This window comes from Aquarana catesbeiana, linkage group LG02 (genome assembly GCF_042186555.1).
Source record: "Aquarana catesbeiana isolate 2022-GZ linkage group LG02, ASM4218655v1, whole genome shotgun sequence".
Taxonomy (NCBI): Eukaryota; Metazoa; Chordata; class Amphibia; order Anura; family Ranidae; genus Aquarana; species Aquarana catesbeiana.
In genome coordinates this window covers 471,293,522-471,365,610 of record NC_133325.1, presented here as the reverse complement: position 1 = coordinate 471,365,610, position 72,089 = coordinate 471,293,522, and the positions used below count along the sequence as shown (strand labels likewise).

The following is a 72,089-nucleotide window of genomic DNA, read 5'->3' as shown; positions in this document are numbered from 1 at the left end:
GCGGACGGAGGCGGCTTGTGTCTCCTGACAACATGATGAGATTATCATATGAATGATCATCCGGTTTTTTTTTGCATGCTAGTCTCCATTTTCGTATGACAGACTAAAAATTCAGAAGTGAAGTAATGTATTGTATTTGTATTGTATTTTCAGATGAAAACTCAGGATGCCGGAGAATGGGAGCGGAACTGAACAGATCCTTTAGTTTCATGAAAGCTTCCTGTGCGGCTTGGGACCACTAGAAGGAGCCGTGCTGGCGGGTTAGCTGAGTGATGGGTGCCACTATAGTGGAGAATCCAACGATGAATTTCCGGTAAAAGTTAGCGAATCCTATAAACCGTTGGACTCCCTTTTTGTCAGATGGAGCCGGCCATAGCCTGTATCTTTTGTGGATCCATTTCCACCCCATTTGCCGATATGATGAACCCCAAGAATTGCACAACTGATTTTTCAAACTCACACTTCTTCGTTTTTAGGTAGAGTTTGTGTTGCTTCAGAATGGCAAGAACTGTCTTGACGTGCCCCCTGTGTAGTTCAATCGTGGAAGAAAAAATTAGTATGTCGTCCAAGTAGACCACAAGGAAATCATCTAGGTATTTGCGGAAAATGTCATTCACAAGGTGTTGAAAAGTGGCTGGAGCATTACAAAGCCCGAACGGCATCACCAAGTATTCAAAATGCCCGAATCTAGACCTGGAGGCCGTCTTCCATTCGTCCCCGGCCCTAATTCTGACAAGGTTGTATGCCCCCCGGAGATCTAATTTGGAAAAGACTCTGGCTGACCGGAAACGTTGGAACAGTTCTGGGATAAGCGGCAATGGGTACCGATTCTTGATGGTGATGTTATTTAGCTGCCGGTAATCCACACAGGGTCTAAGAGAACCGTCCTTCTTCCCGACAAAGAATATACCTGCTCCAGCGGGTGAGGATGAGGGACGGATGAACCCCTTCTTCAGGTTCTCGTCAATATATTGTTTGAGAGCCTCCAACTCCGTTTCTGAGAGGAAAATATACGACCAAATGGAATCTCTGATCCTGGCAATAAATCGATTGGGCAGTCATAAGGTCGATGAGGCGGGAGGCAGTCGGCCATTTGTTTACTGAAGACCTCCTGGAACTCAAGATACTCCTGAGGGACATGTTGGAGGTTAACCGAAGGGGCCGAAATTGTGGCACAGATCTTGGGCTTCAAAGGACGGCAGTGTTGAGAACAGTATGAAGAGGGAAACGAGACCACCTTAGAACTCCATTGAATCAGAGGATCGTGAGCCTGTAGCCAGGGTAGGCCTAGAATGACTGGAAACATAGGAGAGTGAGTAAGGTCCAGGCGTAGGAGCTCTTGGTGCCCAGAGTCAGTAGTTACTAGAATGGGTTGGGTCTCCTGGGTGATTGGACCTGAGCTGGGAAGAGACCCATCAGCCAAGTGAACCCGTAGGTGTTGAGCTTTGGTTTGTAAGGGTACATGCAGGTTCCGGGCCAAGGCAGCGTCCATAAAGCAACTACATGCACCCGAATCGCTGGCAGGCGGGACTCCCCTTCCGGTAGCTGTAACGAGATAAACAACATGACGTAAGATTTAGGGGCATTGTTGTCTTGGTAAGTCATTGATTTTGGCTGAAAGAACTTACTGGGCCTTATCGGGCAGTTGCGCAGGAAGTGTCCGGCTCCCCCGCAATAGAGACACAAGTTGGACTGCCGTCTACGTTGTCTTTCTTCCGAGGTCAGTGGAGGCCGTACCAGACCAAGCTGCATAGGTTCGGAGTCGGGAAGAGTTGTAGACCCAGCGGTCATAGGAGACGATATTGGAATAGGTTGAGGTCTTGAAGTCGCCCACGCAGGGCGTGGACTTTGGTACCGTTCTGAACGACGTTCCCGCAAACGTCTATCCAATTTTGTGGCTGCCTGAATTAACTCCTCCAAAGATGCGGGGGTCTCCATCCTGGCCAACTCGTCCTTGAGGAGCTCAGACAGGCCTTGGCGGTACTAATAACGTAGAGCTGGTCTCCTCCCTTGAGCTAGGTGGTGCAGGATAGCTTCGGCCGTAGCCATACGTTGTGGGTCATCATAAAGCTGCGACATACTCTCGAAGAACGTATCGATAGTATTAAGCACCTGACTCCCTGATTCCATCAAGCCGTGGGCCCAGACCTGGGGTTCTTCTGACAACAGAGAAATCGCAAATCCCACCTTGACCACTTCTGATGCGAAGGTTCGGGGCTACAGAGCAAAATAAAGAGTGCATGCATTCTTAAAAGCTCTAAATTTCTTATGGTCCTCTGAGAACAGTTCCGGTGTGGGGACCCTAGGTTCCGGAAGTGCCATTACAACTGTAGGACTGGCGGCAGCCTGGGGTAGCGAGCCTTCATTGCTAGGTGCGGGAGCTGCGGCAGCAGAAGGGAGTGGGCCCGTCAGTTGTTGGAGACGGCTGTCAATTTGTGTATATCCCTCCTGTAGTCTCTGCACCGAGTCTGCCAGGGTGGAGACCTGCTGACATAGAATCTCCAAGGGGGAGCGCGCTCTGTCGGCCTCGGACATCTGGCTGGTTTGTACTGTCACGTCAATACTCACGGAGGCCGAGATGCCGAGAGTGGCTCGCCCTTACGAGCACGCGCACCCGAACCCCCGAGGGTGATACAGGGGATCGGAAGCACGCGGAGGCACGGGTTTCCGGTAGTTGCGGAAGGAAGGCTCAGGTTCGCTTATAGATGTAGGAAGCCTCCTGGCGGGTACCGTGCAGGACCGGTGTAATTAACCGTAAGAAAGTCCGTAGGGTAAGCAGGGGTCAAAAGGTACTGAGCAGGCAATAGGGTAGTCCTTATTACAAGCAGAGGTCTGGGGTATTCGGCAGGCAGGTAGGATGGTCTATAACAGGCAGAGGTCAGGGGTATCTGGCAGGCAGGTAGAGTGGTTGTTTAACAGGCAGAGATCAAGCAGAGTGGTCTTTTAAACAGGCAGAGGTCTGGGGTATCCGGAAGGCAGGTAGAATGGTCTTTAACAGGCAGAGATCAAGGGTATCCGGCAAGCAAGCAGAGTGGTCTTTTAAACAGGCAGAGGTCTGGGGTATCCGGCAGGCAGGTAGAATGGTCTTTAACAGGCAGAGGTCAGGGGTATCTGGCAGGCAGGTAGAGTGGTCGTTAACAGGCAGAGATCAAGGGTATATGAGAAGCAGGAACAAGGACTATCACAGGGCAAGGTACAGCTGACGACAAACCAGCAACCCGACTGGGCGCTGGAGTCGTCTGAAATAGCTTTCCGGCGAGCGCGTCAGCGTGACGCGCTACCGGGCACCCGCACGGGCGACGGCGTGCACACGGGGACCACCGTGCACCCGCGTGCGCCGCACCATCAGGCCGCGAACGGGTGCATGTCTTAACAACATGCGCCCCGCAGCCCGGCGGACGGAGGCGGCTTGTGTCTCCTGACAACATGATGAGATTATCATATGAATGATCATCCGGTTTTTTTTTGCATGCTAGTCTCCATTTTCGTATGACAGACTAAAAATTCAGAAGTGAAGTAATGTATTGTATTTGTATTGTATTTTCAGATGAAAACTTTACTGATTAAACAAAAATTTTACGATCTGGTATCAAACAAAAAAACTTTTCATGTTTGTCCCTTCGGATAATTTCAGAAGAAAGTTGTGTACTAACGATCAAATTATCGTAGGATCACTTTGAAAGCAGTATTTTTCATACCATTTTCTGATCATGTGTACCTTTACTATGACCATGCAGCCTTTAGACAGTTGATGCTTTGCATGGCAGTAATCTGTCCATGCATATAGGGCACTTTGGCTATGTGCATGAGGCCTAGTCGATATTTTTATGCCTTATTCACTTGCCATTAAAGAAAGATAACTATTAGGTCATACACTTAACAGTGGTTGCAGAATATTTTTTCACTTTTTAAAGATGACATGTCTACAAAGGGGACATTTATATTCCCCTTTCTAGAAAAATAGTTTAGTTAGCTATTTTCATAAGAGAACATGGAAAAGTCCATGCTGATAAAATGTGAAAATGTCCTTTAACCACTTCAGCCCCGGAAGATTTGGCTGCTCAATAACCAGGCCATTATTTGTGATATGTCACTGCGTCGCTTTAACTGACAATTGTGCAGTCGTGCGCGATGTTGTACCCAAACAAAACTGACGCCCTTTTTTCCCACAAATATAGCTTTCTTTTGGTGGTATTTGATCATCTCTGCGGGTTTTTTCTTTGTTGCTCTATAAACAAAAAAAGAGCGAAAATTAAAAAAAAAAATATTTTGTACTTTTTGCTATAATAAATATCCCGAATTTTCTTTTTAAAAAACAATTTTTTCCTCAGTTTAGGCTGATATGTATTCTTCTACATATTTTTGGTAATAAAAATAGCAATAAGCGTATATTGATTGGTTTGCGCAAAAGTTATAACATCTACAAAATAGGGGAAAGATTTATGGCATTTTTATTATTTTTTTTTTACTAGTAATGGTGGTGATTTTTATGAGGACTGCGACAATATGGCAGACAGATCGGACACTTGGCACATATAAAAATGTACTGATTACTGTGTGAATGTCACTGGCAGTGAAGGGGTTAATACTAGGGGGCGATCAAGGGGTTAATTGTCTGTCCAAGCGAGTGATTCTAACTGTGGGGGGGGGGACTGCCTGAGTGAAGAGAGCGATTGTTGTTCATACTTAGTATGAACAACAGATCACTCTCCTCACCCCTGACAGCACGGAGATCTCTCTGTTTACATTGACAGATCTCCGTTCTGTCTCTGTGTGAAGAGATCACGGGTGCCCGGCAGTCATCGTGACCACCAGACACGCGCATCGGCTCCGGCGTCTCACCCGCTAGTGGCCAAATGGCGAACCGACGTAAGGTAGCATCGTTTCGCCCAGGGGAGCCAACCTGCGGCAGTACAACTGCGGTGGCTGGTCAGGAAGGGGTTAACCGGTTCCCGACCATGTCATGCAGATATACTGCAGCAGAATGGCTCCCCTGGGCGAAATCCCGTATGGGTACATCCTTACCTTTTTCGCCCAACAGAGGGTGTGCGCGTGTGCCCGCTGCACGTGGCCGGGGCACACGATTGCCGCCAGCCACACGCGATTGCGTGCACGAGATCAACCCTAATATTAGTAAAAAAAAAAAAAAATTATAAAAATGCCATAAATCTTTCCCATAGTTTGCAGACGCTATAACTTTTGCGTAAACCAGTCAATATACGCTTATTGCGATTTTTTTTTTTTTTTACCAAAAATATGTAGAAGAATACATATGTATGAAATATTTTTTTTTAATTTTAGGGGATATTTATTATAGCAAAAAGTAAAAAATATTGTTTCTTTTTTCAAAATTGTCACTCTTTTTTTTGTTTATAGTGCAATAAATAAAAACCACAGAGCTGATCAAACACCACCAAAAGAAAGCTCTATTTATGGGAAAAAAAGGACGCAAATTTCGTTTGCGTCCACGCAATTGTCAGTTAAAGTGACACAGTTCCCAAATGTCCAAAGTGCTCTGGTCAGGAAGGGGGTAAAATCTTCCGGGGCTAAAGTGGTTAAACCTCTGGGGAAAATTAGCTTTTTGCAGTTGCTGTTGATGTGTAAAGTGCCATGGGATTTATATATTCTACAATGACATGAGACAAAGCATTTATACACATAGATTATTTATGTGACTTTCAAAATGAAACTTAAGACAAATAGCAAAATACACATAGACTTACTATTTTACATGCCTAAGGATTAGTAATTCTATAAAGTTGTAAGTTACACACTTCTGCTATAGGATACTTAGACCCAAACTCTAGTCATTGGTTCTATGTGTACTGAAAGAGAATTGGCAAATTGTTCCCTTTCATGTTTTACAACTCTAGCTATGGCTTGTCTTGTATGACTATGATGACTGATTTTATTCAGGGTGTTACTAAAAAGCTAGCTGTTACAGTGAGTTAGGAGGGGGGGCAGCTTAAGACAGTTGATATAGGGGGGGAAAGGGAATATACAGTATATTCAGTCCTAGAGAAAAGATATTTGATGAATATGTCTCCTTTATTGAAAACTTTATAACACGTTATTCAAAATAATGACATTGCTCACTTTAGATCACACACCAAATAAAACAGTATCAAAACGCTGCTTTGCATAGCGTAGCCAGTCCATCCAGCATCCCGCTGCCTGGCAACCAGTGCGACACGGCGTGCGACATGTTTGGCAAACATGGTATGTTGGGGGTACTTGAAGACTGAGGTTGAGAACCACTGATATAGAGAAACCTGCCATCCACAGCAGGGCTGCATGCAAAGAGGGACTCCGCTGGGGGCACCTGATGTAAGGACGGACTCCGCTGGGGACACCTGGTGGCAGGCGAAGTGGCTAGTGACACGCTCAGGGTTCCCACTGATTCTGCATTATGCTTTTGGCTAAGTGTGGTACAGCTTACTTCCAAGATTCCGAATTAGAGTTCCAACTGTGAGGACCTATTCTGATGATCCTTGGAGGAGTCCACCCTGGAAGTTCCAACCGCCTGGACAGTCCCTCACGCCACTCCTAGTAAATGAAGAGAGAAAAATCGGAATTCTGGCTTTAGAAACCGATATTGAAGGTCTGGAAAGATCCCTAGATGAATCTGATCCTGACCCCATTGACAACAGTAAATAGGTGCCCAAGACTTTCTAAGTCAAGCCCTTGGTACGCCCCTGGTCTCAACTTACTTAAGAATAAAAGACAAATATTGGAAAGAAAGTGGCTTAAATCAAAACTTGGACAAATGGCATATCGGGTCTATTGTCGAGGCTACACAAAGGTTGTAAAATGCCATAAAAGATCCTATTATAACGATCAAATAATGCAAGCCTCGAACAAGCATTGGGAATTATTCACATAGGGACATATTTGAACCGAAAAAATGTTATTCTAAGATTGTGCCATTTATGGAATTATGCTCTGCGCTTCAGTCTTCCTTTGGGGAAAAAATTAAAAACATTCGTAACCAGGACAACATTTTGCCTGATGACTTTGACCCTCCGGCACTAATAAGAGCTCCTCCAACTTTTAGCTCATTTGCATCCACTTCAGTAGCAGAGATAGTAAATAGGTGCCCAAGACTTTCTAAGTCAAGCCCTTGGTACGCCCCTGGTCTCAACTTACTTAAGAATAAAAGACAAATATTGGAAAGAAAGTGGCTTAAATCAAAACTTGGACAAATGGCGTATCGGGTCTATTGTCGAGGCTACACAAAGGTTGTAAAATGCCATAAAAGATCCTATTATAACGATCAAATAATGCAAGCCTCGAACAAGCATTGGGAATTATTCACATAGGGACATATTTGAACCGAAAAAATGTTATTCTAAGATTGTGCCATTTATGGAATTATGCTCTGCGCTTCAGTCTTCCTTTGGGGAAAAAATTAAAAACATTCGTAACCAGGACAACATTTTGCCTGATGACTTTGACCCTCCGGCACTAATAAGAGCTCCTCCAACTTTTAGCTCATTTGCATCCACTTCAGTAGCAGAGATATCCAATATTATGTCCAAGCTTAAACCGTCAAGTTCTCCGAATGACATCTGTCCCGCATGGTTTATGAAGAAAAATGCAGATACATTGGCCCCAGAAATTTCAAGGATAGTGAATCTATCTTTAAAAATAGGGTCCGTTCCAACACGACTGAAGCATGCCATTGTCTCCCCCTTGTTGAAGAAGAGCACACTCGACCCTTTTCTGCTCACTAATTTCAGACCTATATCTCATCTTCCCTTTCTGTTGAAGATCCTGGAGCAGGTCGTCTTTCAACAAATGCAAGGTTTCTTCGAGGGTAACAACCTGTTCCATGACTCCTAGTCGGGATTTAGGCTGGGACGTAGCACTGAGCTGTCCGCACTCAATAAAAGCGAATGCCTGTTAAGGGTAAAGGATGTGGAGGGGTTGGCAGCCTTGGTGCTGCTCGACCTTTCCACAGCCTTTGACACTATCGACCATCAAATCCTGGGAGACCGCATGAAATACCTTTTTAGATGTAGTGGCACTATCCTCCATTTGATCAACTCCTTTCTTATGGATAGGACCCATCAAGTGTGGATGAACGCTTGCAGCTCGCCAATGGAACCACTTTTTTATGGAGTCCCGCAGGGCCCGGCATTGTCGCCCCTGCTATTCAACTGCTATATGCTCCCACTCGCTGACATTATTTTACTCTACCTCTTTCATATTGGGCACCCTAGGCTCCTTTTTTAACGTTCTTTTGGAAATCTCACTTGATTTTAGGGTCTCCTAATGGAGCGCATTCGGAGCAGTACAAATTCCATATCAAATCATATTAAAGTAATTGACCATGTACAAACTACTAAAACCAAAAACAGAGAAACTTAAAACACAAAATTTTTTGAATAATAAACAATTGCTGGTAGGAGCAAAATGCACAAAACGAAAGTACATTTACTGCAAAAAAAAATCTCTGTCCATATGGTAGAGTTTAAAGATAAGCGAGTTGGGAGCCTGGTCCCCAGCCAGGTGGGGCTGGCTGGGACCAGGCTCCCAAATCCATTATCTTTAAACATATTTCTGGATGATGGTACTACTTTTAATTATATCCATTTACTTATTATTATTGTTTGTAGAGGCCATTTCAAATCTTCCATATGGTAGAGTGAAATTCTACTCTCACAAACAGTAGCGTGGCTACTGCCTTCACTGCTGATACTATAAACCTGGAAGATCTTCCACTGTCAATGAAAAGGCTCTTGCCAGAGGTGTCAAATCTAATCATGAGAAATTCAAATGTTACTGCTGGTCTTTTGGTTTCTGATTGTGTTTATTTGTTGTGTACATTTCCATGGATGTCAGAAACAGCTAATTTTACAATGAACATTTGTTTTGCCCCGTGCAGAGCAAAGCAACAGGTTTGCCCTATAGCTGTTCTCTCCAGCTGCAATATCTTTTTTTATGTTTCGCAGATGACTCATTTGGCTGCAGGGTGCAAAGATAATTACAAGTACTTCTGGGTATGTGATGCATGCTGATTCCGTGCTCAGGCACAATTTGCTGTCACATCATGGTAGAGAGAGATACATTATCCCTTTGTAAGATTTGAGCCATATGTTGGCCCTTACAAAAGCTTTCAGTGGACAGGGTTAGCTGTGATCAAGTGCTGAATGACAAGTTACAGGTTTACTGGGAGTGGCAACCCTTGTTTGACTATGAATTCAGGAGCCATGCAGTATTGTTGCTACACCATCACAGGAAGCTGCATCAGGTGAACTTCACTGGTAAGATCAACAAGTATTTGTGGGAGCTAAGAGAAAACTGTAAGTGCAGATACACTTGTAATTAAATGCAGCACAATTTTTGGGAGATCATAATTCTATTCTAAATGAACATATGTAATTTGACTTTAGAATTCTCTGTAATTATATATTGCTGACTGTAGAGTAGACTAAAGTGTATCTGTAAAGTAACCCCTAATGATTTCTCACAACTCTATACTATATATCGGGGGTAGGCAACCTTTTGAGCACAGTGTGCCGAAAAATGTTTTCAAAGAAATTGAGCATGCCGATTTTATAACAAAAAATGTCAACTTCACACTCTTAATTACGAAAATTATTTTTTTGAATAAAGTAAATGCTGTAAACTACTTTAGTAGTGAGAAATTAACATCCTGCACTCTCACACATCAGATCATCCCCAATTCCTGCACCTTCACACCTCAGATTACTGCCCCCCCTGTAAATCTGTTTTACCACTGTACCCCCCTGCACATCTGCCCCACCACTGTACCCCCCTGCTCATCTGCCCCACCACTGTACTCCCCTGCTCATCTGCCCCACCACTGTACCCCCCTGCTCATCTGCCCCACCACTGTACCCCCTGCTCATCTGCCCCACCACTGTACCCCCCTGCTCATCTGCCCCACCACTGTACCCCCCTGCTCATCTGCCCCACCATTGTACCCCCTGCTCATCTGCCCCACCACTGTACCCCCCTGCTCATCTGCCCCACCACTGTACCCCCCTGCTCATCTGCCCCACCACTGTACCCCCCTGCTCATCTGCTCCACCACTGTACCCCCCTGCTCATCTGCCCTACCACTGTAACCCCCTGCACATCTGCCCCACTATTGTAACCCCCTGCACATCTGCCCCACCACTGTACCACCCTGTTATTCTGCCCCTCCACTGTACCACCCTGCTCTTCTGTCCAACCACTGTACCCCCTGCTCATCTGCTCCACCACTGTACCCCCCTGCTCATCTGCCCTACCACTGTAACCCCCTGCACATCTGCCCCACTATTGTAACCCCCTGCACACCTGCCCCACCACTGTACCTCTCTGCACATCTGCTCCACCACCATATCCCCATGCTCTTCTGTCTCACCGCTGTAACCCCCTGCTCATGTTTCCCATCAATGTATCTCCTTTCTCTTCTGCCTCGCCACTGTACCCCCCTGTACATCTGCCCCACCTCTGTTCTCCTTGCTCTTCTGCCCCACCGCTGTAACCCCCTGCTCATCTGTCCCACCAATGTACCTCCTTTCTCTTCTGCCTCACCACTGTACCCCCCTGTACATCTGCCCCACCTCTGTACCCCCTGCTCTTCTGCCCAACCACTGTAACCCCGACTCATCTGTCCCACCATCAATGCACCTCCTTTCAGATCTGCCCCACTGCTTTACCCCCGCTCTTCTGTCCCACCGCTGAACCCCTTTCTCATATGCCCCACCCCTGAACCCGCCTTCTTATCCCTCCTACCTCTGAACCCCCCTTCTCAACCCTGCCACCACTGTACCTCCTGCACATCTGCCCAACCACTGTACCCCCTTGCTCTTCTGTCCCACAACTGTAACCCCCTGCTTATCTGCCCCATAAATGTTTCCCTTTTCTCATCTGCCCCACCACTGTACCTCCCTACACATCTGCTCCACTGCCGTATCCCCATGCTCTTTTGTCTCACTACTGAATCATCTTCTCATCTGTCCTAACACTGAACCCATCTGCTCATCTGCCCCACTACTGTAACCCGCTTTCTCATCTGCCCCATCAATGTACCTCCGTCACATCTGTCTCACCACTGTACCCCCCTGCTCTCCTGCCCCACCTCTGTTCCCCCTGCTCTCCTGCCCCACCACTGTAACCCCTTGCTCATCTGTCCCACCACTGTACCCCCCTGCTCATCTGTCCCACCACTGTACCCCCTGCTCATCTGCCCTACCATTGTAACCCCCTGCACATCTGCCCCACTACTGTAACCCCCTTCATATCTGCCCCACCACTGTACTACCCTGTACATCTGCCCCACCACTGTACTACCCTGCACATCTGCCCCACCACTGTACCACCCTGCTCTTCTGTCCCACCACTGTAACCCCCCTGCTCATCTGCCCCACCACTGTACCTCTCTGCACATATGCTCCAGCGCCATATCCCCATGCTCTTCTGTCTCACTGCTGAACCATCTTCTCATCTGTCCTAACACTGAACTTATCTGCACCACTGTACCCTCCTGCACATCTGTCCCACCTCTGTTCCCCCTGCTCTTCTGCCCCACCGCTGTAACCCCTGCTCATCTGTCCCACCAATGCACCTCCTTTCAGATCTGCCCCACCACTGAACCCCTTTCTCATCTGCCCCACCGCTGAACCCCCCTTCTCATCCCTCCCACCATTGTACCACCTGCACATCTGTCCCACTACTGTAACCCTGCTGCTTATTTGCCCCATCAATGTTCCCCTTTTCTCATCTGCCCCACCACTGTACCTCCCTGCACATCTGCTCCACCGCCGTATCCCCATGCTCTTCTGTATCACTACTGAATCATCTTCTCATCTGTCCTAACACTGAACCCATCTGCTCATCTGCCCCACCACTGTAACCTGTTTTCTCATCTGCCCCACCAATGTACCTCCTGCATATCTGTCTTACCTCTGTACCCCCCTGCTGTCCTGCCCCACCTCTGTTCCCCCTGCTTTCTTGCCCCACCACTGTAACCCCCTGCTCATCTGTTCCACCAATACACCTTCTTTCACATCTGCCCCACTGCTCTACCCCACCTGCTTTACTGTCCCACCACTGAACCCCCTTCTAATCTTGCCCAACACTGAACCCCCCTGCTCATCTGCCCCATCACTGTAGCCCCCTGCTCTTCTGTCCCACTGCTGAGCCCCCTTATCTCTTCCACCACTGTACCTCCCTGCACATCTGACCCACCGCTGTACCCTCCTGCTCTTCTGTCCCACCTCTGAAGCCCTCCTGCTCATCTGCTCCACCGCTGTACCCTCTTCTCATCTATGATACATGTGATATGAAGAGTGGTGAAAGGAAGCAGAGATGAGACCTATCTACCTGTCATGGCACACTCATCCTGCTGATCCAGCTCTCACATACATCCCACATGCTTGTATGTGATGTATGTGGTGTCACATACAAGCATCTGGAATGGATGCGCAATTATCAGGTCAGGGGCATTTTCTGAAAGCAGTGGGCCTGTGTGCAGGATCATAAGTTGGACCCCCGCAGCTAAGAAAAAATGCGACACTCTGCACTGCATAAAAAGTTGGGTGTGGTTTTCATTGCGCTGAATACAGGCTGTGGCTTAAAAGGACACAGAGTGCCGGGGGTTCAGTAGTAAATGACACAAAGGTTCAGGAATAATTTCAACAATGTTCCCAGAAGCTCAACAGCAATTCCACAAACTGCCACCTTGTGGCTTTCTCAATCACAGTAGTAACCAAGCGAGTCATCTTCCTCCCAGATGGTGGACAGGGCTAGTACAACTGTGATTGGCTTTAGCAGTGGCCAATGACAGTCCTCCTCCTCCTAGAAACAGGGACCCCCCCCCCAGCAGAACTGCACCCAATCTCTTCCCCAAGAGAGCTAAACAATGTTTCCCATCTTTTACAATGTGTGTGGGCACAGTGCCCCCCCCCTCAGTGCAGGTGCGGTGTGGGGAATTCTGAAATTGGAATGCATTAGAGTCTCACTGACACTTCCCTGCGCTGCTCTGCTGATGGGAAGGGAGTCTAGTGCCGGCAAAAGAGGCTTCGCGTGCCGCTTGCGACACCAGTGCCAGCGGTTGCCCACCCCTGCTGTATATTGTAATTGTGTGGCGGTTGCCTACCCCTGCTATATATTGTATTTGTGTATATGATATTAGCACAAATGATTTTCACATAGACTTGAGGCTTGCTGTTTGATTTATTTATACATGTCTGACTCTGTGCTGTTCCAGCAGATAAGAGATGACCTCAGTTAATTCAACTCTCACATCTGTATTACGATTTGGATTCATGCCTAAGGTTGATGGCCATGCTGTCTACTCCTTCAAGCATTGCCAGAACACCCACAGTGCAAAAAAGAACACTAATTGAGATATCTATATCTACAGTTGTGTAAATCTACATAATAACAGAATGCAATGATTTGAAAATCTCATAAACCCATATTTTATTCACAATAGAAACTAGAAAACATATCAAATAGGTAAAAATGAGAAAAAGTACCATTTTAAGAAAAAAATAAGGTAATGTGGAAATTGTTGACAGGAACACACCTCAAAAAAGTTGGGACAGGGCAAGAAAAAGCTGGCAAACTAAGTCGTATACTAACACGGAAAAGCTGGAAGAACCTTTTGCAACTAAATAGGTTAATTGGCAACAGGTTAGTAACATGCTTGGGTACAAAAAGAGCATCTTAGAGAGTCAGTGTCACAGAAGTAAAGATGCCAGAGGTCCACCAATCTGAAAAGTTGAGTGTAAAATTTGTCAAACAATTTCAGAAAAATGTTCCTCAAAGTAAAATTGCAAAGACCTTAACTATATCATCATCTACAGTACATAATACCATTAAAAGATTCCAAGACTCTGGAGAAATCTCTATGCACAAAGGAAAAGGCTGAAGCACAATATCAGATGCCTGTGGTCTTCGGACCCTCATACGGCACTGCATTAAAAACAAGCATGGCTCCGTGATGGATATCACTGCATGGGCTCAGGAATATTTCCAAAAACCACTGACTATGAACACAGTTCACCATGCCAGCCAAAAATATAAGGTTAAGCTCTATCTTGCAAAGAAGAAGCCATACTAGAATATGATCAATAAAACCTTGCTGTCTTCTCTGGGCCAAAGCTCTTTTAAAAGGGTCTGTTGCAATGTGGAAAACTGTTCTGTGGTCAAATTAAAAATTGAGAATCTGTGGGATATTGTCAAGAGTAAGATGAAAGACATCAGATCTAACAATGCAGACGAGCTGAAGGCCTCTGTCAAAGCAACCTGGACTTCCATAACACCTCAGCAGTGCTACAGGCTGATCGCCTCCATGCCACGCCGCATTAATGCAGCAATTCATGCAGAAGGAGCCCCGACCAAGTATTGAGTGCATACTATACTGTACATGGACATGCTGTTCAGTAAGCCAACATTTCTGTATTAAAAATCTATTTTTTTATTGGTCTTATGTAATATTCTAATTTTCTGAGATACTGAATTTTGGGTTTTCACTAGCTGTGAGCCACAATCATCAAAATTAAAAGAAAGAAATGCTTGAAATATATCACTCTGTGTGTAATGAATCTATATATTATATGAGTTTCACTTTCTGAATTGAATTACTGAAATAAATTACAATTTTGATGATATTCTAATTTTTTGAGATGCACCTGTATGTTTTTTAAATTAATTGTATTTTTAAGATTATAACTTTTTCTTTACACATCAAAATTATCTTCTTCAGTTGTTTTGCATTCTCTGTTATTTTGAGTGTAGCCCTAAATTCTGATTAGAGAAGTAATTTATTACTTTAATCTCCAGACTAAAGGTTATCACCGAGAGAGAGAGCTGGTAGATCCCAGTGAGTTTTTTTCAGCCTTTGAAAGCTGTAGGATTAGATCCTTTTTGCCCAATAGAGCAGCAAAATAATTATGCTAATAATTACCATGTGGATTGACTGGCAGACAGTATGCCAATTTACCTGATTTCTTTTCATCATATTAATTCATTGTTACATTGATAATTGGATTAAAGTGACCCAGTCACTTCCAAAAAACAGCAAACAATGCAGTGCTTGTAAAAGAACACAGTTAACACTGACCTGTCCTGCTGCCCATGGGCTGATCTTTGTTCAGTTGGAGAACAGCCACTGCCTGATCAATATTCTGCATTCATTACTTCCAGAATTGTTGATCTCCTGGTCCCCTGCTGTGCTCTGTGGTTCCTCCCAGTGACTCATATGTCACTACAGGACAAAATAGTAACATAAGGGACAGCGGAAGGAACCTCAGCGTCCACTAGGCATTCAACACACTGGAAAGTGTTTGATACATGAGATTCCTCAGCAGCGCTAAAAAGAAAAGATTGGTGGGGCAGGCAGAAGGTCAGGTAAGTATCGTCTGTATTCTTTTACACCATCCAAATAACAGACTATACACTAAAGATATTCAACTCCAGCCAAGGTTTATTGCAATGACAGCACAAAGTTTACTCCAATTCAAAGCCATGCCCCCATTATATTTCTCCCATGGCAGGGCTTCATCATGGGGAAGCACTACTTGGGTGAAACGTGTTGGGGGCATGGCTTTGGGTGGGCGAGAGCAGTGTGCTGTCATTGCAATTAACTATTGAAAGAAACTTTGGCTGGAGTTAAACATCTTCTGTGTGCAGCCTATTATTTGGGTGGTCAACTACAGTGGGGCAAGAGCGGATTAGAGGGTCTTGGCACATGAATGATTTCGAGGCATTGGGAAGGATATAGCCTGGCCTGTGAGCGGTGAATGGGGTTGTGTTCTTTTACAAGCACTTTTGGGGGAGGGAAATAACTGACTTATGCTGCCCTCCAGATATGGTCTTTATTGCAGCTTGAACCCATGTAAGTATTCATATCTCATACCTTGGGGGAACCTGACAATCACTATAATAATAAGCATCACTAGAGTGATAACGGCTATCTTCCGGGTCCAGGGCCAAGTGGCGAGGGGGTCGCTAGCCTGGCACTGCCACCATTCACAGAACACCTTATATTTTTTTAAATGAATATAAGGCATTCTCTGATTCGATGAGGTGGAGATCATGATTTCACCACTCCACTCTTCACATTGCCTTATAAGCTATAAGTTCTATCATGGAAATCCAGAAAGAACAAGAAAGCAAAAGAGCAAGTGTGCAACTGGTGAAGTCAGAACTCCTAATGTGCATACTTGAAGCTTCAGTCGTATTGAAGCCATTGGATCAGCATGAAATTCAAGCACCTAGAATTTTTCAAAGGAGAGGTCAACTATGGCAGCCTACACTGTGATGAAGAAGTGTTGTGTAAAGACCTAAAACGTTCAGGGTGTGCATGACACACACAATCATGGGTCAGGAGTGAAGGTCTTGGTAACTTTTAACCAGGGATTTTGTAGATGCCTATAAGATCTTGCCATTTATGGTGACATTATTATTATTATTATACAGAATTTATATAGCACCAACAGTTTGCACAGTGCTTTACAATGTTAGAGCAGACAATACAATTCAATGCAGGAGCTCGTTAGAGCTTACAATCTAGGAGATATTACGTATTGTGTATTTTTTTTCACTGTAACTGAAGATAAATGGTCTGGTACAGAAAAGAAAAATGTTTGCTTTGTTTATTTGAACCAATCAGTGTGCAAATAATGTCAAAGTTTATATTTGAAATTACTTTAAAAGCAGATTCTGGAGATGAAAGGGTTTCTAACAGTATTTAGCAATTGTCTTACATCTGGATTTAATAAATCAGGAGAATGGAGCTGTGCAGAGACAAAATCCCTCCTACAAGGAAAAGTAGCCAGGAATTCCAGAGCTGTGGGCTGGAAGCTGAGCAGGAGAGCACAACTGTGCCCAAACTCTTTTTCACTATTGGTAAGAGAACAGCCTGCTGGAATAAGAACATCTTACAAATCAACGACGAAGGGAGCCAAAGATGGCTGGGATTGTGGCCTGCGTCCTCCTTTCCCTTGTCACCATGGTGCATTCCCAAGTACAGACAGCATTTATGGAGTACATGCAAACAAGGATTGGAGTTTTAGAGGTAAGTGGTCCAATAAAATGTTGCTCTATAATATTTTTACACTAATTCCAGTCATCAGACAGAGGTGCATGATGTGCAAAATGTATGAACACATCTATGTATTGTAAAAGCCTGGCATATGAAAAAGACCTGGAAAGTTGTGTAATTGAAATTACACAAATTTTCCTTTTTTTCTTTTTATAGACGTATGATGTGATTCAGACATAAATATAGATCATGCTGTAAAGTGTCAGTGTAGTGGTTGCCTTTTAAAATATAAAACTCAGTACTGGAAAATTCCACTTTTTACAATTAGTTTTTTTAAACGAGTGTCTGGTATTAAAACCCCCGTATGTTTGAAATGAACGTTTGCTTATCTGGCATAGAAATAACTTTCAGCAACAATCCACTATAGCCTTGAAATGTGGCACTCGAAACTGCGTAGTAAGAGAGTTAAAGGGAAAAATCCCTAGCATAGTTTGTCACAGGCAGCTCAATGGTTAACTCAGCAAACTCAGAAAATGTCACTCAAAACAGGAAGAGTGGAAAATCAACTTCCAGGGGAAATAAGTAATGTATCAGATTTGAATCTGTTTCAGATTATATCAGAGTAAAAGCGGATGCAGAGCCATTTAAAGGACCAGAAAACTGAAAATGCAATGTTCTTCAAGTAAAAGAGCTACTATTTTTGTAAAAAGAAAAAAATATATATATAAATTATATATATATATATATATATATATATATATATGTATATAATTTATCACTACTATGTCGAAATTTTTTTCATATACAACGCATGTATGATATATACTGCATATATCTATATATATATATATATTTTACATTGCTGTGTACCATTTAGGGACGTATTTATTAAGCAGTGAATGTGAAATTCTTACCTTCCTCCTTGCAAACTTTTTTTTTTATAGTGTGCACTGAGCTGCTCATGCTCAGCTTAGTGTATGATCCAGACATCTGTTTATTGTTTGGGTAGAATAACTCCTGTGCGCATGCGCGGAAGTTACATCATCTTGATATGGCCAGTAACAATACCTTAATATTCTGAAAGAAGAATAAACAAAGATGTCATCACTGGAGTTGAGGTATGTGCAGGCTTTCGTTCTGCTTTACCCACCTGTGAATGTTGGGTGAAAGTTCACAAACAGTGCAGTACATTTTATACATGTCTATTGCTATTAAATATGCCCTTTTTGAACAAAAATGTCTTTGAGATAGAAATCTACATTAAGTTTTGTCTCTGCTCATTAATGCCCTAATGAAAGGTGATTTTTTTTGGCTCCTGAAACACATTAGTTACATTTTATCTTCAGCATGTCTCAATTTCATCAGCAATAAATTATTATCATTAATTATTATTAAGGCATTTAGGCTTGAGTGTAGCATATTCAAGTAACATTAAAGGCTTTTTTTTGGTGTTTTTCATGAGTTTTAGGAGTGATTTGCTGTGCGGAAGCTTCTTTGGAGCAGGATTACGCCCCATTAATCTTTATTATAGATGTGCTTAAAAATGTGCATATTGCTTGTTTTTCCATGTGATCCTATTGAAGTCTATTGGGCCAAAAGTACTCAAATCTGCCTGAAAAAAAGCTCCTGTACTACTTTGGGTGATATGCTCCTGAGCGCTCATGTGTAAACAGCTACCAGTTTAAAAAAAATGTCATTTTAAATGTTAAAGAGGAGTTCCAGTCTCCCCCATAAAAATTTGAAAAAAGGCAGCAGTTTCAAACGCTTATCTGTCCAGGGAGGGATTCAGTGTTGTCCTCACCCGAGCCAGTTCTTCAATTGGCTTATAATCCAGGCACCGGTACTTAAAGCGGAACCAAACGCAATATTCCCCACGCATACATTTAAGAAACCGTCTGTTTAGTGATACTGAGTGCTGTAATGACCATAGGCTGGAAACTGTGGATAATCAAAGTGAAGAAAATATGATCAGCACACCAAGGATTCCTTGAAAGTGTCCAAAGCTTAATTCCGAGGTCACATGATAAATATACAGCAAAGTTTCAGAGCCACGCAGGACCCCTTCATCAGGCAAGTGTGAAAGCATCTTAAACGAAGTTCCACCCAAAAGGGGAAGTTCAACTTTAGGCACTCCTCCCCCCGCTTCTTTTTCACATTTGGCATGTCATTTTTTTGGGGGGAGGGAAGTGGGTATCTAGTTTTGACAGGTACCCGCTCCCACTTTCGCTCAGGTCACCTAGGCGATCCGAGCAGTTCTCTTCTCCCCCTCCACCCCTGCAATTTTCTGGAACACGTCACAGGTCCCAGAAGATTGGTGACTATTGAGGAGGTGCAGTGCGTACCTGGCTGAGAAGCCACAAGCTGTCACAGCCGGGTGCCTATACTTGTAATGCCGGGACCGGGGAGAGGAGAGGGAGAGAACCAAGGGTTCGGGTGGCCACATTGCTGGATCCTGGGACAGGTGAGTGTGTGTTAAAAGTCAGCAGCTACACTTTTTGTAGCTGCTGACTTTTAATAAACACAAAAACAACTGGAACTCCACTTTAAGTAAGGGAAACTAGCAGTAAAGTCTTGGGGCTTCACAGTCAGTTTTCCACTGCACATGCGCAAGCCGCACTGCACTTTGAGAATGCAAGAGAATGTCGCCAGCACACCATGGATCTCCAGATCGGGGCCAAACTATTCAGCGATCACATCATTACAGCAAATAGCAACGGCGAGGCTCTGAAACTTTGCTATTTGGTGTAATGATGTGATCCCTTAATAAAGTTTTGGACCGATTCTGGAGATTCATAGTGTGCCGGTGACATTCTCTTGCTCTGACTATTCACGGTTCCAGCCAGGGGTCGCTTCAGCACTCACTTATATGAACAGCCATTTCTACAGGAGCGTATGCGTCGGGAATAGTACGTTGGCACTTTGTGAATGGTCCTGCAGTCTTCTAGGACCTGTGATGTGTCCCAGAAGGATGCAGGGAAAGGGGGAGCAAGCTTCTGCTCAGATTGCCGTGGTGATCTGACCAGAAGTGGGAGCGGGTACCTGTCAAAACCAGGTACCCACTCCCCCCCCCCTCAAAAAGTGCCAATTATTAAAGGAGAGGGGGGATTGCAAAGAAGCGGAACGTCCCTTTTTGGGTGAAGTTCTACTAAAAGCATTTTGTAGCCTGAAGCTCAGGTATTAATAGGGTCTGAGAACACATTCACACATGTGTTGCAGTAAAGTGCAGTAAAGCAGAGCATGTTAACACACTGGTGCATGGATTTGACCTGTGGTGCCATTCGGAATTCAAAATAATTGTGCTGCTTCAATGTAGTGTGCCCCAAAGCACAACAATGTGTGCATTAACACAACAAATGTTAATGCACACATTAACACAAGTCAGTTGTGGCTTTGTTTACATGCAAAATGTATAATAAAATTCTAACTATGTTTGTATATTCAGCCTGTAATCAACAAATGTCAAATGCATGTGATGCCAACTGTCAGCTTTTTAAAGTTGTTGATATCTAAGTATTCTAATCTGTAAGACCTGGTTCACATTGATGCTACTTTGAAATCGCTCCCACTTCATTTGAAGTAGCACGATTTCAAAGTAGCAAGGTCAGCACAATTTCAGATGCTACATGATAGATATTTGTGTGACTTCATACACAGATGTCTATTGAAGTCACACCTGAAAATCAGCAAAAGTAGTGCAGGAACTACATTTGCAAATCAGTGCGGCGCCGCAAAATCAGTGTCGCTCCGATTGGAACAGTGCCAATGCCTCCAAATCGCATGACAAAGGCTCCAATGTAAACATAGGCTTAAAGAGAGATTATGTAACCCTTCATTCAGACTGCTGGTCTCTGATTTGTGGAAGTATTGGCTGTTGTGCACAACTTCTCCACTGCCACCTCATTAGAGTGATGCAAGACAGGAAAACTTTCCCCAGCAAATACTATATTGTCTGCTTCATCTGTTTTTAGCATATGCCTTTATAGCAGTCTCTTTATGTGTATTATAACAGTAAGGAAAATCACAACTACTGTATATTCTATAAGACCACACATCATATATGGGTATAGAGCTGGATATTAGATGCGGCTGCAATTCTTTCAGGTTAATAATGGGAAAATCTGGGTATAACTGTTTTGCCTGTTATGTTAAATACAAAAATAGGTATCTTCATGGTCTTAGTGGATGCGAAGTAACATCCATAATAATGCCAAAATGAATTTCAAGTAACAGAATGTCCCTGGTTTAATCGATGCAACTAGACGGCCTTTCCATTATACTTTATCATGGAGCAAATCTTATGGGTACAGTAGTAGCAGGATCACAGAAAATTCTAAAGGCTGTCTGGCCCAGAACAGGCCAAGGTGTTTGGCAGAGGGATATGTGTTCATCGCAGTTGTGTTAGGGCATATGTAGTGAATGGGGAGGTTGGGGGCTGTTAACCTTAATTTTTGGAAAGTATAAGCACGCTTAAATAGAAACCCTGCTAAATGCTATTAGCATCTAAATTTGTGCCACAACATATGATGGAGAGTTGATGTCACTATCTGATCTCTGCTAAACATTGCAGTATTACTCCAGACTGCATCCTGCATTTTACATTCATAAGATCTGAGCTGTGGTGTCAAGCTTGTGGAGTTGAGTCTGCGGTGTGTCACAGATCACTCTGCTCTAATGCGACAAAGAGAATTTTGTGATTGGAGGATATGACAGTCACATATCCTCACATATCTTTAACAGGTCAGGTAAATCGTGGGTTTTCACCTTGGTTTTTTTTTTTTACTCATTCATTTTATGTGTGCTTTGCTTGCCACTGTGCTTCATAAGTGTGTTGTGCTTTTTTGTTTTAAAGCAATTGTATGGTTGCGGTGAGGCCATACCGCTACTTAAAAATTGAAGCCCCTAATTTTATGGCATTCTTGTACACAGAATAATTTTGACTTTTACCCTTTCTATAACTACACTTTCTCAGCTAAGAGGTCTGCCACATCAGGATACAACAAGCGCTTCTGCTATGCATTTTATCAGTTGTGGTTTAAATCAACATGTAGTTAGTTTGTGGAAGTTTTGGCTAGGGTAGATAATAATTAAGACCCCTATCAGTTTTTACATTTATTTTTTTGCTATATTTTCTGGGTGTATCTGACAGGGGAGATTTGTCTAACGTTCTATTACAGAGACACGACAAAAAGTGGGGAAAGTCTCCTCTTAGGGATAATTTACACTGGCTTTGATTTTAACACACATTAAAGCACCTACCACTTCAACATGCTTTTTTTATGTGTTTTAGATTCTTCTATGATGCTTTTTTTGTGAAGCTGTAATGGAGCTTGACAAATGCCCTGTGTGTCTTGATTTTCTATCTGTTTTAAAAGGCCTCAGTAGACCCCCGGCTCAATAGTACCCCCAGCTCATTACTACCCATGTTTAGCAGATCCCCAGATCATTAGTACCCTTCTTCAGCAGATCCCTGGCTTAGTAGTACTCCAGCTCTTCTAATGCCCCACTCAGTAGCAGGGCTGATCCCAGATGGGGTGCAGGGGGTGCAGTGCACCAGAGCGCCAGAGAGGTGGGGGCGCTGAAGCGCCAGAGTGCTCCGTTCCCTCCTCATCCTGTTGTTTGTGTCTGGCGCCGGTGTCAAGCGAAGCGAAGCAAAGCATGGCGAGCGAAGCGAGCCCGCGAGGGGCCCTCTTACAGGCGCCGTGTACAGCTGATTTCTATTTTATTCGGCTTCGGCTATTTCCGCTGGCTCCTACTGTGCAAGCGCTGTGCCTGCACAGTAGAGGGGGGTCCTTATCTGCCGAGGGGAACTTTCTCGGCAGAACACCGGTGTTCTAAGAAGAAAATGCGCTGCTGTGTTAACTGCTCAAGCCCCTCCCTCCTCCTGTCAGAGAAGGAGAACAGCCAGCTGGAGATGAGAATGGAGGCAGAGCGGCTGGTCTCTGTGTGGTGAGAGACCAGCCGCACAGTGATGTCGCGCGGGGGGCGGGGTGGTCCGTGCCTGACACGTTCTCCTCTCTGTGTCTCTGACTCCTGCGTGCTGTTTACTGCTCTGTTCTCCACTGTGTTTTTACCATACCCTAATTAAGGGGGGGTACTGTACTAATGGGGGGGTCTGTCCTGGGGGGTCTGTAGTAATGGAGGGGGGCTTTGTCCTGGGGGGTCTGTACTAATGGGGGGGTCTGTCCTGGGGGGTCTGTAGTAATGGAGGGGGGTCCGTCCTGGGGGGTCTATACTAATGGAGGGGGGCTCTGTCCTGGGGGGTCTGTACTAATGGGGGGTCTGTACTAATGGAGGGGGGTCTGTCCTGGGGGGTGTGTACTAATGGAGGGGGGGTCTGTACTGATGGAGGGGGGGTCTGTCCTGGGGGGTCTATACTAATTGAGGGGGCCTGTACTAATGGAGCGGGGGGTCTGTCCTGGGGGGGTCTATACTAATTGAGGGGGGTCTGTCCAGGTGGGGTTTGTACTAATGGGGGTCTGTCCTGGGGGGTCTGTACTAATGGGGGGTCTGTCCTGGGGGTCTGTACTAATAGAGGGGGGTCTTTCCTGGGGGGTCTGTACTAACGGAGAGGGGGTCTGTACTAATGAAGGGGGGGTCTGTCCTAGGGGGTCTGTACTAATGGAGGGGGGGCTCTGTCCTGGGGGGGTCATTACTAATGGAGAGGGGTCTGTCCTGGGGGGTCATTACTAATGGAGGGGGGTCTGTCCTGGGGGGTCTGTACTAATGGAGGGGGGTCTGTACTGATGGAGGGGGGTCTGTCCTGGGGGGTCTATACTAATTGAGGGGGGTCTGTACTAATGGAGGGGAGTCTGTCCTGGGGGGTCTATACTAATTGAGGGGGTCTGTACTAATTGAGGGGGGTCTGTCCTGGGGGGTCTGTACTAATGGGGGGTCTGTACTAATAGAGGGGGTCTTTCCTGGGGGGTCTGTATTAATGGAGGGGGGTCTGTACTAATGAAGGGGGGGTCTGTCCTGGGGGTCTGTACTAATGGAAGGGGGTCTGTCCTGGGGGTCTGTACTAATGGAGGGGGGGTCTGTCCTGGGGGGTCTGTACTAATGGAGGGGGGGGTCTGTCCTGGGGGGTTGTTACTAATGGAGGGGGGTCTGTCCTGGGGGGTCTATACTAATGGAGGGGGGTCTGTCCTGGGGCGGTCTGTACTAATGGAGGGGGTTCTGTCCTGGGGGGTCTGTACTAATGGAGGGGGGTCTGTCCTAGGGGGTCTGTACTAATGGAGGGGGGTCTGTACTAATGGAGGGGGGTCTGTACTAATGGGGGGTCTGTCCTAATGGAGGGGGCTCTGTCCTGGGGGGTCTGTACTAATGGGGGGTCTGTACTAATGGAGGGGTGGTTTGTCTTTTGGGGGTCTGTACTAATGGAGGGGGAGAACTGTCCTGGGGGGTCTGTACTAATGGAGGGGGGTTTCCTGGGGGGTCTGTACTGAGTAAGGTCTGTACTGAGGGAGGGGTTTATACTTAGTGCGGGTTCTGCACTGATGGAGGGGGGTCTATACTTAGTGGAGGGGGGTCTGTACTAAGGGGCGACTATAGTTGGTGGAAGGGGGGTGACCCCAACTCTAGTGACGCCAATTCAGCTGAGGGCTCTTCTTTCCCCCCTCCCTCTCTCGCGCGCTGCTGTACTAGTGAGCGGTGCTTGCCAGCACAGCCGCCCACTATGTATCTTCCCCCGCCTTCATATGCCTAGGGAAGAAACAGAATAGAAAAAGGAGCAGAGAAGAGGATTGTGGGACATATAGTCCCGAGGTTTGGTAGCCCCACTATTAACACAGAAACTGCAGCCCACACAGCATGCTCAGCTGAATGGGAGAGAGAGAGAGCCAGGAGCCCGGGAAAGCTTTCAGGGAAGTACACCCAGTACTCCAGAGGGAGAGTACTGTAAGAAAGCTGCCACTGTGCTCCGGGCGCACTCGCGCATGCGCGCGTGCATACAGAATTCTGCCGATCGCAGATGCACCAATGCGCGTGCGTGGAGCAGTGTGCGCGCCCGCAAAAGCGCGTCCACGCTGCCCTTTGGCGCCAGACGGCCTATTTAAGGGGCGCACTGACTCCTGATGGTTGCTGACAGATCTTCAGTCGTTCCTGTACCCGTATCCTGTTATTGTTACCTGCCTGATACTAGCTGCTAAACCTTGGCTATCCCTGACCTTGCTGCTGGATTCTCCTATTCTTCTGGTTATTGGTTCCTGATCCCGGCCTCCTATTTGACCCTGCTCCTGCCTGATGACTTGGTACCTCACTGCCCGCCTGCTACTGAACCCGGCTATCCTTGTGACTACGCTCCTGTCTGATGTTTGGCTCTTCTCTGCAACCCAAGTATCTGCATCTTCATTCCAGCGAGTTGCTGCGACTTCCTGTCTTCCAAGAGTCGCATCTCCTGCTTCAGGCCTCCAGGGCTACATCTGCAGGCACTCGTGTTCCTCCAGTCCCTTGGTTCTATCTGCCTACAATCTCAGCGGGTCCAGGGCCGGTGATACAAGAGAGGCTGACCTCGTCATTTCAGACTCCAACCAGGTACGTGATAGTATCTGTCAGCCAACAATGGGGTCTGAAAGGGAGGCCTCTTTCTTTGAGGACATTTGCCAAACAATCTCTGCACTATCACATACCGTGCAGAGTCTTCAAGCCACTCCTCTTGCCGTTGTTAGTTCCTCCATGCAAACAGACTTTTACCTACCTTTTGAGACCATCATCCCTCCTGAACCCAGAGTGCCGCTGCCTGAGCGCTTTTCCGGAGATCGCAAACAGTTTTGTACTTACCGAAATGCCTGTGACCTGTATTTTATCTTATTACCCCGAACTTTCCCTTCCGAAGGCATTAAACTGGGATTTATTATCACTTTGTTACTAAATGAACCCCTCTCCTGGGCTCACCATCTTCGGGAACAACATGACCCAGCTTTATCAACCACCAACTCCTTCTTCTCTGCCATGTCCCAGCTGTATGCAGATCCCTTCCTTCAGCAGACTGCAGAATCCGCACTCAGCAGACTCCAGCAAGGCCTAAGGTCTGTCGAGGACTATGTGTCAGAATTTCACGTTCTGAGTACAGATACCCAGTGGAACAGAGCTGTTCTTCTCCATCAATTTCGTATGGGACTGTCTGATACATTAAAAGACTAACTTGCCTTGTGGGGGTACCCCCATCTCTGGAAGATCTGATCAATCTGGTCATTCAGATTGACCGACGGCTCCGGGAAAGACAATCCGAAAGGACTAATGCCAGGCTACCTGTGTTTCCTAAGACTATTTCTTCCATTTCTGCAGCTTCTGCCCGAACTCCGAAGGAGCCCTTGGCAAGTAAGGGGTACCAGGAAACCCCCCATGGGAGATTTCCAAGGCCACCTCTGTCATCTTCTGAACGCCTCTGGCGCCGACGTAACAGACTTTGCTTTTACTGCGGAGAGACTGGTCATTTCATTTCAACTTGCCCTGTGAAACCTTTTAAACCCGCTTGTCTGCTGCCTCACATGATGCATCTCCCTGGGAAGGACCAGTCACATCTCCCTCTTCCGCTCCAGTTCCAGTTACCGGAAAAGACTATTTTTGTATCCGCAATTATAGATTCTGGAGCCTGCAGTTGCTTTGTGGACTTAGCATTTGTTACTCTTCACCAACTGCCCTTGTGCTCCAAGAGGCAAGGATTTGTTGTTTATCTGGCGGACGGCTCTGGGCTCAAGTCTGGACCGGTGACTCAAGAGACTGTACCCATTCTTTGCTGAACTTTCTCTGGACACCAGGAACTTCTTTGCCTAGATGTGATAACCTCACCCATGAATCCTATTATCCTGGGGCTACCTTGGCTAAAGGCCCACAAATCCCATATTAACTGGCTTACTGGGAATGTCTCCTTTTCATCCAATTACTGTCTGGCACATTGCTTCCCAGAAAGGACTGTCAACCCTGCTCCTCTCCTCAGTATCCATCCTGATCCTGAAACTGCGAAGTTGGTGCCCGTCGCTTACCATGAATTTTTGGATGTTTTCAACAAAAAGAGCACAGATATTCTGCCTCCGCATAGGACTTACGACTGTCCCATCAAACTTTTACCAGGGGCCAAGATTCCTTTTGGTTGAATTTACCCGCTCTCGGAACCAGAATTAGAGACTCTACGCAAGTATATAGATGAAAACCTGGAGAAAGGATTTATTCGACCCTCTTCCTCACCTGCAGGGGTCGGTATTTTCTTTGTGGAGAAAAGATCACTCCCTGAGGCCTTGTGTTGACTACCGGGATCTTAATAAGATAACCATCAAAAACCGGTACCCGCTTTCGCTGATTCCAGAATTGTTTCAGAGGTTGCGGGGAGCCCGAGTATTTTCCAAACTTGATCTAAGGGAGGCTTACAACTTAGTCCGGATCAAAGATGGGCACGAATGGAAGACAGCTTTTAGGACACGCTTTGGGCATTTTGAATATCTGGTCATGCCCTTCGACCTCTGCAATGCCCCTGCCACCTTCCAGCACCTGGTGAATGGTAGTTTTTCAGGACTTTCTTGACTTATTTATTATAGTCTACCTGGATGATATCCTTATATTCTCCGATACGGTTGAATTACATTGCACCCATGTGAAGAAGGTCTTGAGTAGACTCTGTGAACACCATCTCTATGCCAAAGCGGAGAAGTGTGACTTCGAAAGGCAGTGTATACAGTTTTTTGGACTTGTTATTTCCGCTGGTGGCATTTCTATGGATCCCCAGAAGGTTGCTGCAGTCCTGGAATGGCCAGCCCCTACAGACAGAAAGACTGTGCAAAGGTTCGTGGGATTGGCTAATTTTTATAGGAAATTCATTAAAGACTTTTCTGGCATAATTTCCCCTATTACCCAACTAACCAAACAGCATGTTCCCTTCCAATGGGGCCCTGAAGCTCAAGCCTCCTTTAAACAATTGAAGACCTTGCTCACTTCGGCTCCCATTCTGAAGCACCCCGACCCATCCTTGGCCTATGTTTTGGAGGTAGATGCCTCTGAGAACGCTGTGGGAGCTATTCTATCCCAGCGACAGGGCCCTAAATCTCTACTGCATCCCGTGGCCTTCTTCTCCAAGAAACTGAATTCTTCTGAGAGGAACTATGATGTGGGAGACCAGGAATTGTTGGCCATCAAGGCTGCACTTGAGGAGTGGCGTTACTTGTTGGAGGGAGCCTCTCACCCTATCCACATCTTTACCGATCACAAAAACTTGGAATATTTACGAACTGCCTAGAGACTGAGACCCCGGCAGGCAAGATGGGCGTTGTTTTTCTCTCGCTTCATATTCCACATCACCTTCCGTCCGGGTTCCAAGAATGGCAAACCTGACGCGCTGTCGCGCATGTTCCATGATCCAGTCCGAACCTCGGAGCCAGACACTATCCTGCCAGCCAAGAACTTCCTCCTACTTCGAGCCAAAACTTGGGGTCTACTGGAATGTCTTCCTGTGCCAAAGAAACCGTGGAGCATGATATCTATGGATTTCATCATGGAGCTTCCCCCGTCTGAGAACTTTACCTCTATATTTGTTGTGGTTGATCATCTGACCAAGATGGCACATTTTGTACCCCTGCAAGGCACCCCTTCTGCCGCTGAGACTGCCTCCACATTTATTAAGGAAATTGTAGGACTACACGGTGTTCCTGACAATATCATCTCTGACCGAGGGATGCAATTCACCTCCAGATTTTGGAGATCCCTGTGTGAAGCCTTGAACATTGAACTCCGTCTGTCCACTGCTTACCATCCTCAGACTAATGGACAGACGGAGAGAACTAGGCAGACCTTGGAACAATATTTGTTTACCTCTTTCTCTCAAGATGACTGGTCACCTCTTCTACCACTGGCAGAATTTGCTTATAATAACTCCATTCACTCTGCCACCCAACAATCACCTTTCTTTGCCAATTATGGAAATCACCCTTCCTTCCTGCCGGAGTTGCCTACAGAATCTTCCGTACCCGCTGTGCAAGACAGATTGAACTTTTTCAACGTTAACAATAAATTACTCCAGGATACCATCTCTAAAGCTCAGGCAAGCAACAAAAAATTCTTTGACAAGAAGAAGAGGGGTAACTTGAACTTGGAACCGGGAGACAAGGTCTGGTTATCTACCGCAAATCCCTCCAAGAAACTCGGTCCGAAATACTTGGGGCCTTTTCCGGTTAAAAGAAAAATCAACCCTGTGGCCTTTGAATTGGTGCTACCGAAGAATCTAAAAATTCATCTGGTATTCCATATCTCCCTACTAAAATTAACAATGCCTAACCCCTTTCCCAACCTGGATCTGGAAAGCCCTCCTCCACTGCTCGTTGAAGGAAACGAGGAGTATGAAGTTGAAGCTGTGCTGGATTGTATAACCAAAAGGGGCCAAACACAATTCTTGCTTAAATGGAAGGGGTATGGCCCGGAGGACAATTCTTGGGAACCAGTTGCTAATGTTCATGCCCGCAAAAAATATGGGCCTTTTACCAGCGTCACCCGGTAAAGAAGCCCCTGAGGGGCATCCGGAGGCTGCCCATAAGGAGGGGGTAATGTAAGAAAGCTGCCATTGCGCTCCGGGTGCACTCGTGCATGTGCGCGTGCATACAGAATTCTACCGATCACAGATGCGCCAATGCGCGTGAGCGGAGCAGTGTGCGCACCCGCAGAAGCGCGTCCACGCTGCCCTTTGGCGCCAGACGGCCTATTTAAGGGGTGCACCGTCTCCTGATGGTTGCTGACAGAACTTCAGTCGTTCCTGTACCCGTATCCTGTTATTGTTACCTGCCTGATACTAGCTGCTGAACCTTGGCTATCCCTGACCTTGTTGCTGGATTCTCCTATTCTGGTTATCGGTTCCTGATCCCGGCCTCCTATTTGACCCTGCTCCTGCCTGATGACTTGGTACCTCACTGCCCGCCTGCTACCGAACCCGGCTATCCTTGTGACTACGCTCCTGTCTGATGTTTGGCTCTTCTCTGCAACCTGAGTATCTGCATCTTCATTTCAGTGACTTGCTGCGACTTCCTGTCTTCCAAGAGTCGCATCTCCTGCTTCAGGCCTCCAGGGCTACATCTGCAGGCACTCGTGTTCCTCCAGTCCCTTGGCTCCTTCTGTTTCCACTCTCAGCGGGTCCAGGGCCGGAGATACAAGAGAGACTGACCTCGTCATTTCAGACTCCAATGAGGTACGTGACAGGACAGTGCTGAGGGAACACCATCAGAGAGAAAACCCCGCTGCCCTGCGCAGGCCCGGATTTACTCCCTTTGCCGCCCCAAGGCCGGGTCCTTCGATGCCGCCCCCCCCACACACACACATACACACACACCACGTTCTTTATCGATTACTTCTACAATAGATCAATTAAAAACATATCTCCATACACGAGAACACTGAAAATAACTGGCTTTAATTGTACAGACTAAAAATACTTCAGGGTAAGCGCGCGAGGGGTAAGGATTTTTCACAGGCAATTTTTCAAGGCAATGGCTGGTGTTAGTGCTTCAATCATCCCCGGCACCATGGTTGTTATGGTGTCAGGATGATTGAAACACATTATTTCTATCATTACATTGTAATATAAACTGAAATAGTTCAACTCACCATAATGCAGAATCATTGGGAGCCCTGAGCGTGTCACTTGCCACTATGCCTGCCACCAGATGGGGATGTCACTTGCCACGCTGCCTGCCACCAGATGGGGATGTCACTTGCCACTATGCCTGCCACCAGATGGAGATGTCACTTGCCACTATGCCTGCCACCAGATGGGGATGTCACTTGCCATGCTGCCTGCCACCAGATGGAGATGTCACTTGCCACTATGCCTGCCACCAGATGGGGATGTCACTTGCACTATGCCTGCCACCAGATGGGGATGTCACTTGCCACGCTGCCTGCCACCAGATGGGGATGTCACTTGCCACGCTGCCTGCCACCAGATGGGGATGTCACTTGCCACTATGCCTGCCACCAGATGGAGATGTCACTTGCCACTATGCCTGCCACCAGATGGGGATGTCACTTGCCACCATGCCTGCCACCAGATGGGGATGTCACTTGCCACGCTGCCTGCCACCAGATGGGGATGTCACTTGCCACACTGCCTGCCACCAGATGGGGATGTCATTTGCCACGCTGCCTGCCACCAGATGGGGATGTCACTTGCCACGCTGCCTGCCACCAGATGAGGATGTCACTTGCCACCATGCCTGCCACCAGATGGGGATGTCACTTGCCACCATGCCTGCCACCAGATGGGGATGTCACTTGCCACTATGCCTGCCACCAGATAGGGATGTCACTTGCCACCATGCCTGCCACCAGATTGGGATGTCCCTTGCCATGCTGCCTGCCATCAGAAGGAGGAGGGCGGAACAGCGGTGCGGGCAATGAGAGATGTCATCTCTCTCCCCCGCCGCTGCACCGCTGACATTACTACCTACTCTTGATTTATTCAAAAATGGCACCGGGCGGCGCAATCACACTACTGCGCATGCGCCGCCCGGCCGAGCGCTTACGAGCTTTCCCGAGCCCGGCCAGCTCCGGAACGGCGCATGCACAGTTGCGTGGTCGGCTCGCGGCCATCTTTTCTATGGGCACTGGTGCCCATAATAGACTTTAATGGGCAGCACGAAAGGGGGGGCGGCCGCGAAGTCGCTGCAGGTGCGGCGCCGCCCCTACACCACTGCCGCCCCAAAGCCTGGCCTCGGTGGCCTTGTGGCAAATCCGGCCCTGGCCCTGCACCACCAGAAGGAAAGCCACACAGCCTAGCGCCATCCCTGGCGGAGAAAGGAATGGAGTCATTGCCAGAATACAGATCTAGGTGCTACCCAGCGGAGTCGCAATGGGCAATTCAGAGTGAGCTGACTCCTGATCAGAGGAACCGTTGCTGTATCGCTGGGTCAGGTGAGAGGGCCGATCGGCCATTATCTACTAACGTCCATAGGAACTGCAGTCTCTGACCATCTCCTGTACTATGTCTGCAGTCTCTGACCATCTCCTGTATCATATCTGCAGTCTCTGATCGTCTCCTGTACTATGTCTGCAGTCTCTGATCATCTCCTGTATTATGTCTGCAGTCTCTGACCATCTACTGTACTATGTCTGCAGTCTCTGATCATCTTCTGTAGTATGTCTGCAATCTCTGGCCATCTCCTGTACTATGTCTGCAGTCTCTGACCATCTCCTGTACTATGTCTGCAGTCTCTGGGCATCTCCTGTACTATGATTGCAGTCTCTGATCATCTCTTGTATCATGTCTGCAGTCTCTGACCATCTCCTGTACCATGTCTGCAGTCTCTGACCGTCTCCTGTACTATGTCTGCAGTCTCTGACCATCTCCTGTACTATGTCTGCAGTCTCTGATCATCTCCTGTACCATGTCTGCAGTCTCTGACCGTCTCCTGTACCATGTCTACAATCTCTGACCGTCTCCTGTACTATGTCTGCAGTCTCTGACCATCTCCTGTACTATGTCTGCAGTCTCTGATCATCTCTTGTACTATGTCTGCAGTCTCTGATCATCTCCTGTGCTATGTCTGCAGTCTCTGACCATCTTCTGTACTATGTCTGCAGTCTCTGATCATCTCCTGTACTATGTCTGCAGTCTCTGATCATCTCCTGTACTATGTCTGCAGTCTCCGACCACCTCCTGTACTATGTCTGCAGTCTCTGGGCATCTCCTGTACTATGATTGCAGTCTCTGATCATCTCTTGTATCGTGTCTGCAGTCTCTGACCGTCTCCTGTACTATGTCTGCAGTCTCTGATCATCTCCTGTACCATGTCTGCAGTCTGACCATCTCCTGTGCTATGTCTGCAGTCTCTGATCATCTCCTGTACCATGTCTGCAGTCTGACCATCTCCTGTACTATGTCTGCAGTCTGACCATCTCCTGTACTATGTCTGCAGTCTCTGATCATCTCTTATATCCTGGCTGCAGTCTCTGATCATCTCCTGTACTATGTCTGCAGTCTCTGACCATCTCCTGTACTATGTCTGCAGTCTCTGACCATCTCCTGTAGTATGTCTGCAGTCTCTGATCATCTCTTATATCCTGTCTGCAGTCTCTGATCATCTCCTGTACCATGTCTGCAGTCTCTGACCATCTCCTGTACTATGTCTGCAGTCTCTGACCATCTACTGTACTATGTCTGCAGTCTCTAACCATCTCCTGTACTATGTCTGCAGTCTCTGATCATCTCCTGTATTATGTCTGCAGTCTCTGACCATCTCCTGTACCATGATTGCAGTCTCTGACCATCTCCTGTAATATGTCTGGGGGCTCTTTCTAACAGACTCTCTAACAGAAGCCATCTCTGTGTGCATCAGAGAGACCCCCTCCAGGTCTCATTAGTGTACGCTCTTCCTGTAGTATTTTTTTTATTGTTAAAAGATCATGAGAGGATCCCAGGGTAACAAAGACTTCTTAGGGGAGCATCTCTGTGTTTGAGTCGTTGCCATAGAAACATTTGTAAAGGGGAGGAGTTGGTAAGATGACCACGCCCATGCGGGGGCACCAGAAATATTTCTGCACCCAGGCACCGGTGACCCTAGGATCAGCCCTGCTCAGTAGTACCCCCAACTCTGCTGATCCTGCCTTTATTAGTAACCTCCAGCTCTGTTGATCCTGCCTTTATTAGTAACCTCCAGCTCTGTTGATCCTGCCTTTATTAGTAACCTCCAGCTCTGTTGATCCTGCGTTTATTAGTAACCTCCAACTCTGTTGATCCCCCATTCAGTATTAACCCCCAGCTCTGCTGATCCCCCACTCAGTAATAACCCCAAGGTCTGCTGATCCTCTGGTTTTGCTGATCCTCTCCTCTCTCCAGTCCCCACTCACCTCCCCATTTCTTGCTCCCATGCTGCACACAACGTATGACATCTGCTAGCTTCTCCCGCCCTAGTCTCTCAGCTCTGCTGATTCTCCACTACTCAGTCCTATCTCTCTGGTCCTCGCACACCTTCCACCATAGCGTTCCTACATTGCAAAATTTTTGTGCCATCTGCTAGCTGCTCCACTCCAGTCCAGACCCTGCTTACCTACCTGCTGCTCCATTCTGCACACTAGGTGTGATATCTGTACCAGTTACTCCCAGAATATATACACATAAACTGGAAGTGGCTACTAATGATGTTTTTCTGGTTTGCTTGTTGGTTTCACTGTGAATCCTGGGATATCTCATACCTCCAATACAAAATGAAGCCAACTCTGTATAAATAAAATATATCTGAATAAAAATGCTGCAGGTGTTATTGAGCATTGTGGTAAACTTCTATGGGGGCTTTTGAGATGTTTTGAAGCACTAAGAAAGCAACATGGGGTATATTTTTTGAAGTGAATCAAAGCAAAACAAATCTAACAGTGTAAACTAGACTGTAAGCTAACCATTTTATTTAGTGAGCGGTGCTTTGATTGGCATTTAAAAAAGGATGTCAAATGCCACATTTTGAAGCAGGTGTAAATGAGTCCTTAAACAATTGTTGCTAAAGCAAGTGTTCCCATTAGAAAATGCAGGCAGATGTGCGGCTCCCAGATCACAACATATTTGTAACATTCAGATCTATTTGCCGCCATAATGTCAAGATCTGACCATCATTTTTAGAAATGTTTTCTTTTGCATTATGATATTGCTCTCTCCCTGTCTCTTTTGGATACTGCCTAACGCCCCCTTTGCAGCATCCTAAACAGTTGACTGAAGAATTTTTTTAGCACAGCACTAAATGGAATTCCATAAGTTAATTCTTCCACACTAATGTATAACATATGTTAATATGAGAGGTTAAAACAGCAATGGATTTTAACAGTTATACTGTGTGGTCAACTGAATCAAAATTATCCTTATAAAAATCAACTATAGATCTGTGGCCTGTTTCATTTGTTAGTCAGCAAAATAGGTATCATATAAAGCAGTGGTCTCCAAACTGTGGCCCAGGGGCCGAATGTGACCCTTTGTTTGCCTTTATCCGGCCCTTGAAGCATATCCCTCCCATTGATATGAGACATTATCCTGCCAACTGACATCAACAGTGGGGCACCATTTCTCCCACTGACACCAACAGTGGGGCACTATTCCTCCCAATGATACCAACAATGGGGAACTATTCCTCCCACTAATGCCAAATGTTGCATTATTTACTTCCATTGATGCCAGAAAAATTTCCACTTCTGCTGGCCACAATCCGGCCCTCCAAAAGTCTGGGGCCCCAAAGACTGATGAAGAACTGGCCCGGGCGAGGACAGCACTGGATCTCTGGACAGGAATGTGTTTTTAAAAGTCAGACGGCCCATCCATTAAGGGCACATGGACGCTGCCTCTCCTTTCCATCGCCGCTGCCACCCCCTATTCATGCATTCGGCCCCTTTCAGGACCACGGGCGCATGAATTACAGTGGCGGGGGTGTTTTTTTTTTAAGCACCCGATTAGAGCCAAAAGCTCTAATAGGCTTCAAAATAGGATGGACTCGTGGCACAGAGCATTCCGCTTGGAGCCCACCCAGGTGTGTTAGAAAAGCAAATGAATATTCGATTTCCTAACACTGAATCACCTCTCTGCCAATCAGGAAGCACTGGTCTGATACCCATTTCCCGATTGGCTGAAAGGACAGATGATCCTATTGGATGCCGAGGAGGAAGGAGATGCACGGCGGAAGCTGCCATGATCCACAGGAGGAGGAATAAAGAAAGCTGACCCTCACCGGACACTCTGCCTGCCTGCTTCCTAGATGGGGTGAGTGCCGGGCTTTAATGTCCCGAACGTTCTCACGGGGGGGGGGGGGGGGTTGCTGTTTGGCCGCCCCACCAAAAGGAAAAACCACCACCCACCACTGGTCAGCAGTTACAATATTTGTAGCGGCTGATTTTATTTATTTATTGAGACTGACAATCCTCTCTAATCCATAGCAACTTTGACCACCATTTTCAGAAACTCTAGGGCACTGTGCATGTGTGAGTCACACTGCTCTCTCCCAGTGGACAGGCAATCTTCTGGGACCTGTCACATGTCCCAGAAGATTGCCAAGAGGGAGGGGAGGAGTCGCCTTGGTGGCCTGTAGGCGGAAGCAGGAAGTGGACAGGAAGTCCCACTCAAAACTAAGCACCCACTCCCCCCCCAAAAAAAATTTCATGCCAAATGTGGCATGTAAGCGGAAGTTCCACTTTTGGGTAGAAATCCACTTTAAGAAAATCAAAGTCTACAGACACATAACTTGCAATCTAGAAGCTGAAAATAATAAAAAAAAAATACCCCAAAGCAAATCATTGTTCATTATAGAGGAACATTGCATAAGTGTGGAGGTAGTAATCATTCACCAGAGCACTGCTGGATTAGGACCACTATATTGAAAACTAATAAAGAATGTCAGAAGAATTAAAAGTTTACTCCAGTCAAAATTGAAAATGAAACATTGAGCTTAATACAAAGAGGACAGCCTACCTGCTCAGTGCTTCAGGATTTCATCCATGCATAACCAGAATGCACAGTCCACTGTACTTAATTTAGTGGGAAGCTGGGTGAACCTGGAATGCACTTTCTTGCAATTCTGGAATACTAACTATGAGCCCTCTGCTGCCAGTCACACACAAAAAGCCTAACGTAAAAAAAATAAAAAACAGTACTAAGAAGTGTCTCACACACATCAATCAAATTCAAACTTGCTTTAGAAATTTTAATGATATCTGTGATACAGGAAGATGAGACTGAAAAAGATATATAAAATAGTGCACCGGCTTCAGCTCTGTACACTCCTACTGACCCCATAAGGAGTTTTCTGAACAAAGGGGATTACAAAGTACACATATGAGTAAATTGAATGAGCTTCTGATTTTATCGCAGTTGCAGTATTTACTTGATAGCATTAGTAGCTCACCGATTTTGCATACTAATATTTACACCCTAGTTATACTTATATTGTGAAGATTACACAATTTCACAACATAGCAGAAATTAAACATCATTAACAAGATGAATAAAAACTCTCTCACACATTAAATAATTCAGAAATGCCTTCCTAATTCTACCCTTTGGCAGGTAGTTGTTCAGGTTAAATTAAAATGGTTTGGTGGGTGAAAACCAGAACACTAAAGCCTACAGACTCTAGTAGTAAAACCCTTATGTTGTTTACCATGTAAATACTTTTAATGTATTTCCAAACTTGATAAACTTACATTTTGGGTTTAGGTATAAAATGGCGGCCTATTTATTCTTTGAAGCCTTTTGCTCTTGGTTAAATGTCAACATGAAAAGGTTTTATCATTATTTCATTGATGTGGAAGTACATTCTGAGCATGTGCTGCTCTTCTGAGTTTTCCACACTGTAGGTTTAGTGCGTGACCTTTCTTTTTCCTCTCTGCTCTTTAATACATTTCCAAGAGCAGAAAAAAAACCCATATAACCACATCAAAGATAAGCATGTATCTCACAGAACTCTTCAGAAAGCGAATGTCTATGCAGCAGCTGTCTTGCTTCAAAGACCAAAGCTGCTGTTTACACAAGTGAGGTTACTAAAAGACTAAAAGTAATTACATAAACACTATCATTTCAAAAGACATTATATGTTGGATTTAAAATAAATTGTTCGGAAAACTAATTCTGGTAAACAAACAAAAAAAAAAGTTTATATTAAAAGCATTGTTTAAAGTAGTATGAAAGTATAATAGCAATACATTTTATTTATTTTTTTGGAAAGGGTGGGGCAGTATTAAAACCCCTGTCGGTTTTTATTGCTGTTTGTGCCCTCATTATGGAGATTCACCCTATTTTTCCTGGTTACCATTATTATAGAAAGTGAAAGTAAAAGAAAATCCCAAATGTTGGGTTGTACCCAAAAAAGAAATAGAGTGGAAATCTTCCAATGGGGACAGTAGTTCTGGTGACCCCTAAGGAATTCCCCTAATTCGCAGGGTTTTCCTCTCACATCCCCTTTGGCTATGAGACAAGAAGTGTAGGAAAACTCTGCAATGGGACACAGATGGCAAAAAGAAAATCTGTCAGGGGTTATAAGTCTTCCTTGCTCTATCTAAAAGTTTTGCCTATGGTTCTACTTTAAACCTAAAAACAAAATTGTAATATTTTGTAGCTATCCAATCCCTAAATGTGGCGGCTGCATACGTTTTTTTTTTTAGGCATTTCCCCCCCTTGAAACAACAGGTCAACTCAAAGTAAATCTTACACTCCAATCAGCTGATTAATTTTGTGCTGGAGGTTGGATTACTGGCAAAGTGCATTCCTGAGAACTGAGTGAGAAGAGTGTTATATTGTATTTGAGCAGAGGAGAAGAGATATTGTCATTGTGTGTGTCATTGTGTGTGTTAATGGATTCAATAAACTTTCCAAACTACAAATCATTATATTGTATAATATTGTATAATACATAAATATCGAATTTCAACTAATACGAAAGAAATTATAGCGAATGAATTCGACATGATTCGAGATTCAGTAAAACAAATATTGACACTCTACAGAAATAACGAATTATCCAAAAACGAATTAACGTAACATAACGAATATAACAGAACGAAATTATATATTTTACAAGCGACAACGAACCGAAACTAAACGAAATTTTCTGTTGTGCACAAGTCTATGTTTGTTACAGGAAGTTGAAAAATATCAGACTTACGGGCTGGACCAATAGGTGAAAAAAAAATAATTTAACAAAAAAGCCTAAAAAATAAATGGAGCTGCCATTTATAAGAATTGGTAAGCTGCAATATATTTATAATTACATTTTTGTTTTTGGGTTTAATACCACTTTAAGGGTTCCCATTGAAAGTGTTAACAAACTTAAACTATGTTTGCAGGAAAGAATTGCACAATGGCATGATCATAGCAACCGCTACAGCTCAGAACTTCGAGATTTCAAGAACCAGGTACTGAAAATGCTGGAAAACATAGAAAAAGAGCGAGAAGCAGTGAGGAATGAAGTGGAGAACACAAATGTTCGCGTTGACCGGCTAGAGAGAGAGGTGGACTACTTGGAAACTCAGAACCCAGCACCACCATGTGTTGAAATAGATGAAAAACTGACAGAACTACATATGAACAAGAAGAAGAAAAATGAAAAATACGAGAAACTTACAGGTATGTTTTTTCGTATTTTGAGATGCTAAATAGGTAGCTGTGCAAATATTCCTTTGTTCGGGGACTAAAAAATAAGTTTATACTGTATTATTTTAACCACATGCCGACCAACACATGGCGATGTACGTTGGCACAATGTCGCGGCTGGGCAAATGGGCGTACAGGTACGTCCCCTTTAAATCATGGCATTGTGGGCGTGCACGCGCCCACCGCGTACTCCGTGACTATGCCCGCGGGTCCCGTGGCCTCGATGTCCACGGGGGGCCCGCGATCATGTCACGTAGCGGCAGAACGGGGAGATGCCTATGTAAACAAGGCATTTCCCTGTTCTGCCTAGCAACATGACAGACATCTACTGCTCCCTGTCATCGGGAGAAGTGATCTCTGTCATGTTGTAGTGAGCCCATTCCCCCTACAGTTAGAATCACTCCTTAGGATACACTTAACCCCTTGATCGCCCCCTAGTGTTTAACCCCTTCCCTGCCAGTGTCATTTACACAGTAATCAGTGCATTTTTATAGCACTGATCGCTGTATAAATCACTGGCCCCAAAATAGTGTCAAGAGTGTCCGATGTGTCCACCATAATGTCGCAATCACGATAAAAATCGCAGATCGGCGCCATTACTAATAAAAAATATAATAATAAAAATGACATAAACCTATCCCCTATTTTGTAGATGCTATAACTTTTGCGCAAACCAATCAATATACGCTTATTGAGATTTTTTTTCTTTACCAAAAATATGTAGAAGAATACATATCGGCAGGACTTTTTTTCTCAGAAAATAGGTGCAGGAACTCATCCTCCCAGCCCAAATCCCCACCCACAACCACGCCCAAAGCCCACCCCCAAACCACGCCCAAACTCTACCCCCAGACACACCTTCCTTAGAGGAGAGAAGTACAGTGGCGTCAAATAACTGTAATAGGGCGTACACACGGTCGGACTTTGTTCGGACATTCCGACAACAAAATCCTAGGATTTTTTCCGACGGATGTTGGCTCAAACTTGTCTTGCATACACACGGTCACACAAAGTTGTCGGAAAATCCGATCGTTCTAAACGCGGTGACGTAAAACACGTACGTTGGGACTATAAACGGGGCAGTGGCCAATAGCTTTCATCTCTTTATTTATTCTGAGCATGCGTGGCACTTTGTCCGTCGGATTTGTGTACACACGATCGGAATTTCCGACAACGGATTTTGTTGTCGGAAAATTTTATCTCCTGCTCTCCAACTTTGTGTGTCAGAAAATCTGATGGAAAATGTCCGATGGAGCCCACACACGATCGGAATTTCCGACAACACGCTCCGATCGGACATTTTCCATCGGATATGGTTCAGGAATGTGTAACACACAAAGTACAGGACTCAGGACTTTATAACACATAGGGCTCAGGAGTGTGTATTGTGCAATTGTGAGCAGTGCATATCACACAGGGTGCATAAAAAAAACAGCAAACAGGATACTTACATTCAATGCGAAGCGTCCCTTGTTCTCAGAAATATGGAGCATATAGCCCTGTGTACAGAGTGCAGGGGTCAGGAATATGTAAAATAGAGCCCAGCACACAGAGAATGGCGGTAAAGTGTATAATATGCAGTCCAGCATACAGAGTGCTGGGCTCAGGGGTATGTAATGCAAAACCCATTGTACAGAGTACAGCATTCAGGAGTACCCTATCGAGGCCTTAATATGTAACATACAGCACAGCACACAGAGTATAGTGGTTCTGAGTATGTAATGTACAAAATTGCCATACATTACGTACTCTTGGTCACTAACTCTGTATGCTTTAGACCCCTTTCACACTGAGGCGCTTTAGATGCGTTTTTGCTCTAAAAATAGCATCTTTAAATGGCCTCTTCTGCAGCCTCAGTGTAAAAGCCTGAGTGCTCTCACACCGGGGCAGTCCACTTGCAGGCCAGGAAAAAAAAGTCCTGCAAGCAGCATCTTTGGGGCGGTGGGGGAGGGGTGTATACACCCCTCCTCCACCGCCCCTGCCATTGAAATGAATAGGCACTGCTTTCAAAGCGCCTTAAAAGCATTTTGAAAGCAGTGCTACGTGGTCGATTTTAACCCCTTTTTAACCTCTTCTTGGGGGTTAAAAGCACCCTGCTAGTGGTGCCAAAGCGCTGCTATAACAGAGGTAAAGCGCCGCTAGTTTTAGCATTTTACCACTAACACCTGCACTACCCCAGTGTGAAAGGGGTCTTACTGTTCCCCAGCAAATTTCCCTGGTCTTTCTCCTCAAGTATCCCCCCAAAAGTAACCATCAAATCCTCTCTTCTGTTTATCTCTTTGCTTACCTCTGAGTCCTCCATCCACACCAAACCTCTGCAACCCTCATCCACAGCCCACCTCTTCTTTCCCTGTCCAAAGCTCCACTCTGCACCCCTATCCGCAACTCACCTCCCCCCCATCACACGTCTGCACCCCTCTAGCTACAGCTTACACCCCCACTCCACAACTCACCTCTGCACCTCCATCCATATTATCTCTGCTCCCCTTCTGCATCCCCCATCTAAAGCTCAACCCAATCCACAGTTCTCACCATTGACACCCACCTCTGCACCCCCAGCTTCCCCTACAGCTTTCACCTCTACACAACCTCCCCCACCCTCCACAGCTCTGCCTTCTGCAGCTCTTACCTCTGTACAAAGCTCCCTTCCCAGTTCTCCTCTCTGGACAAATTTCCATCCCCCCTCCTCACTGCACAATCACCCCCCCCCCCCTCCCTTCTTTCACAATTATCCTCTCACTGTGAATTCAGTCTCTGGAGGGCTCTCTCCCCCCCTTCCCACCATTTTTCAGCTCACCTTTTCCACTGCTGTTCCAGTGCTCCAGTCCATGTTTTATGTGTGGGCTTTTCAGACGATTGAGTACTGTAGCTGGGGTGGAGTTTCAGGGCTTCTCTGCTCTCTGCTCCCTGCTACTGTGTGAGAAGAGGCAGGGACAGAAGCTGCTGCTTGAATCAACACAGGCAGCTGTATGTTGCCGTGCTGGGACCCGAAAATCTCAAAAGGCAGCAGCCCTGTGTGCGCAGCGCTAGTGTGAGATAGGTCAGAGCAGAGACGGCTGCCTGTCAGAGGTGCCGGAACTGCGTTCTGCCGAGTTCCGGCAAAAAGAAAGCCCTGTATATCGGCCTAAACTGAGAAAGAAATTTGTTTTGTTTTTTTATATATTTTTTGGGGATATTTATTATAGCAAAAGGTAAAAAATATTGCTTTTTTTTCAAAATTGTCGCTCTTTTTTTGTTTTTAGCGCAAAAAATAAAAACCGCAGAGGTGATCAAATACCACCAAAAGAATGCAGTGCATACTAGTACATTATGACCTAAGCCTGCACAGGGGACAATTTAAAAAAAAGAAAAGAGACTTTTAACAAAACATTAACTTCACCTTACAAAGTGTATTCATTGAAAAAAATATCTAAATTACAGTCACCATTTTTTATTGGCAAGAGCAGTAAAACTACATTTTTATGATGCTTCTGCAATAAAAGATTGAAGTTTACTTTGTAGTATATAACACTTTGAACATGTACAGTATATCATTTTCAAATGAATTTTGATGGCGTCTAGCATTTGTTGACTTCAAGGGTATATTTGCACAAATTACCTAATAATAATGTTAGCATGATTTGGCATGCATACTGTAAGTTCACAGGGGTTAGTGGAACCTACCTCTCATATTATAATAGGTTGCCCCAAGGCTGAGATCGCTGACAATGCGGAGCCAGATGTGGTACAGAGTCCTCCTGCCATCCGGAAGTCATGTAAGTGGGTTCCATTAACCCCATCTGTCTTTCTTCTTGACACTTAAAAGATGATTCTACTTTTGTTAACTGAATTACTCAAGCAATGTCATAATATAATCCTGTGGAATTTATGTGTACAGAATGCTTTAGGAAAACTAATTTCTTGCTAATGAATTTGACATTTCCCAGCAGTAATTTAGAACACCGGGACTGATTAGTTGACTGTAACAAACCCTCCCACTTAGCACACAGTAAGCTGAAAGTAAGTGAAATGTAGTTTCGTATGAGTCAGCTATTAAGTTTGCTGGAACCTGTGAAAGCTTCATCCCAAGTATTCCACATTCTAGTCCCACGCCAAAAAACATAGGAGCCGATTATCCAATCTCCACCCAAATTGGCCTTGTGTGCTTTTGATTAGGCCAATTGATGTGAAAGGTTCAAAGCTTTCTGTAAAAGCTTACAGAATATGTTGGTTCTGTTGTTTATTAAGGCTTGTCATATTACCTGTAGCCCACCCAATTGTTCCAGGTTTTAAATAGCAAAATGGTAATACTATAACTGGTATAATATTATATATATTAAATGCTAGTATCACTATAGGTATTTGGTCTATGAATGTGCAGACTCCCTGCTATATTGGTTCACCTTCACAAAATGACTGAACATTGATGTTTTTTTGGAGGAGAGGGCTAAAATCATTCTGAACTCTTCCACAAGAGTTCTCTAGAAAGCAAATACATTTTACCTTCAGATTCTGATAAAACAGACCTTTTACGTATTCAATAAATGTGAAATCAATTTAAAAACAAAACTAAATGAAACATTTATTTATGTTAAAAAAGTGAAATAACAACAAAACAAAACTGACAAAAATTAGCAGTAGAAATGTCGCCTATGAAAAGTTAAAGTTTAGGATTGGGATAAAGGCATCCAACCTGTCTCATTTCTAGATAATATGGTCATTTCACTGATTAATTGCAAAACAAATTTAGGTTATTAGTGTAGCTCGAATAATATAATTAAGGGTTTGTTTTGGTGAGTATGCTAAGATGTGCCATGCTTTTGTATCACTTTTGTATCACTAAACTGTCTCATCAATTAATTAATCAATCAATCAATCAATCTCCACCAGGACGCTTATCATTGAGCAGAATTACCTCTGTTCTCCTCCACCTACCCGGCTTTAAAACTAGACAAGGTTTCCTGAATTGATATTGCAAATTAGTTAAGCAACAATGGATCAAAGTTACATTATTATATTTGTAATTTTAATAATGTGATAAAGTGAGACTGGTTCTCCCTAAGCTCAGCAACCCAGACATTTTGAATGTTTAGAGGATTTAAAAATGTACAAGGTTGCAAAAGAGCCCCTTGACAGGGGGCCTAAAAAATAGCATGTGTCATAATTTCAAGCAAATACCAGTGGGATTAATCTCTTATTGAAGCATTCACCACATGACTCAAGTTCTGCAAACTAACTCAGAGCAGTGACTCAATAAAGATGATTATCTTCACTTTCCCAGAACTAGTATGAAGCAAATGAGTGGTGGAAAGGCTGCTTACATTACAGCCAAATCACACAGATGTTTTACTTCATGAGTCCCTTTAAAATGGAGCATTCATTTTTAATTTCTTGATTAGGAACAAGTGAATCTTCCCAGGTTCAGTCTAGGAGGGGATTCGCCAAACCCAGCACGAAGTCTGCAAACTCTAAACTTGGCAACGAGCCCCAATGAAGTCTATGGAAGGGGAATCCTAATACTAAATTCTGGCCATTTTCAAAGCTAATAAAAATGATATTGTTAAGAAAAGGCACAGGTAGCTGGGCACTGCCATGGTGCATATGTACCAATACAAAAATATTTTTAAACAAAATACCATACAGTTGGGAGAGAGTTTTTTCATGCAGCTTTGTGTGGCTTTGAGTGCTACATTAAAAATGCACACATCCTTTAACAAAACATGCCTGAGGGTGGCTTAAAGCTGCACTTACTTTTACAGAGTAGTACATTTTTTTAAAGACAATCTCAGAGAAAGCGTACACTGTGGCAGCACATATTTGGCTTTGGAATTTTTTTTCTTTTACAATTAACTTGGCTTGCATACAGCAGGAGCACATCAATATCATACCTTTTAGTTGAAATGTAGTAATTAAAATACAAGGAGAAAAAATGGTGTGGGGTTCCCCTTACTATTCCCAACTAAACTCTTATTCAGGCATGCAGCCTGGGTGGCCAGAAAAGGGAATAGCAGCGAACATGCTCTCCCCCTTCCTGTACTAGACAAGGCCACATGCCTTGCAAAGGCTTTTCCCAACCGCGCACTCTTTTCCCAATGGCCTTTTCTTTACCACAAACAAAATAAATGTAATTTATGTTCCCCAAAGTACAGTATCTCACAAAAGTGAGTACACCCCTCACATTTTTAAAAATATTTTATTATATCTTTTCATGTGACAACACTGAAGAAATGACACTTTGCTACAATGTAAAGTAGTGAGTGTATAGCTTGTATAACAGTGAAAATTTGCTGTCCCCTAAAAATAACTCAACACACAGCCATTAATGTCTAAATCGCTGGCAACAAAAGTGAGTACACCCCTAAGTGAAAATGTCAAAATTGGGCCCAATTAGCCATTTTCCCTCCCTGGTGTCATGTTACTCGTTAGTGGTCTCGACAAGGTCTCAGGCATGAATGGGGAGCAGGTGTGTTAAATTTGGTGTTATCGCTCTCACTCTCTCATACTGGTCAATGAAAGTTTATCATGGCACCTCATGGCAAAGAACTCTGAGGATATGAAAAAAAGAATTGTTGCTCTACATAAAGAAGGCCTAGGCTATAAGACGATTGCCAAGACCCTAAAACTGAGCTGCAGCATGGTGGCCAAGACCATACAGCGGTTTAACAGGGCAGGTTCCACTCAGAACAGGCATCGCCGTGGTCGACCAAAAATAGTTGAGTGCACATGCTCAGCGTCATGTCTTTGGGAAATAGACGTATGAGTGCTGCCAGCATTGCTGCAGAGGTTGAAGGGGTGGGAGGGCAGCCTGTCAGTGCTTAGACCATACGCGGCACACTGCATCAAATTGGTCTGCATGGCTGTCGTCCCAGAATGAAGCCTCTTCTAAAGATGATGCACAAGAAAGCCCGCAAACAATTTGCTGAAGACAAGCAGACTAAGGACATGGATTACTGGAACCATGTCCAGTGGTCTGGTGAAATCAAGATAAGCTTATTTGGTTCAGATGGTGTTAAGTGTGTGTGGTGGCAACAAGGTTAGGTAGTACAAAGACAAGTGTGTCTTGCCTACAGTCAAGCATGGTGGTGGGAGTGTCATGGTCTAGGACTGCATGAGTGCTGTCGGCACTGGGGAGCTATAGTTCATTGAGGGAACCATGAATGCCAACATATGCTGTGACATACTGAAGCAGAGAATGATTCCCTCCCTTCGAGGAGACAGGGCCACAAGGCAGTATTGCAACATTATAACGACCCCAAACACACCTCCAAGATGACTAAAGAAGCTCAGGGTAAAGGTGATGGACTGGCCAAGCATGTCTCCAGACCTAAACTCTATTGAGCATCTGTGGGGCATCCTCTAATGCAAGGTGGAGGAGCGCAAGGTCTCTAACATCCACCAGTTCCGAAATGTCATCATTTAGGAGTGGAAGAGGACTCCAGTGGCAACTTGTGAAGCTCTGGTGAACTCCATGCCCAAGAGGGTTAAGGCAGTGCTGGAAAATAGTGGTGACCACACAAAATATTGACATTTTAGGCCCAATTTGGACATTTTCACTTAGGGGTGTATTTACTTTTGTTGCCAGCAGTTTAGACATTAATGGCTGTGTGTTGAGTTATTTTGAGGGGACAGCAAATTTACACTGTTATACAAGCTGTTCACTCACTACTTTACATTGTAGCAAAGGGTCATTTTTTCAGTGTTGTCACATGAAAAGATTGAATAAAATATTTACAAAAATGTGAGGGGTGTACTCACTTTTGTGACATACTGTAAATCCACATTAATCACGTCATCCAGCAATATGATCCTTGTCAATCATGAATACCTGTTGCATGCCGATGTTTATACTCCACACTTACTTTGCTAAATGACAGGTAAAATAAACAGACTGCCAGGAATCCCAGGTGACAAAATTTGGTCAATTTGAAGCACTGGGAAGGGGCCCTTTACCTCATCATTCGATCAACAGTGCTTTTTGAGCGGAGGGGGATCTCCCCCTGCAAGGAACCCCAATATTGAAAGGCATGTGGCCTGGGAAATTCAGGTGATCCCAATGTAACATCATAATCTACCAAAAAATTACCTTTTATGGTCAATGATATTACCAGGGACCAGCTGGAATTCCCTGAATAAGATGATGTTTAAAAATTAAACTGACAATGCTCATTTATTTAAAAAAAGGAAAAATAATAGCACGGGGTTTGCCATAATATCCCAACCATATCCTTATCTTGGCGTGCAGACTGAGTGCTCAAGAAAGGGAGGGCAGCAAGTGTGTACCCACCCCCTTCCTGTACCTGACCATGCCACATGCCCTTCAACATTAGGGAGGGGGTTCCTTGTAAGGCAAAGTACCCTTGGTCCAATGTTAAGTGATAAGGTCCTCTACCCTACCTCCAGTGCCCCATGAAGGTGGTGGGGGAAATAAGAGAGCCCCGTTATTGGCCCTTCTAAACCAACTTGTAAGTCAGCTGAACTAAGTTCAAAGGCCTTTGCAGTGTATTATCATTACAATGAATTTGGGCAGGCTAATTAACTGCATTAGTGGCTCCAAGAACTGCGAACTGGCAAGGTTTGCCTCCAATCTATGGTAGACCAGGACCCAAACCCCATCCCTGTCCTTAAACACTGAATATAGAATTAACAGTCTTGGAGGTATTTTACGTTTATTTTAGCATGGTCTGCATGATCATGCAATGACCACTTCCAGCTCTGAAATCAGATGAAAATGAATCCATTATACTTTGCCTCTGTAACAATAGGTGAGGCTTACATGCGAGGGGGACTGAGCCCTGACCTCAGGGCTCATTGACAACACAACACATATTGTAATGTACAGTATCTCACAAAAGTGAGGACACCCCTCACATTTTTGTAAATATTTTATTATATCTTTTCATGTGACAACACTGAACAAACAACACTTTGCTACAATGTAAAGTAGTGAGTGTACAGCTTGTATAACAGTGAACATTTGCTGTCCCCTCAAAATAACTCAACACACAGCCAATAATGCATAAACTGCTGGCAACAAATGTGAGTACACCCCTAAGTGAAAATGTCCAAATTGGGCACAAAAGTGTCAATATTTTATGTGGCCACCATTATTTTCTAGCACTGCCTTAACCCTCTTGGGCATGGAGTTCCCCAGAGCTTCACAAGTTGCCACTGGAGTCCTCTTCCACTCCTCCATGACGACATCTCGGAACTGGTGGATGTTAGAGACCTTGCGCTCCTCCACCTTCCGTTTGAGGATGCCCCACAGATGCTCAATAGGATTTAGGTCTGGAGACATGCTTGGCCAGTCCATCACCTTTACCTTCAGCTTCTTTAGTCATCTTGGAGGTGTGTTTGGGGTCGTTATCATGTTGCAATACTGCCCTGCGGCCCAGTCTCCGAAGGGAGGGAATCATTCTCTGCTTCAGTATGTCACAGTACATGTTGGCATTCATGGTTCCCTCAATGAACTATAGCTCCCCAGTGCTGGCAGCACTCATACAGTCCTAGACCATGACACTCCCACCACCATGCTTGACTGTAGGCAAGACACACTTGTCTTTGTACTCCTCACCTGGTTGCCGCCACACATGCTTGACACCATCTGAACCAAATAAGTTTATCTTGATCTCATCAGACCACAGGACATGGTTCCAGTAATCCATGTCCTTAGTCTGCTTGTCTTTAGCAAACTGTTTGCGGGCTTTCTTGTGCATCATCTTTAGAAGAGGCTTCCTCCTGGGATGACAGCCATGCAGACCAATTTGATGCAGTGTGCAACGTATGGTCTGAGCACTGACAGGCTGACCTCCCCACTCCTTCAACCTCTGCAGCAAAGCTGGCAGCACTCATGCGTCTATTTCCCCAAAACAACCTCTGGATATGAGGCTGGGAACCTGCACTCAACTTCTTTGGTCAACCATGGTGAGACCTGTTCTGAGTGGAACCTGTCCTGTTAAACCGCTGTATGGTCTTGGCTACCGCGCTGCAGCTCAGTTTCAGGGTCTTGGAAATCTTCTTATAGCCTAGGCCAGTGATGGTGAACCTTGGCACCCCAGATGTTTTGGAACCACATTTCCCATGATGCTCAACTACACTGCAGAGTGCATGAGCATTTTGGGGAAAGTAGTTCCAAAACATCTGGGGTGCCAAGGTTCGCCATCTTTATGTAGAGCAATAATTCTTTTTTCGGATCCTCAAAGAGTTCTTTGCCATGAAGTGCCATGTTGAACTTCCAGTGACCAGTATGAGAGAGTGAGAGCGATAACATAAAATTTAACACACCTGCTCCCCATTCACACCTGAGAACTTTGGACATTTTCACTTAGGGGTGCACTCACTTTTGTTGCCAACGGTTTAGACATTAATGGCTGTGTGTTGAGTTTTATTGAGGGGACAAAAAATGTACACTGTTATACAAGTTGTACACTCACTACTTTACATTGTAGCATAGTGTAATTTCTTCAGTGTTGTCACATGAAGATATAATAAAATATTTACAAAAATGTGAGGGGTGTACTCACTTTTGTGAGATACTGTATGTCATAATGTGTCTGTGGGGGAAAAAACATATCTTCCACTGTTTATTAAAGCTGTCCCCAGTTTTCTCACCCTCACTGCTCAAAAAATTGATTGAAAGGAAAACAAAGTAGATATGGCGCTGTTCTATTGCTGCCAAATAATGGTTAAAGATATTATACTAAAAATGTATATAAAATGTATTACGTATATATACTATTCCCTTTAGAAAAACGGGATAATTTACAACATTCCTATTAGTAAGTGTTGCCAATGTGTATAAATTGCGTGAAACAAAATAAAAAAATAAAAATAAAAACAAAAATACATATACAGTGTGGTCTTTACATTAAGGACAAGCGAAAGTGTGTGATCCTTGGTGTGGAAAATCAGTATATATAATGCCCGTTAGGATAAAAATACTAAATATAATTACTGTGCATACTAAAACAATCTAAGGTGCCATTACAGTTACTATGCATACCAAAACATTCTGAAGTGCAATTAGAAAAACAACAGGCAGATCCCCTGTGTGTACAATTCTACAATGTCCATTTCAAATAAAAGCTAGTAAAAAACATCAGATAACTAAAAAAATATAAATTATAAAGTGCTCTTGTGCCAGTGAAGAAATCCGCTTTCTAATCTGGTGGACTTTTCAGTGAGTGAACACACCGTGCATACATCGTGCTCCTATTATGGCTGCACTCACCAGATCCTTCTCCTCCTCCTGGGGTTAAAAGCATCCGCAGTATGTGCCACTGTGTAGCAATGTAGGAAAAAAGACCGTCCTTAGTGCTGGCTAAGAGGAGATTCCATTATGTATTAAGTGTCATGGAAGAGAGAGAGGGAGCCCAAATAGCGTAATACTGTATAAAACTGTTTATTTAACAAATGCATAGAAAGGTACTCACATACGGTAGGATTAACAAAGGCATATGTTGCTGACACCAGCGCTCCAGATGACGTCAGAGTGATGAAACGCGTAGGGCGGAGTCAGCATACGTCCTTGCATCATTTCCTGACACAGGCACTGGTGTCAGCAACATATGCCTTTGTTAATCCTACCATATGTGAGTACCTTTCTATGCGTTAGTTAAATAAACAGTTTTATACAGTATTACGCTATTTGGGCTCCCTCTCTCTCTTCCATGATGCTTAATACATAATGGAATCTCCTCATAGCCAGCACTAAGGACGGTCTTTTTTCCTACATTGCTACACAGTGGCACATACTGTGGATGCTTTTAACCCCAGGAGGGGGAGAAGGATCTGGTGAGTGCAGCCATAATAGGAGCACGAACTAAGGCATGCATAGTGTGTTCACTCACTGAAAAGTCCACCAGATTAGAAAGCGGATTTCTTCACTGGCACAAGAGCACTTTATAATTTATATTTTTTTAGTTATCTGATGTTTTTTATTAGCTTTCAGTTGAAATGGACATTGTAGAATTGTACACACAGGGGATCTGCCTGTTGTTTTTCTAATTGCACTTCAGAATGTTTCGGTATGCATAGTCCCACTATTGTTATTCGATTTTATTTAGTGGGACTGCTTTAGCAGTCCCACTATTGTTATTTGATTTTATTTATTTTTATTAGTGGGAATGCTTTAGCAGTCCCACTATTGTTATTCGATTGTATTTATTAGTGGGACTGCTTTAGCAGTCCCACTATTGTTATTCGATTTTATTTATTTTTAATTTTTTTAATTTTAATTTTATTCCGTACGTTTTTTGGTTCTGCGTAACTTCTGCATACTTTCAGCTATTAAAACCATTCAACTATTAAAATGTTCGTCTCTTTTAGCTGATGTGTGCTCTTTTTCAACTTTTTTTCTACCATTTATACTTTTTAAAATATTAAGCTTTTTAACACTTTTTTTTAACATTGAAGTCAATGGGAGCATGCTTCATATCCTTAAAATCTTCTTCCGCTCCCAAAAGTTTCAGCTCCTTCATACTTTCACCTACAGACGCCAAACAAACTTTAAAATGTTCACAAAATATTCAGCTATCTGGCTATATCTTTTCAGTTTGATATCTTTTACAGTTTTTGTGAAAAAGCTTTTTGTTTAGAGGTCATTTCAGGAAATTTTAGCCATTAATCAGAGTGTACTGTGTTGCTTTTGTTGCCATGGTTACCAAAGCTTCTGTTATACACAGGGGGGAGGTGTTGGAGCATCTCAGCTCTGTTTACAGAGCCCGGGGAGGGGACAGACACACCATGTACTGATTTATTATAGAGGAATATGATGGGGCAGTTTTGATGGGGCAATTCTGATGGGGCAGTTTTGATGGTGGCAATATGATGGGGCAGTTTTGATAGGGCAATTCTGATGGGGCAGTTTTGATGGTGGCAATATGATGGGGCAGTTTTGATGGGGCAATTCTGATGGGGCAGTTTTGATGGTGGCAATATGATGGGGCTGTTTTGATAGGGCAATTCTGATGGGGCAGTTTTGATGGTGGCAATATGATGGGGCAGTTTTGATGGGGCAATTCTGATGGGGCAGTTTTTATGGGGCAATTCTGATGGGGCAGTTTTGATGGTGGCAATATGATGGGGCAGTTTTGATAGGGCAATTCTGATGGGGCAGTTTTGATGGGGGCAGTTTTGATGGTGGCAATATGATGGGGCAGTTTTGATGGGGCAGTTCTGATGGGGCAGTTTTGATGGTGGCAATATGATGGGGCAGTTTTGATGGGGACAATTTTGATGGGGCAATTCTAATGGAGCAGGTTTGATGGCAATATGATGGGGCAGTTTTGATGGTGGCAATATGATGGGGCAGTTTTGATGGTGGTAATATGATGGGGCAATTCTGATGGGGCAGTTTTGATGGTGGCAATATGATGGGACAATTTTGATGGAGCAATTCTGATGGGGCAGTTTTGATGGTGGCAATATGATGGGGCAGTTTTAATGGGGACAATTTTGATGGGGCTATTCTGACGGGGCAGTTTTGATGGCAGTATGATGGGGCAGTTTTGATGGCGGCCGTTTTAGCAATTTAGCTATTCAGCATTCCCACGCATTTTCCCCAGGAAATGCATTTTCTAGTTATTATTTATTATTTCATTTTATTCCGTACGTTTTTTGGCTCTGCGTAACTTCTGCATACTTTTAGCTATTAAAACCATTCAACTATTAAAATGTTCGTCTCTTTCAGCTGATGATGGAACTTTTTCAACTTTTTTTCTACTATTTATACGTTTTAAAATATTAAGCTTTTTATCACTTTTTTTTAACATTGAAGTCAATGGGAGCATGCTTCAGATCCTTAAAATCTTCTTCCGCTCCCAAAAGTTTCAGCTCCTTCATACTTTCACCTACAGATGCCAAACAAACTTTAAAATGTTCACAAAATATTCAGGTATCTGGCTATATCTTTTCAGTTTGATATCTTTTACAGTTTTTGTGAAAAAGCTTTTTGTTTAGAGGTCATTTCAGGAAATTTTAGCCATTAATCAGAGTGTACTGTGTTGCTTTTGTTGCCATGGTTACCAAAGCTTCTGTTATACACAGGGGGGGAGGTTGTTGGAGCATCTCAGCTCTGTTTACAGAGCCCGGGGGAGGGGACAGACACACCATGTACTGATTTATTATAGAGGAATATGATGGGGCAGTTTTGATGGGACAATTCTGATGGGGCAGTTTTGATGGTGGCAATATGATGGGGCAGTTTTGATAGGGCAATTCTGATGGGGCAGTTTTGATGGGGCAATTCTGATGGGGCAGTTTTGATGGGGCAATTCTGATGGGGCAATTCTGATGGGGCAGTTTTGATTGTGGCAATATGATGGGGCAGTTTTGATGGGGCAATTCTGATGGGGCAGTTTTGATGGTGGCAATATGATGGGGCAGTTTTAATGGGGCAGTTCTGATGGGGCAGTTTTGATGGTGGCAATATGATGGGGCAGTTTTGATGGGGCAGTTTTGATGGTGGCAATATGATGGGGCAGTTTTGATGGAGCAATTCTGATGGGGCAGTTTTGAAGGTGGCAATATGATGGGGCAGTTTTGATGGGGCAGATTTGATGGTGGCAATATGATGGGGCAGTTTTGATGGGGACAATTTTTATGGGGCAATTCTGATGGGGCAGTTTTGATGGCACTATGATGGGGGCAGTTTTGCTGGGGGCCGTTTTAGCAATTCAGCTATTCAGCATTCCCACGCATTTTCCCCAGGAAATGCATTTTCTAGTTATATTTAGTATTTTTATCCTAACGGGCATTATATATACTGATTTTCCACACCAAGGATCACACACTTTGGCTTGTGCTTAATGTAAAGACCACACTGTATATGTATTTTTGTTTTTATTTTTATTTTTTTATTTTGTTTCACGCAATTTATACACATTGGCAACACTTACTAATAGGAATGTTGTAAATTATCCCGTTTTTCTAAAGGGAATAGTATATATACGTAATACATTTTATATACATTTTTAGTATCATAACTTTAACCATTATTTGGCAGCAGTAGAACAGCGCCATATCTACTTTGTTTTCCTTTCATTCTGTTTACTCCACCTAGTGAAAGTAATAGGTAGTGGCAGCAGTTCTATCAACCACCTCCAAACCCTTAATCCAGTATTTAGTCCTTTGCGCTGAAACTTTTCTTCTTTTTCTGTCAAAAAAATTATTGTGTGGTCCATTAATTACAGAACAGCCTCTATGCAACATGAAACAATATCTTTCCAAATCAGCTGACTGAACTTCTCTTACCTCTTCTCCTGTTAAAGTTGAACTCCAGTCTGAACCTCAGTGCAGTTGTTTAGGCTCTTTTCTTTTACTGAAATTGCTGAGTTTTACAGTGCACTGTGAGTTTCTCACAGAGAAATACAAAACACAATAAAGATATCACTGGGCTTAAAATAAAGTATTTAATAAAAATGAAAAAGTTGTTATAAAAAATCATGAGTATTTTTATGAGGAAGTGGGAGATGCAGGAACCAGGGAAGGCAAAATATAAGCAGAATAAACTTCAGCTTTAACTATGATGTTGCAATAATTGTTAGACAGCTGACCAAGTACACTATAGTATATTTTTTTGATTTATTCTGCTGTTACAACATAAGCTCACTTTTGTTTTTTATTATTGTACCTGCTTCTGTAGACTGCAGTGACAGCATTTCTCAAGTTAATGCCATGAAAATACTGAAGCGCTATGGGAGCTCTGCTGGCCTTTGGACAAAGGACCCCATAGGTAATTCAGAGAGAGTTTATGTCCTTGATGGTGCTGGCAACGATACAGTGTTTGTGTTCCCCCGCATGAAAGAATTCACTCTTTCTACTTCAACACGCAAAGCAGCTCGGATCAAACTTCCTTTTCCATGGGTTGGCACTGGCCATGTTGTTTATGGAGGCTACCTTTATTATGTTCGACAAGGAGAAGAATTTCAAGTCATCAAATTCAACTTGGCAAACAAAACAGTAGTTGATAGTGCTGTTCTACCAATTGAAGACCAAGTACCAGTTTATGGATTATCCAAGCATAACTTCATAGATATAGCAGCCGACGAAGAAGGTCTATGGGTCATTTACGCTACTAAGGAGAATGAGAAAAACATATGCTTAGCCAAACTGGACTCAAACAACCTTGGCATTGAGCAGATGTGGGATACTCCTTGTCCAATAGAAAATGCAGAAAGTGCTTTTGTGGTCTGTGGCACCCTTTATGTAGTGTACAACACCAAACTCCCAAGTCGCTCTCGCATACAGTGTATCTTTGATGTCAGTGGCACCATATCTAATGAAAATATACCAGTTGTTTACTTTCCTAAAAGGTATGGATCCCATTCAAGTATGAAGTATAATCCTAAGGAGCGGCAGATCTATGCTTGGGATGACGGTTATCAGATCATATATAAACTGAGCATGAAACCCAAAGATGAATTGTATTAGATCAGAATGTATTGTTCTTTAATGTAGCTAGTGTCATTTAAATGATGCTAACATGTATTGGGTATACCACATTGTGCTCTATTAACAAATAAAAAACAAATTTAGGTAACACCGCATGTTTAAATACACCAGTGCTGCTTTATAAGTGTTACCCTGTACTTTGTATTCTGACATCAAAATCACTGAACTTTCAAAGTCTATACAGTAAATGAATGAAAATGTACAACATTCATGCTACAAAGTAGGAGTGAAAAAGCCAGCTGTTTTGAGCCTCGTTCCTCTTTATTTAAATAATCAATTTGATCTTTTAACAAATTTAGTATTTTTTTTTTTTATGAATGTGTAGAATGAAGACAGTACAGCATGACTTATAACTTACACCATGTTTGTAGGGCACTGTGATATATCATATGCACAATAGTAATCCAATTGTCAGATTTAAAACTTAAGTTTAGTGAATTTTTTTTTATTTTTAAATCGGCACCAGGGCAATACTTACATTGAATGAAAAGTGTCCTTTGCGCTGGTGGCTGCTATGTTCGTAGAAGTCCTCATCCCTCTGCCTCCCTGGATATCCTTACAGCTGTTATTTTCTGGTGTTGCAGGGGTTAATGCAAGCCACTGGACCTGTCACAGGCACTCATCAAAAGTGCCAACTATCCCCGCTCTTTCCCTCCCCCCTCCTTCATTCATAAAAGCTGTTCTTTCACGTCCCACAATGAAAAGCTGTGAATGGAGGATGTGGACCGTTTATTCAATGACTGTCCTCCATTCATAGAACTTTTTTCGTTGCAGGAAGTGATAGTATGGCTTTTATGAATGGAGTGGGGGGAATGAAATGGGCAGGCATAGTCGACACTTTTGACAAGTGCCTGTGACAGCCTCAGGTTTGCCAGGTCATATTAAAAACAGCACTGGAAAATCACAGCTGTGGGGATATCGGGAGGCAGAAGAATAAAAATTTCAATGAATATAGCAGCCACCAGCAAAAGGGGCACTTTTATTTAATGTAAGTACTTCAATGTAAAAATGAACTAAACTTAAGCTTTAATGTTTGTGTATTGGGGATGATAAATCTTATTGGATGATGCTACATTGCTTCTAACAATGAGTATAGGAGGACAGGGTAATTACTGGCTGTGAATCTGTACTCAGCCAATATCCAAATATAAATTGTTAGCATAATTTACAATAGACATACTCCCTGGAATTCATAAAGAATTGCACAGACAGATTTAGCAAAAGTGTCTGTCATGTGTTCTAAAAGTGATGCAGCATGCGCCAAATTCATGTCCCTGTCTAGAACTTGCGCCTGAATTTGGTTCATGCTGCGCCACTGTTAGAATGCACATGAGACACTTTCGCAAAATCTGTCTGAACCAGTTTCTCTGTACGCTAAAAGAGAGTTGGTCTTAATTAGCTCCACTTTCGTAAGATACGAACTCTCAGTATTTTATTTTGAATTTAGCTCATTGAATGCAATACAATGTAAAAATGGGGCATTTAGGAATTTGGTGCAGCAGTCGCTGTCAGAGCCAAATGTGTCACACATGCTTCATGAATTTGGCGCAATGCCTAACAAGAGGGGTTAACACACAAAAAGTGATGCAGCAGCTTTATTAAATTCTCTCTACTGATCTTCTGCCGATTTTTGCAGAATACTTTCAGAAATTCAGCTCTCATGCCATTATCCCGAATACCATTTTTATCAATGGGCTAGCTGACACTTGACCACTCTTAACTGTACATTTGTTAAAACTTCCCATGCTATGGCATTCAAAATTTGTTGAGGCGTGGTGATCTATGAGGAGCAAATTGACACATTCCTAGAGTCATTCAATTGGCTGTTTATGACACTAGATGACATCATTCTATTTTTCGCTTATGCTGGGTTTCTAACCTGTATTCATAAAAGTAATGTTTGTTTGAAACATAAAAGAGGCTGTTTATTTTATTAATTTCTTTAAAGCAAGGGGCTGTTTTATTTTTCAATATTACGACACACCTCCTCATTTAAAAAAAAAACTTTTATAGATAGCCAACAATCCCAAGATTGTCGATAAGGGTCATTGAAGGATCAGTTCAGCAGAGCTGACACAGTTCCTGTTAATGCTCAAGGTCAAATCAACTAGCAATTTAAAGTATCCTCACTTCCATTTTAATGAATGTGTTTTGTTCCCCATGGCCTTCTGACAATGCAGCTGGCAAGGAGATGGCTGCTTTGACAGTTAGCGCTTTTCTCCATCTCCACCAATTGCCTGCTTGCCTAGAACATTTTGGCTGACAAGCTTCCCTCCCCTTGCATTCCTTGGGAGATGCTTATCTCCCTCCACCGCTGTCTGACAACACAGCTAGCAAGCACTTGTTTGAGGAAAGCATCTCTAGAGGAATGCAAGTGGGCTTGTCAGCTAAAATGTTCCAGACAACCGAAAAAAGCACTTGGAGATGGAAAAAAGTGCTGTCTGTGAAAGCAGCCTTCTCCTTGCTAATGGGGTTGTTGGACAGCTTTGATGGGAGCCCGAGTGTCCTGTCCCACCTCACAGCTATCCGTAGACAGCACACAGGAAGATATTAAAGCCCTTAGTGTCCTCACATCCAATGTAGAGCTATGGGCTCTATATTGATCTTGATGATGTCAGAGGGCATCTGACTGTAAGAGCATAAGTAAAAAGAGGCTGCAAGAGTGGAAGATCTGGTAAGTCAAACTGCTTTTTGTGGTCCCCATGACCTTAACAAGCATTTAACCATTGTAGTTCAGGGGAGCACCAATGCAAGAAAACATTTTTTTTCTTTCCCTGGAGTTCATCTTTAATACTAACTTAAAGTGAGACTTTTCTTTAAAATGTATGTCAGCCAAAACGCCAGAGCAGGGAATTAGAACATCGGTCAAGTTTTTTCTGCTATCCAAGCCCCTTTAGCAAGGTTTCTTCTCACCTAAACTCATGGTGACAACCATTTCTCCAGACAAAAGGTGAGGAAAAATCTGCAACAGGGACACGGACAGAAATGCAAAGCTGTAAAATGGGGCTCACCGGCACACTTTCAAGCTAACTTGCAAAACACCTAATTAATCTGTTTCAACTACTAAGATTAAAAGCAGAGGCTTTAGTTGCATGCATTTACATGCCTTTTTTATTTTTATTTCTCCTTGTATAGCTGTTTTTCTAATTCTTCCTCACTTTCTGTCTGGTGAAACTGTTATACTGGGCATGGAGGCGATGGAAAATCTTTCTAATAAATAGTAGTAGAACCAGACTGTAATCCCCCCAAAAAAAGTTTTGGCTGGACATACACTAACATCCTATATTTTAAAGGGATTTCAACCATGAAATTTCTACATCTGCTTTCCTAGCTTTACCCATTTCTTACAGTATCTTCTAAATCATGTGCTTAGCTCTTAAAGTGAAGCTGAAGCTAAAAACAGAAGATTTCCTATGCCATGGGGAATACTTCCTGGTATTTGAGGGACTACTGAGCCTACAGTATCAAAGTTTTATATCTGTAGTATAAAATCTAAAGTACTGCTGCGTGACTGGTAGTCTGCTTGCGGTTCTCCTTGCTGGAGGCTCCGACATGAGGAAGCAAAGCCCTGCCTCTACCAAGATGGTCATCCCCATGCAGAAAAAGGTAAGTCAGTAATGGGGAAAGATCAGTTACAGGTAGATCATGGCAATACTAGTGACTAGTCCTTTACCCTCTGCCTGCCTTTTTTAGACACAGCTTCCGAGGATAATTTCCTTTATAATTGTCCCCTACTCTGAACACTTGAAACTTAACCATTCACTAAAATAATATATTAAAATTTAGACCCCCCCAAAAAAAACCCCAAAAAAACAAAACAAAAACAAACCAGAAATCTAAATAAAATAAACGTATCCGAGGACTAAAAAAATCTACCAGTAGCAGTCATGTGTTAGTCTCTGCTTTCCAACACAAAAGCAACCCAATCCTCCAGCAGTAAACAGCTAAGATTCAGTTACAGTTTCTTGCTTTAAAACACACACAATATTCAATATTTTCATCCATTGACTATTACTGAGAATAATGGCCAGTATGGCACATTAGATCATTAAAGCTTAGTAAGTTTAACCTATAACCTCTTCCTCACTACTCACCCTAGAGTAAAATTCTGCTGGCATCACTCCTATTTGTAGGTTTACTTCTCTTCTGACCTATTGAAGCTGTGAAGTGTAGGTCTGTGTGATGTAATTTGTGCTGCTAAAAGGTAACGCTGCAGTTCAATCCTTTTGTATGTTTTATCAATCTGAGTTTTAATAAACCACTCTTAATATACTATGTGTACAAATTAGTCTATACATTTATGCAAGACATACGTTGACTGTTGTTTTTCTAAATAAGTTCATGCAAATACAGTTGCACGTTTACTAAGTCTCCATTCACACTTGAACCACTCCAAGGTGGCTCCGACTTTGAAGTGCAACTTTAGTGCAATTTTGACGCAAGTGATAATAGACATCTGTCGCACACAAGTTGCATTGTATTTCCTTCAGGTACGACTTTCAAGCAACTTCTGGGTCTATAGCCCCCAAGTTGTATGAAAGTCAGACCAAAGTAGTGCATGAACTACTATGACGTTGCTGCAACTTTAAGTTGCCCATATACAGTGGGGACGGAAAGTATTCAGACCCCCTTAAATTTTTCACTCTTTGTTATATTGCAGCCATTTGCTAAAATCATTTAAGTTCTTTTTTTTTTTCCTCATTAATGTACACACAGCACCCCATATTGACAGAAAACACATAATTGTTGACATTTTTGCAGATTTATTAAAAAAGAAAAACTGAAATATCACATGGTCCTAAGTATTCAGACCTTTTGCTCAGTATTTAGTAGAAGCACCCTTTTGATCTAATACAGCCATGAGTCTTTTTGGGAAAGATGCAACAAGTTTTTCACACCTGGATTTGGGGATCCTCTGCCATTCCTCCTTACAGATCCTCTCCAGTTCTGTCAGATTGGATGGTAAACGTTGGTGGACAGCAATTTCCTGGTTAATAGGACAAACGGAATATGTCCAATAGGTTCAAACGGTTGACACTGTAAGGCTGACAGGACCAAATTTAGGTCCCAGGGACATAAACGCGGCTTAACTGGCGGCCTTAGGTGCGTTACTCCCTTAACAAAGGTTCGTACCAAAGAATGGGATGCGATTAGTCTTTGGAAAAATACCGATAAGGCCGAAATCTGTCCTTTAGTTGTCCCTAAAGCCAGCTTCAAGTCTACTCCTGCTTGAAGAAAGGCCAGAACTCTTCCAATCGTATACCTACGAGGGTTCCACCTCCTTCCCCCACACCAAGAAATGTATGACTTCCAGACTCTATAATATATAGCTCTAGAAACTGACTTTCTAGCGTTTATCAGAGTAGACAAGACTGAACCCATAATACCACGGTCTTTCAATATTCTTGTCCCAATAGCCACGCCATCAAATTCAGCAACCGTAAAGAAGGATGGAATATGGGTCCTTGAGACAACAGGTCTGGATGGCATGGAAGGACCAATGGGTCCCCTACTGCCAACTTCACAATCTCCGAGTACCAGGATCTCCGAGGCCACGCTGGGGCCACTAGGATCACTGGCTTCCGTTCCCCTTGTATTCTGCATAGTAAGTGCGGCAGAATTTTAATCTGAGGGAAGGCATATATCAGAGAATACTGATCCCAAGGAACTACTAATGCGTCTATCCCGACAGCAAGCGGATCCTTGGTCCTGGATACAAACCTGTCCAGCTTGGCATTGAATCTGGATGCCAGCAGATCCACATCTGGGGTCCCCCAGTGTTGGCAGATCTGTAGAAAAACCTCAGGCTGCAGGGACCATTCCCCTGGCAACAATTTTTGGTGACTTAGGAAGTCCGCCTGCCAATTGTCCACCCCCGGTATAAACACTGCTGAAAGAAACGGCACATGTTTTTCTGCCCAAGTCAATATGTAATTTACTTCTCTTTGGGCTGCCCGACTCCTGGTACCTCCCTCGTGGTTGATATATGCCACTACCGTGGAGTTGTCGGACTGGACTCGGACGGGGAGACCCCGCAACCTGGACGTCCAGAAGCGCAGAGCCAGACGAGCTGCCCGAATCTCCAATAGATTGATGGGCAGGGACCTTTCTGCCTGGGACCATATTCCCTGGACAGAGGCCTCCTCCAGGACTGCTCCCCAGCCTAGATGACTGGCGTCTGTAGTTACTACTCTCCAAGCTGTTGGAGGAAAGGATTTTCCTTTTCTCAAATTGCTGGTTTTTAACCACCAAGAGAGGTTCCATTGTACCTGTGGGGACAGAACCATAGGATGATCTAAGTTTCAAGCAGACCTGTCCCAGGCTTCCAGAATACTGTTCTGGAACACCCTGGAGTGGAACTGTGCATATGGAATTGCATTGAAGGATGATACCATTTTGCCCAGCAACCTCATGCACAGCCAAATAGAAGGTCTTGGTTCTTTTTTCACCTACTGGACGAGTTCCACTATGGAAATGACCTTTAAGAGGGGTAAAAACACCCTTTCTTGGGCAGTATTTAAGACCAGACCCAGATACATAAAGGCTTGGGTCGGACAAAGGGCTGACTTGTCCACATTTAGAATCCACCCTAGGCATTGTAAAACCTGCACTGTTCTTGACACGTTTTGGATCAGGATGGGGCAAGAGCAATCCCTCAGGAGAAGATCGTCCTGATATCCTACCACGGAGATCTTCTGGGACCTTAGGGATGCCAACACCGGGGCCAGAATCTTTGTGAAAAACCTGGGGGCTGTGGCTAGACCGAATGGCAGTGCCACGAATTGAAAATGATGGCCTTCTACTGCGAAACGCAGAAACCTTTGATGTGGTCCGAAGATCGGTACATGAAGGTATGTGTCCTTGATATCTATGGACGCTAAATAATCTCCCTTTCTCAGAGATTTTATTATTGAACGAACCGACTCCATACAGAAGGACCGGACATTTACAAAGAGGTTGAGAGCTTTGAGGTCCAATATGGGCCTTACTTCCCCATTTGGTTTCGGCACGGTAAAAAGGTTTGAGTAAAACCCCTCGAATCTTTCTTTGTGCGGAACTTTGACAATTACCCCTTGCTTCAGCAGACACTGCAAAGCTAGGAATAGGCATTTCCTTTTCTCTGGATCCGACGGGACCCTTCAGTATAGAAAACAGTTTGGAGGAATCTCCTGGAACTCTATTCTGTAACCCTGTGTTATAGTGGAAATGACCCATCTGTCTTGGATCAGATCTTCCCATGCATCCAGAAACAGCCGAAGCCTGCCCCCCACCCGTAAGAGCAGGGGCGCCCCTTCACAAGGTTGACTTGGAGTTGGACTTGGCTGACTTTTGATTCCAGGGCTTCCTCTGACCCTGAGGCTTTTTAAAACCAGACGGCTGAGGCCGTCGATACCGCTTGGGGGGAAGAAGCACTAGGTCCTGGAGCATTGGGAATTTTATAAGAGGGCTGCTTACCTCTCATTTTAGTAGGGAGAAGGGCACTTTTTCCTCCAGAGATTTTTTGGATATATTTATCCAGATCTTCGCCAAACAAGCGTTCTCCATGGAAAGGAAAGGCTGCAAGTAGCCTTTTGCATGGAGTCTCAGCAGACCAGTTCTTTAGCCACAAAACCCTGCGCATATGTATGGACAGTAATGCAAAACGAGACATCTGCTGGATTGAGTCTTTCAATGCGTCCACTGCAAAATATACAACAGTCCTTTAGGAATTGGCAAATCCCAATAGCTGCAACTGCTGGCTGAACTGCTGCACCAGCCACCGCAAAAGAGGCTTTTAATAAGGATTCTAGCTGTTTATCAGCTGGATCCTTAAATACCTGGGCATTATCTAGTGGGCAGCAGGTTAAATTCTTATTCACTGAAGAAATGGCGGCATCCACCAAAGGTGTAACCCATCTCTTCCTGAACTTTTCCTCCATGGGATATAAGATAGAAAACCTCTTTGGAGGTAAGTATATCCTGTCAGGATGATCCCAGTCTGCGTAAACCACCTGCTCCAATAATGGATGCAAAGGGAACGCTTGGAAACCTTGCTGAGGTCGCAAAGATCCCAAAGTAGAACAGGAGAGTCCAGACTCCTGAACCGGGGGTAACTTAAACCCAACTCGTACCATCTCAGTCAGAGATCGGATAAACAATTTCTGGGAATGGAAGGCTGAAATTGGCTCCTCTGAACCTGAGTCCTCAGCTGAGGATTCTTCAGCTTCTCTTTCCTCCCGGTCCTTTATGGCCACCTCCTCCAAATCCTCTGCCCACTCTGGTTCCAGATCATCTGGACCCATCTGGCTCTAAGAGTCCTGGTCCTCTAGTGATTCTCCACTTGACCTGGGCTCAGGGGAGGGAGATCTATTACGCTTCTTCCCTCCCTGCGTTACAGAAGCAATCATGCCAGCTAGTTTGCCTTCCAGGCCCGCTAATGCAGATGCCAAATCATCCTTAGTAACCTAAGCCGAGGAAGGAATATTGGTAGTGGCCACTATGCCTGACAAATGCAATGGCTCAGCCAGGCCAGATGCCGCAGGTCTTTCAGGGGAGACTGAGGCTGTATCAGCATGGGGCTGGTCTCCTGTTTTCGAGGGAGTTACTCTTACCCCTGTTGCCTGCCCTGCTCCCTGTACCTCATTTTTTGGAAGACATTGCTTACATACGAGGAAACAAAGTACTCCCCACAAGCTGTAACCAGCGTTTAACCTTTCGCAACTGTGTCCAAAAACCTCCAGACTCACGTGCCCAAGTATCGCTCTGTGCTCTCCCAGCACACGCCAGGAGCTCCAGCTCCTTATAAAGCCTAACCTGGCAGTGGACTGAGCGCATGCACGTGCCCGCGCAACCAGCGGCATACACGGCGCATCTGCCATGTCCAGACGCATGACGCGCATGCGGCACCTCTGTGACGCACACAGCAGCGGCGCACGCGCACACCGATGGCGCGCACACCAGGGGCGCACAACGGTGATGTGCACGTGGCGCACACGCTGCGCATGCGCACACCTGCGCACGCCCTCCATAAGTGCGCGCCATACCTGTCATCTGTAACTTTCCAGACACAAGCACAAGGTTAACATAGGGAATATGTATATAAAAATATTCCCAAAGGGAGTACTCACCGTCCCAAGCAGCAGGGCCTGTTTTACCAGACCCAATCTTCCCCATCACGGTTTGCAGCGCCTCAGAGGACCTTCAAGGACTGGGTCCCCCATTCTTTGGGGTCCACACCCTTGGACCTGTAAGGCACCCTTGTGGTTTCCTTGGGCAAGTTATGACCAGGAATACCAACTTTAACAAGGGTCCAGCGCCATATAGGACACATTACAAGCGAAACCTCGCTCTTGAACCGAGGCTCGGGTACCATCCACTTTAGCTTTCTTATAACAACCTCACTGGGACATTTATTTGAAGAATTTTGAAGAGCTTCAACAGCTATGACCATCACCTTCAAGACACTGGCGAAAAAACTGAGGTATTTCCTGTATAGGAAGGGTTATATGGGAGGAACCGTCTTTTTATTGGTTGCCAGTGTCCAATCACCTAAAGGTAGCGTATAACCCAATTAGTCATTATTATGGTGTTCTGTGTCCCGTGATGTATGATAAATAAATAACTTTTTTTTTATTGCAATCTGTGCCAAAAAAAAGCGTAAAAAATATATGTCGAAGCATGGGGCAATCCACCCCTAATGTTAGGGGCAAATCGCCCCTCCACCCCTGCCCCTATGCTTCGGCATATATGCTCTTTTTTTTAACTGTGGTGGTGAAATCACCTCCTACAGAGCTGGAGTCACGGCTTTACACATCGTGAAAGCAAACCCTGTTGCTGTCAGAATAAATAAATCCATGCTGCAGCTGAATGACGTACCTTACATTACAGTATAACAGTAGGACATACCATACCTGCAAAGCAAATACAATAAAACACAGTAACAATAAAACATTACAGTTAAGCATAAAATACAGTAACAATAGATACAGAACAATAGAGACAGAGAAGAAAAATAAAACGACAACTATTTTTGTCTTTTTTATTTTTTGGGGTTTTCCCCTTTTTTTTACTTCTATTTTAACTGTAAACTTTCCAGATTAGGGTCTCTCAAAAAGTGATGGCCATGTCATCTTTCGAGACCCTGTGTGATAGTGTGCCCTAGTAGTGTGCAGTGCTGTACCCTACGCTAATATTCCAACTAGTGTGTGGTAACGTCAGAAACATTCACCGATGCAGAGACCAGGTTGTTCTGGACATAGGGACAAGGAAAGCAGGTGTCATGCCTATATCCGCATTTTCTGCAGACACAACATCTTCTTTGGGGTGCTCTTTGGGTAGGGGTACCATGGAGGACTTCTGGAAAGTGCCTCTCATGCAGCCGTCTCACTGCATTTGGATTGGGAAGTTGGGCCACAGCACCGTCTGGAAACAGAAGACCTGTGATGATCTCTTCCTGGAATTTTAGGAAGGATCCAGTTCGTCCTGATGCTTTGTATAGCACATAGGCGTTAGAGCCACTTAAAATAAGTATACAGACACTTTTCGTACGAAGAGACAGCTATCCTGATAGTCTGCAGGAGCTGGACATTGCACCTGTGATCGTGCTATTTACTAGAGATTTTGATGTATATCCAGAAAAATATTCTTACTCTAACAATGCAAACAATGGTACAGCACATCTTTCTTCTGCAGTGTAAACAACATAGGATTCTTCCCAATTCACATTTAGTTACCAAGTGAAAGACTTAATACCCACATCTGGCATCAAACAAACAGTGCATTGTCTCTGCCAAATCACAGGAGCGTACGTTTCCACTTTCTGTCTCTTCTGGGGTGAAGACTATTACTTTCTACCAGAGGGGAAAGCATACACAGACATTAAGCTCACATGGTGGCACAGTTCTCTTCAATCCAGGGAATTTACTCCCACAAAGCCTTCTCTACTTCTGCAACCAACCATTAGGTCCCTACAAGTAGAACCTTAAAGTGAAACTAAACCCTCCTATCCCTAATAACCAAGGAAGCTGCCATTTTAGCTTCTGTTTGATCTGAAGTTACCATGGTGCTAGACATGTGATCAGTTATGACACTAGCCATTTCATGGATTGACAGTTTGGTTGAGAGCAGAACCAACAGTGGCAGCCATCACTCAGAATGCCTTGAAAGGTAAGCCCCGTACACATGATTGGACTTTCCGATGGGAAATGTTGAATGTCAGGCTGTTGGCGGAAAATCCGACCATGTGTATGCTCCATCGGACAATTGTTGTCGGACTTTTTCGCCAACAAATGTTGGCTAGCATGTTTTCAAATTTTCTGCCAACAAATGTGTGTTGTCGGATTTTCCAATCGTGTGTACACAAGTCCGTTGCACAAAAGTCCAAAGTACAAACACGCATGCTCAGAAGCAGAAGCGGTCAGTCTTGTAAACTAGCGTTTTTAATGGAGAATTAACATTCGTGACGTGGCAAATTATGAAATTTCCAAATGCAGCGCACAATTTTCTTCTTTAATGGGATAATAATGAAGCTGCTTTGCTGGTGATACTGATGGAGTTATTGCAAACAAATTTTCAAAAGCTTTTTTTTTCTAGTGATATCAAGAATAATATTATTATGTTTTTTTTTTTAATTATTTGAGCAAGTTAGCACAACACCATTATCCTGTAGTTTTTCAGATCAAATATACAACTATGTTGGTGTCAATTTTACATTGTATTTTTTTTAATGTAACTGCCTACTCCCAAACTGTCATTTGAAGTAAAACCCATAGCCAAGTGTTATTCTCCACAATTTTTTTATTGTGCATTAAAAAAAGAAAACAAATAAAATTAGACATCTGCCAATAGAACTTAACCAAAAAGTGCATTCTATGCATCCAAAAATATAGAAAATATACCATATCAAATCATTATTCAACCAAAAAAATTATGTTAAAGCAATAACTCCAAGGCCAATAATAAATAATGAGTTATCTCCTCCGATTCCGCAACATGTCTGGTTGACGAACGGCCGTTCAGAAACTAACTTAAAAGCACAAAATGAAAAGCGCAAACTGAAAAGCGCTAAATGAAAACCGCGAAAAGAAAAGCATGAATCAACACTCACCAAACTTCTACTAACACGAAATTAGCAGAAGGAGCCTAGAGGGTAGCGCTAAAGAGCTGAAAAAACATGTAGTACATCTAGTACGTCACTACGTTCGTAATTGTTGGCCAACATTTGTGTGACCATGTGTATGCAAGACAAGTTTGAGCGAACACCGTTTGGACAAAATTCCACGGTTTTGTTGGCCAACAATTCAAATCGTGTGTACAAGGCATTACTGTTTTGGGAAAGCGTTAAAGCAATAGGTTTAGTTCCATTTTAAATACTACCTGGGAAACCCAGATGATAGGCATACCAGGCCCCCTAGCAACAAACTGAGGGAGCCCCCCCATAAAAGGGACCTACACTCCCATTACATGTATGTGCATACAGTAGAAAATAATAAAGATACATTCACACCAGATGTGTCTGTTGATAACTAAACAAGAATACAGTAGAAATACATATATTTAAACTGTTGTGCCTTCCAAAGGATTTGTAATTCTGTTCAGCCAGTCTTGCGACTCAGGCATTGCTGCCAAACAGGACATGCCTTTCAGAAGGCCACATTGCAATATAAGTAATACACCCAGGACTGCCCAGTCAGTGAAACAACAACACACTAAGCGGGTCAGTCTGCTCTCGCCTTCTGTAAGCATGTTCACAGACAGTAATATGGTCTGATTGGATCAAAGGGCTTCTCCTCTTTCTCTAAAGCTAGCCATACACTGATCGAAATTTGGTACGTGAGCTTCTCTGCTTGATTACTTAATTGACTTCTGTGGAAAGGATATTTTGGAAAATTTTTCATTGATCAGCAGCTGCAGCCACTGATCAGTGTATTCTGACAGCAGCAGGTGCATTCCGTCCATCTTGTTTGTGTGGATGAAGGAGGAATCAGCTGCTGGCTTAATAAAAGATAGGTAAAAGGGAATTCCAGGCTATTATCTATGCTTAAACCTGCTCCCACTCCCCACCCCCACCCCCTTCTAAATCCTATTCTAACTACCCTGTAAAAGGAAGATGCTTATACTTAACTATTCTGAGGATGCTCTGGTATGGCCACATGATCTCCCCAGCGGGCAGATTCAGGGGAGAGGAGAGATCACCAACAATGGCTGAAATGCCTGGTTGGTAATATCACCCATAGGCTTGCTATGGGGCATCCATTGTTGGCTCTCCCTCCTGAAACCACCACTGGAAGATGATCGTATGACCGGACCAATGCACCCTGACAATATGTAAGTATAGGCATCTTCCTTTCACAGGGTAGTTAGGATATGATGTAGAAGGGGAGTGGGAGCAGATTTAAGCATAATTAACAATAGCCTGGAATTCCACTTCAACCGTGTATGGGCAGTTTTAGACCCCTTTCACACTGGGGCGGTTTTCAGGCGCTTTAGGGCTGTAAATAGTCTCTTCTAACTCCTGAAAACTGCCTCCCATTCATTCCAGTGTGTCTTTTCACACTGGGGCGGATTGCTTGTGGGACGTCCTGAAAAGTCCTGCAAGCAGCATCTTTGGGGGGGTTGGGAGCGCTATATTTAACGCTTCCAAAACGCCCTGCCAATATGAATGAATTGGCAGCGATTTCACAGTGCCTGAAAAGCGATTTGAAAGTGCTGCAAAATGGGAGTTTTTAACCCTTTTTTGGGGCATAAAAGTGCCCCGCTAGCAGCCGAAAAGCGCTACTTAAACAGCGCTAAAGCACCGCTAAAACAAGCTCCACTTTAGCGGTAACGGCCGGTGCTTTCAGTGTGAAAGCAGTCTTATGCCCCATACACACGGTCGGACTTTGTTCGGACATTCCGACAACAAAATCCATGGATTTTTTCAGACGGATGTTGGCTCAAACTTGTCTTGCATACACACGATCACACAAAGTTGTCGGAAAATCCAATCGTTCTAAACGCGGTGACGTAAAACACGTACGTCGGGACTATAAACGGGGCAGTGGCCAATAGCTTTCATCTCTTTATTTATTCTGAGCATGCGTGGCACTTTGTCAGTCGGATTTGTGTACACACGATCGGAATTTCCGACAACTGATTTTGTTGTGGGAAAATTTTATATCCTGCTCTCCAACTTTGTGTGTTGGAAAATCCGATGGAAAATGTGTGATGGAGCCTACACAGGGTCGGAATTTCCGACAACAAGGTCCTATCACACATTTTCCGTCGGAAAATCCGACCGTGTGTATGGGGCATTAGTCTTTTTTTTAGAGGAATTCAACAGGTTAATATGAAAATTTCCTCATTTTATGTATTATACAAAAATGCATTTAATTTTCTTCTGGTAAATACAAAACTGAACATTTTAATGCCTTATGTTCAGATTAAGTGATATTCAGGTTCAGACAATATTGGATCATTTGATTTAAAAGTGGAAATACAAGTGACAGTGTGCAGATGATTATGTGTCTCTTGATATGGTAAAGATTTCCACTAACAATGTTCCCCTTGTGTACATGTGTGTCCCAGATGGAAAGGAGCGCATTAGTCCATGATTAGGAAGCATTTTTACTTATCAAAGTTATATACCCATGTGGCTTTAATTAGATCCAGTACAAAAGCCCTGTGAAATAATAAATGTGTTTTCCATCATGTCTCATTTTGGGTGATCGCTTAACACAATCTATCTCCCATGTTGCTCACTTACATCGTTACATATTTAATCTGGTTGAAAAAAAGACACTAGTCCATCCAGTTCAACAAACAACTTCTCTTCTCTGGACCTTGCCTTGACATTGGCCATGCTCCCTGAACCTCCCGATTTGTGTGACTGCCTAACTCACTTCATAACCACAAACTCTCCACTTATGTCAGACCTGTTACTCTGATCCTTGGCAACTATGACTCTTCCCCTGGTATGTGCTGTGCCTCTTTTCTTTGTTTTTTGGGCACTCAGATACCCCTTCATTTATTACCCAAGCACTTAGTCCAAGAGTCTAAAGTTGCTTTAAAATCTATTGGATTCATCAGCATCTTATCCTGGAGTATGGCTCCATTATTTTCAACTATGAAACTTCTATTATTCTCTCTGCAAACAGGGCTCACTCAGTAGAGATCTAATCCCCATGCCGAATGTCGGGAGACAACGGCCGGTTAAATAAAAACAAAAATGATCGTCAAAAGATGGTTGACATTCGGCCCGTGTACTGTATATGCCGGTCTGTCCGACAGAAGCCGGTTGTTTGGCCAGCTTCTGTCCTGTGCTTGCTGGAAAACCAGGATCCGACCGACTCCCGATCAGCGCTCTCAGCAAGAAACTATTTAATGAAAATATATTACATGGCCTTTAAAGTGGTTGTAAACCCTCATTAAATACCCAGTGAAGTAAACAGGCTCAGGTGATACACAGAGATGAAACAAATCCTCCTACATAGGTTTTTTTTTCTTGTCTCCATGTTGTCTTCTCTTCCCTACACTTCCCTTCAAAAGGGCAGAAAAGTGTTAAAATCTTTCTTCATCTCTCAGGAGCAGAAAGGAAGGGGGCGGAGAGGCTGCAGTTGCAGTGTATGAGAGCTGATTGGAGGAAAGGAACACACCCCCCTTCACACAGCAGAAAAACTGTGTTGTAAATAGACACGCTGTCTGCTGAGCTCCCTCCCAACACAAATTTATCTCATGTGTCAGGAAAATTTCTCAGACGTGACTCATGCTGATAACAGAGGAACAAAGCACTAGAGAGAAATGACACTTAGGCCAGCCTTACACAGTTTGAATCTCGGCTGGATCAGAAGAAACCAGCCGAGCTTTGAATCGTTAATGGGCAGGCTGAATGTACAGAGTTAGTCAATCGATCAACTTGGGTACAATCAGCCTGCCAGATTCTCTTGCAATTATCGCTATGGGCTGCTATAGCTGCTAGCGATAATCACAGTTTTGACCTGGTGGGGGTGGCTTCCCCCGCCCTCCACCACTCCTGGAAAAGACAATTGCTGATTTCCCTGTGCACTGCCTGTGTTGATGGGGGAATCGTGGTTGCAGGAAAGAAGTTTGCACCATATATGGCCAGCCTTAGAGCTTTGGAGAGAGATAAGTAAGCACTACAGGTATATGTTCTTTGCTCAGATTCCATGACTGAGGTTTACAACCACCTTAAGTAGTAGATGTGTATGGATTATTATTGGAAACTAAGGATTATGTTTAGTGTCACTTTAAATAGATGGTATTACTGCCCATGCACGTTCATAGAATCTTCCATTCTACACATGATCAACAAAATCTCTATTTCTCAGATCTATAACCAAGTTATGGGCCCATCCCTGTCAATGAAGTGGTTGTAAATTCCCATCCATTAATTGTACCTATAGGTTAGCCTATAATAAGCCTTACCTATAGGTACTGTAAATATCTCCTAAGCGTGTACGGTTTAAGAGATACAGTTGTGCTCATAAGTTTACATACCCGGGCAGAATTTATGATTTCTTGCCCATTTTTCAAAGAATATGAACGATAACACAAAAACATTTCTTTCACTCAAGGTTCGTGTTTGGCTGAAGC

General features: G+C 44.0%; 1 protein-coding gene across 2 annotated transcripts; it reads left to right on the top strand.

Moving 5' to 3' along the window:
- The first annotated feature begins 16,777 nt into the window (after positions 1 to 16,777).
- Positions 16,778 to 59,792, top strand: OLFML3 (olfactomedin like 3). Of its 2 annotated transcripts, XM_073615704.1 has the most exons (4): positions 16,778 to 17,041; positions 38,786 to 39,065; positions 42,773 to 42,847; positions 54,712 to 59,792. In XM_073615704.1, the coding sequence occupies exons 1-4, from the start codon at positions 16,934 to 16,936 to the stop codon at positions 55,497 to 55,499; spliced, it is 1,251 nt and encodes a 416-aa protein (XP_073471805.1). In that variant the 5' UTR covers positions 16,778 to 16,933; the 3' UTR covers positions 55,500 to 59,792. The 2 variants fall into 2 exon arrangements, with proteins under 2 accessions (XP_073471805.1, XP_073471806.1); XM_073615705.1 differs by lacking the exon at positions 42,773 to 42,847 and having other exon boundaries at positions 16,779 to 17,041.
- The last annotated feature ends 12,297 nt before the right edge of the window (positions 59,793 to 72,089 follow it).

What these genes read in the sequence shown, in the direction of transcription:
- OLFML3 (XM_073615704.1), top strand. Translation starts at nt 16,934, where the DNA reads ATGGCTGGGATTGTGGCCTGCGTCCTCCTTTCCCTTGTCACCATGGTG. An exon ending in CAAGGATTGGAGTTTTAGAG is followed by an intron (nt 17,042 to 38,785) that starts GTAAGTGGTCCA and finishes CTATGTTTGCAG; the next exon opens with GAAAGAATTGCACAATGGCA. An exon ending in TCCTGCCATCCGGAAGTCAT is followed by an intron (nt 42,848 to 54,711) that starts GTAAGTGGGTTC and finishes CTGCTTCTGTAG; the next exon opens with ACTGCAGTGACAGCATTTCT.